This window comes from Cryptomeria japonica, chromosome 8 (assembly GCF_030272615.1).
Source record: "Cryptomeria japonica chromosome 8, Sugi_1.0, whole genome shotgun sequence".
NCBI classification, from domain to species: Eukaryota; Viridiplantae; Streptophyta; class Pinopsida; order Cupressales; family Cupressaceae; genus Cryptomeria; species Cryptomeria japonica.
The window spans coordinates 715,351,188-715,423,276 of NC_081412.1; the positions used below are offsets into that span (position 1 = coordinate 715,351,188).

Below are 72,089 nucleotides of genomic sequence, written 5' to 3' on the forward strand. Positions count from 1 at the left end.
TTTAGTCACTGTATCAAAAATTGCAACTGCGCTGTCAAACTTTACCGGTTGACCAAAACATCAATGATACAATGTAATAGATTTGTAATTCAAATACCATTTAACCAAAACATTAAATCATTTCACTAATATCAGTAATATCTCATTTTAGATCATTCCTGGTCATCTAAACATATCTAAATGGATTTACCAGTCATTCAAATCAACAATATCAAAATACATCTACAAAATCATTCACCACCTGACACAATGATTTTTCACGTGGAGACCCAAATGGGAAAACCCACGGTGGGGATGAATACCCACAAGTATTCTAAACTCTTCTAAAGTTCTCCCTATTAGGAGCCAAGCCTTGTTAGAAGCTTATACAATAATGTCCTGTTAAGTATAGATCCAGTTAGGGACCACCTGGTTAAGGGATTGACTACAATACCCTGTTAAAGGTAATACCCTATTAGAGGTAACCTTAGTAGAGGATTTCAAATCCAAGCTAATGGATTGCATGGTTAGAGGATTTAAGCAAGAAGCCTATTAAAGCTTACCTGATTAGGGGATTTAACTATTGTAATGGTTAGAGAATAATAGGTTCTTTGTTGATCTGGAAATAGCACTACCTTGCTTAATCAAATCTTTTATCGCTCCTATCTGCCTTCACAACATTCTGTAGACACTTCTTCTGGTTCGGCAACAAACACACTACCACACTTAACCAAAATTGCCAACACAATTACAAAACAACTCATCGACCTTATAAGCAAATACAATAGGTCGGTAACACAACACAAAACCTACAAATCTTATAGAGATTACAAACATATCGGTTCAATTAGAACCATTGGATTACATAGCAATCAACAACACATTGTTCTAGAGAACTTCAACTGCTCCTGGATAACCGCACATCGGATCCTGTAACTCATCATGTGTTTTTCACTTCATACTATGCATTTGATCATTCCCAAGATAAATAGTTATCTTCACACACAAAATTCACTTTGAAACTCATCAAATGCACCATGTTGACATGGCATCTTCATCTCCGATCACCATTCAATCATAAATCATCACAACTGATTTACCAAGCTCCATCGATTAGGGTTCGGCTTATCAACTAGTTAGGGTTACCGATTGATCACTTTGCTTCAATAATAATACCAATACTGGTTGCCTTCACTACTTTACTACCGGTTGCAATACTGCATCATTACCAGTTGCAAAACAACTTCATTACCGATCACTATTGACATCAATGACAACACTATAATTCATCAATGAAATCTTCATGCAAATGCCAATAGAGCCAACTAGAGAATCTGCCTTGTCATTGAAATCTCTTGGAATGACAGAATTATTAAAACAATCAAACCATTCAATATTATCCCCAAAAAGGTTATGATAGTGCTTAAGCCTATCGTTTCTAGTTTGATAGATATTTCTTACCTAGCACACCACAAACTCAACATTTCCTTGTGCATTCAAATTCTTAATTCCCCTTTTATGTGCAACTTCAATACCGAACAATCAACAAGTCATATTTTGTCATGTTGTTGGTATTAGGAAATTGAAATTTGAAGGAATAAGGAAAAATTTTCCCTTGAAGAGAAATATCTGCACCAGAACCAACTGAGGCACAACTACCATCAAATTCCAATACCTAGACATCATTGGAAATATCTTCAATAGGAGCCATGGATAAATCTTCATCACAAGGGAAAGAAATTTGACCTTAATTGGAAGAACTTTCACCTCTATCAATTATGACAAAGGACTTAGCGGAACTCATCATTAATTCTTGATCTTCACATGCATCAGCAAACCTGTCAGAATTTGATATGTGTGAAGAACTTGACTCTTCGTTGTCACCATTATTGGATGATTCAAATGCCCTTAGACTTTTAAATTTTAACTCAATCCTCAGAAAATTTGGAAACTTCATCAATGTGTAGATAGTAGTTTCCCATACTTGGTGATTTGATCAAAATTTGAGCATGAGGATCATCTAATTTCTCTTTTAGGAATGAGCTTCTGCATGACTCCCTTAACTAGAATTTTAGCTTGGGTCATGTCCATGTGTAGCTCACCACCTACATCTTTGCAAAAGTTGCATCCCAAATGTTGGCATTTGATGTTCCGGTGATGCTCCAATGAAGATTGATGTTTCTCGATGATTAGAGATTCTTGTTAGTTTTCATTGATGGAAACTCATCCTACTGATCTGATCTAATGTGGAGTTTTGGCTAACTGGATGTCTTGGATAAAGTATTTTTGGACTAAGACTGTCGATGCAGTTTAGTATAAAGTTTTGTCATCATTCTTATTTTTGGTGAAGGAGGTTTTGGTTTGGTGATCAGTGATTAGTTTCTTGGGTATATGAAGCAGATTATCATGACAATCCACCATCCAGTGTTGATTCCTATGCTTTATTGAAGGTCTTGTATCCAGTAGAACAACAAAAAAGAGTATGCATCATTTTTGGTGGTATAATGTGTGACCGAACTCTTAGAGTTGATTCTAGTGATTGGTGATGTATTCAAGATGGTTGATGAGACCTATAGGAAGTGTGTGATCATGTATTTTCTATCTGAAATATGGTTCGGTAAAATATCTATGCCGACTTGCAGCTACACGTTTCATTTTTTACATTTGGTGAAGTCGACTTGTGGAAGATGATTTTTGTTGGTGCGGATATATAATATCCACTTGGTTAGTATACTTGTCTGTGGTAATGGTGTATGTAATGGTTTTAGGTGTGATTGAGCACAGTTTCACATGTGCATCCATATTTTTTATGATCCGGTGAGCAGTTGCAGAGCAGAATAGAGTAGATCATTACATTAGTCACAGCGGATCACCTTGAGCCTAATCAAAACTTATTTGTGGCATATTTAGATTCTATTTTCCATTTCATCACTCAGTGCAATCCTTTTGTAATCATCTGTAAGGCAGTGAGCCTTCCTTTGGGGTTGTAGCCCTTTTTTTGAGCAGTGAGCTCTAGGCAGTGTGCCTGAATGCAAGTGCATTCCTCTTTTGTAATATTGTTTTGCTACTGGCCATAGTAAATAATATTGTGGGTTCAAATCCCACCATGGTTTTTCCCTTTTGGCTTTCCATGTAAAAATGTTGGTGTTATGGTTGCATGGTTATTTGTTTTGTGTTGCTTCCCTTTAATTTCCTTCTTATGCATCTGGTGGTTAAAGAATCAAAATAACAAGTTTGAAATTTGTAGAACATTGATTCACACCCCCCCCCCAATGTTCATTGATTCCAACAATTGGTATCAGAGCCTAGTTCCTCTAACAAAGCCTAACAGCTAGAGGAATATCTGGAAGATTGAATCAATGGACTCTAGTTTGTAGAGACAACCTAGTTTGGCACTTAAAGACCTTGATTCAACAAGGAAAGAAGTAAGTTCCATAAAGAGAAACCTGAGTGCAACTAAAGGTTTCATTGAGACATTAAAATAACAAGTGAGTGCCTCAAGAGGCAAGAGGAAAGAGTTGATAGACATATTGAAAGAGATGGAAGAACAAAGAATGGAAAATAAGGGCAAGATTGATGAATGTGAAAAGATTGCTAGATAGAATGTTGTTCTAAAGAATGAGATGCAATCCATTGCTATGAAATTGACAAAGGAGATTCAAGACCGGAAGAAGAATGAAGAAATCTTAACCCAATCACTAAAAGATAGAGTAGATGAACTTTATAGATTGAATTATGAGATTGATCAGCTGAGGCTTGAACTAGCACAATCCAAAAATGATGATCAAGAACTTGAAAGACAAATTACAATTATGAGAGATGAGCTTGCTACTGCTAATAATTAAAAGCAAAAATTCAAAGCTAGCACATAAATGCTTGAGATGTTCGAAAGTTAGAGACATGGAAAGGACACAAGAGGACTTGTATATGAGAAAGGAGAATCCTCTGGTTCTGGACAGAGCAATGCAAAACCTAATCATTAGAAGAGAAAGAATCCTCTAGTAAGACAACCAAATGCTTATAAATTCAATTGTAGATGTTTTACTTGCAATAGATTTGGTCATATGGAAAATCAATATAGAAGTAGGATTAATAATGGGATGATGAATAACATGATGAATAGTGTTCCTACCTTTACCAGTCAATGTTTCAAATGCAAAAATTTTTGTCACAAGTCAAACATGTGCAGAATGATGAACAATTTTCAGAATAAGAGATGTTTTGCATGTAGGATGTTTGGACATATCTCTAACCAATGCAGTATTTGACCAAATCAAATGAACTTCGGGCCTATGTAGAGAAATATTGTTTGTCATGCATGCAACAAACCAGGTCACATTGCAAAATATTGCAGAAGCAGGAATAATGGTCTGCTAAAAAAGAGAAAATCACATGAAAAAGGAAAAGAAAAGGTAGAGGAAATAAGAGATAAGCATAAGAAGATGTCGGTTAAGAAAGATGATTCTAATGTGCAGAATAGATCCACACCTAAATCCGATGATAGAACCTCATCCGGTAACTAGGGATTTGTGGCCTTAGGGGGGGTTTTTCATGTAGATTCATAAAACCCCCTCTTTAAAGATCTCTAACCAATTTTGAAAGGTTGTAGAAGGTTTAGATCATATATGCAGATAATACTGAGAATATTGTCTAAAGATTTAAGGTTTCGATGAGCAATTTCATGAAAAACAAGGCAACTGGAAGCCAAAAGGTTCAAACATTTATTACAACCTAAAATTAGGTCTTTAGAGGTTAAAAAGGCATTTCAAAGTTTTATTATTCAAAATGAGATCAAGAGAAGAGGGCAGAGCAACGAAGAGAAGATATTTGGCAGCCTAAATCAAGCTTGTAGCGATTCAAAAGGAATTTCTTGCACCCATTTGAATCAAAAGGTATTTATCTGTTTCACAAAGCTATATGTTTTCAAACCCTAAGTTCAAAATGGAATCTGCATCCAAAATCGCTACTCCTTTGGTTGTTGAGATTAAGGATAGGGCAACCTGGCCATTTTTTAAGAAACATCTTTTCAATTCTATTGAAGATGATCTGGAAGGAGCATTTTTCTCGATACCCTGTGATGTTCTTCATAACAAAGACATTAGGGAATACATCCACTATGATATTGAGGAGCTTGGCAGTGCTGACACGTTATCCCTATACAACAAGAATTTTGTAGACATCTTGGGAAACATAAAACCAGAATATAAGATTCTTCAAGACAAGGGTTTCGTTCAGTTCATCCATTTCCCATTATTTGATGAAGCAGAATGGATTCAGTACATCTTGAATAGGGTCCATGATGAGTTCATGTGTCTGGATAGGCCCCATAAGATCACCAAATAGGCAATTCAAGTCGTAACATGCCTGAGTGCAACTGGTGAAGTGGCTGGTCTAAGGAAGGTATCAAATAATACTGTGCTAGCCACTACCGGTTCAAAGTTTGACAATAGAGAAATGACTATCAATGACATCTTGGAGCAAGATGTTAGATTTGCATCAATGGTAGTTGGTTAAAAGGTCTATCAATCAAGGAGGCAGAACTTGGTTTCTAGTACTGCAATATTTTCAACCTATTAGATCGTGAAAGAAGATAAAAGGTATGATTTATGTGAAGTTCTTTTGAGCGAATTGCTGAGTAACATAAAAAAGATCAAGAAATATAAAAATCACACCTTCAAATTTGGTTCCCTTATCATTTGTTTGGAATTATACTTCCTAAATGAGATCCCTGGTATAAAAGGGAAGGTTGAATGGGCCTATGAAAAACCGTTGGTCATGCAAATCAAAGAAGGGTTGTTGGGAACTGGCAACAATGTTATGAGGATATCCACATTATGGGGATAATTCAAGAATTTTCATCCACTATGAAGAGCTGAGAGAGAATCCCCAAAGCCATAGTGGAGAAGTATGAGCAAACCATTTGTTTCATAGTAGATAAGGACCAATGCTTGATAGAGGTAGTAGATCCAGGGACAACATGGATCATGGCCATGGGGTATGAGGTCGATGCAGACACACTTGATGTATATGCACATCATATATTGAGTCAACCCTTAGACAAGAAGGAGACAAGATTTGGTACCTTTAAGGAAAAGGACCTAAGCCTGCACAAGCAATTCTCTGAGCTAGCAAGAAAGAGAAAGATTAGGAAGGAAGTGCAGGTTGTACAAAGGGAAATATCTCATAATATACTTAGAGAAGAGGATGTAATCAAGCCACAGCCAAAACTGGCAAACCCTCCTAAGAAATCCAAGGCAAAGCCTAGCAAATCTACACCTCTCTCTGAAGTCAGTAGACTGATACCTCCCCCCAAACCCAAGCCAACAGTATCAACTGGTCGAGTTGAGAAAAGGAAAAGGAGAATCCTTCAAGGGAGTATACATGTGGCAGCTAAGGAGGAGACAGAGTTGGATGAGGAAGTGTGAAAAGTTAAGAAGACTGCTACTTATACTAGAGTAGTCAGAAAGCCATTCGGTGATGCTCCACCCTCCAAGAAGAAAAAGACTCAAGGGGAGCCATTTGAAAAGCCTAGAGGAAGCAAGAAGCAAAAATCTGAGACAAATGAAGCTTTGGAGTCTGGTAAGGTTAAGTTCATCCCTCCTAAATCCTTAGAACAAATCAAGAATGAAATTATAAAGGATGGAAATTTGAATAATCTTGCTATATATACTATGAGAATGTTGATGAAAAGGAGTAGAGAGAAATTGAAGAAGTGATTGTTTAGTACATGAATAACTTCAGTAGAGCTCTGATTGAACTATCATCTGAGATTCCTAAAGAGTTATATGACATTTTGGATATCCAAAGAAACAATGCTTGCAGGAAAGATGAAGAAATGCAAGAGTGTGTTTTAGTAAACACCTGTTCAATCATATCAGGGGATGAAGTTGAAAGATTATTGAAGTTGGCAAAAGAGAAATTTAGAAGCAAGAGGAGAATTAACAGAATTGTGCTTGGTAAAATTGATGAAGTTGCAAAAGAGACAAAGAAAATAATAAAAGATATTTTGTTAGAGCTAAGATATGAGGTGAATTAGGTAGAGGGTACCACCCACCCAGTAGAGCACATTCTTGAAGACACTTCCATTCCAGAAGTAACTGAAGAAGTCTCTAGTGGTATGAAGGATCAATCATTTGTTGATCTGATTGAGCAAGATGTTGCATAAGATGCACCTACTGAGAATCTACTATAAAATATCTTTGGTTAAGCTACTCAGGACCCTCCTAAGATAGAAGTAATTGCGGAGATGATAGCTGAGGAGATAGAAAATGGTGAAAAGGGTGTGAGTGGGGAGGTTGAAAAGGAGAAGGATGATGAGCCAACAGAGAAACCTTTGATAACCATGATGGCGGCCAATGTCATTGACAAAAGTAAGGAGATTGATGTAGAGGATGATTTTTCTCATGATACAGTGGATTTGAGCACCTTGTCCCCTCTTCAAGCATTGAAACTTTCCACCCAAGATCAAATCAAGGCAAGTGAAGACTTGTTGAAATCTTAGTCTTAAGATAAAGAGGTAATCTCTCTTGCAACTAAGGTTTTGGAAAAGCTTTTGCCTAGTTAGATTCACGACTCCGGTGCTTCTCCCTCTGAAAAGATTAAGAAGATGTTAAATGTTGTTAAAACTCATTTTGTATCATTAGAGAATGTTGCAGATGAATCTGCACAGAAAAGATTTAATGAGATGAGATTGCAGAAAAAATTGAAAGAAGATGAGAGAGACAGAGCGAGCCTAAAGACTACTATGAAGAGTGTAGAAGAGGCATTGAATGAAGGTGGTAAATTTTTCAAATCATGTCTATTTTTTGTCCAAATTTATTGCAGACATTGATAAGAAAATAAGAGATCTTGAGGGTAAGTTAGCTAGTATCAGTCATTCTTTTGCACCCAAATCAGTTTTTCCGAGTTCCCTTGAAGCACAAATTTAGGATTATACTAATAAAATAAAGAGTTTGAATAAAGACATGGAGAAAATTATGAGTAGATTGGGAGAACTGAGAATTTTCATAACTCCCTAGATGGAAACTTTACTTGGAGCACAATAGGATGCAATCAGTGCCTTAGGTAAATTGGTGACATCTGATCTTCAGAGTCTTGAGATTCATGCATTCATGTCCAGTGTCCTAATAAGTGTTTTGGAGTGTTTCCTAAGAGGATGGAACCAATATTTAGAATCCCTGAAGGCATTGACCTACTCAAACATCTTTAAGTTTATGCAATCAATTGCATTCATTCATTCTTTTGTACATATATTTTGGCGGATTCCCACGCTTTTCCATTGATGTCAAAGGGGGAGAGAGAGCGGTGAAAAATGGAGTATAGATTGATGCACACCTTTAGTGGGATTCAGCCAGTTAGTGTACAAATTTTCAGATTGTCAGATTGCTTGCAGTGATTGGAACACTTATCATTTTTCACCAGTGTTGCCATCAATGCCAAAGGGGGAGATTCTTGGCATTTGATGTTCCGGTGATGCTTCGATGAAGATTTATGTTTCCTGATGCTTATAGATTCTTAGGAGTTTTCATTGATGGAAATTCAACCTACTCATCTGATCTAGTATGGATTTTTGGCTAAGTGGATGTCTTGGATAATGTATTTCTAGATTAAGATTGTCGGTGCAATTCAATATGCAGTTTTGTGATCATTCTCATTTTCGATGAAGAATGTTTTGGTTTTGGTGATCAATGATTAGTTGGTTGGGTATATAAAGAATATTATCATGACAATCCACCCTTTGGTGTTGATTCCTATGCTTGATTGAAGGTCTGGTATCCAATATAGCAGCAAAACCAAGTATTCATCATGTCTGGTAGTATAACATGTGACCAAATTCTTAGATTTGATTTTGATGATTGGTGATGTGTTTGAGATGGTTTATGAGACCTATAGTAAGCGTACGATCATTTATTTTAGGTCCCAATTATGGTTTGGTAAAATATAGATAAGTCATCTTGTAGCTACACATTTCATTTTTGACAATTGGTGAAGCTGACTTGTGGAAGATCATTTTTGTTGATGCGGATATATAATATCGACTTGGTTAGTATCTTTGTGTGTGGTAATGGTGTATGTAATTGTTTTAGGAGCGATTCAGCATAGTTTCACGTGCACATCCTGATTCTGGTGAGCAGTTGCAGATCATTACATCAGTCACAACATATTACCTTGAGCCTAACTAGAACTGATTTGTGGCATAGTTAAATATTATTTTCTATTTCATCACTCAGTGTAATCCTTTTGTAATCATTTGTAAGGCAGTGAGCCTTCCTTCGGGGTTGTAGCCATGTTTTTGAGTAGTGAGCTCTAGGCAGTGTGCCTGAATGCAAGTGCACTCCCCTTTTGTAATATTTTTTTCCTACTAGCCATAGTGGAATAATATTGTGCATTCAAATCCCACTATATTTTTAACCTTTTGGGTTTCCATGTAAAAATATTGGTGTTATGGTTACATGGTTATTTGTTTTGTATTGTTTCACTTTACTTTCCTTCTTATGCATCTAGTGGTTAAAAAATCAGAATAACAAGTTTGAAAATTGCAGAACACTAATTCACCCTCCCTCTTAGTGTTCATTGATTCCAACACTAACAACGTTCCATATGAAGCAGGAACATAGGAAACAAGAATATTCATTTTAATCTTTTTGCGGAATTACGCGAATGCAAATTGTGCATCCTTAATTTTCCCTACAAGAGGCACTTGCTTATTTTATATGGAATAACAATGACCAAAATTTTTGGTCAATGTCAAACCAAGGGAATTCACGACCTTGAGAGGCATTATGTTATCTAAGACCCCAAAATCAATAACCCAATTGCTCAACTTGAAACCATTTATCAATAAGGAAATATAGAAAGGGTCTATCTTTCTAGGCACTGATGAAAGAATAGTAACCAAGTTATTGGGAATATTCTTAGGCTTAGATAACACAAAATTATTTTGGTAAGAACTCATAGTAGGTTGAGAATCTCTATCCATTACAAATTTCACCAACCTATCAAATTGATCAAGATTAGACTGTATATATTCAACCTCTGACATTTGTATCTTAGTCTTTTTAGTATGGTCAATTATATCAAAGGGCTAATAAGTTATTTACAAGGCATGTAAAGATACATCATGAGATTTGGGGTTATTAACACTGGTCTTTGATACATTTGAAACCACGGGGGCTTAAGTAGGAGAACTTACTTGTTTATCACTCATAGTGCCCTTAGGCAATGTAGGAAGAGGAGTTCCCCTCTTTGCAATTGTAACCGGAAATTGAGGAGTCTCCTTCTTCTTTGCCTCATCATTTTTAGAATAATCAGGTTGATAATGAGAGAAAGTAAGAACAACATTAATACTAGCATCAACCACCTTAGGAGATTCTTCAAAATGCACGTAACCAATTGTAGAGTCACCATCATCTTCTTCACCATTCTCTTCGAAAAGGGTTGCAACATCTTCCTTAGAAGATTGAAAATCACCCTACTCTGCTTTGAAGTATCCCACTACTGAATTGGAAGGAGGAGGCAATTTTTCTTGGTTCTTCACAGCATAGTTACTGGAATTATTGGAGTATTTTCTTTGTGGAACATCCTTGTATGGAGCAGGGTAAGACATCTGTGAGATTTTATTTTTCAAGGAAAGCACTTCATTTGCAAGACTTTGTAGCATAGGATTAGTGGCATTTGAAGAAGGTGAACCAGAAACTTTTGGAATAGAGAAACTTACTTTAGCTTTGTTAGGATCTTTCTTGATTTATCTAGCAAGAATCAAGTGATCTTCAATTTCCACTGCTTGAGTTTGTGTCATTGTCAAGTTAGCAGGAGGTGTACTCCTTAACAAGAAGCTAACCTCTAGCAACTGAGCATTGATGAAGAAACATTTGAGATTTTCAGCAGTTGGTTGAGAGTTGGTAGGAATTCTATTCTTCTGTTTGTTGAACTTAGCAACGAAATCTCTCATAGGTTCATATGGTTCCTTCTTCATAGAAGTCAACTGAGCCAAGAGAGCGTGAGAATATTTTGTTAGTTTGAAACGTATCTCAAACTGAGATTTGAGATTATCTCAAGAGGTAATATTATGAGGTGCCAAGTGATAGAACTAATTGGCTACAACGCCTTGCAAATTCTCAACAAAGAGACAAATAGATATATTTTTATATTCAACACCAAGAATTCCACATGCAATGTGAAATGCTGCAATATGTTTATCTGGGTGTTGTTTTCCATCTCTAAAGAACTTAGGAACATTCCTCTTTGAAACTTGTGGAAGGGGTTAGAGAGGTGGAGTCAAGTTAAGAGGACCAAAAAAATTTCCCCAAGGTCCTTGACCTACCATTGATAGTGTTTGTACAGGCTAATACGGAAGTATCACAAACCTTTGAACTTCTAGTATTACCAAATTTCTCGAAGCACTAGAAGCTTCACTCAGAATAGGTGAGCTTTCACTTGTAGGAGGATAACTCCTTATTCGTTGCAAAGGCGATACTGATCTAGAAGGAAGATAGTCAAAAAATTTCTTTTGTAACAACTCAAAAATAGGATCAACAATACCTTGATTCCATCTTCCACGGGTGTATCTTCTACCAGCCAAATTTAGTAGCCTTACAAACTTTAACGTAAGAAGAAATATTGAGAAATATAGATACCAAAAACAAGAGCACTAGACTGTTATAATCAAAATGGAAGTACTTGATTGCATGTGCTCCTTAGCAAAGTCGCCAAAAAACTATTGGTTGAAAATTTTGCAAACTAAAAGAGTTTACAAAATTGTGGTTTCAACCACAAAAACATGAGATAAAATCTCTCCTATTTCTAGGGGAAGACTCCCCCTATTATTCACTACTCTACCTTTATTAAATAAGATACAAGTTTCAACTCCCAGTCTAACTTGCACGGTACATCATCCTATCCTCTTTTTCATGATAGATGTTATTCTTTTCCTCTCTTTTTTGGAAAGAATTTACAATATAGAGCAACAATAATTCTTACAATTTCATTGTTACAAAATAACTTAGAATGAAATAATGATACAATATAGATAAGAAAAGAAGCAAAGTTTATAAAAAGGCGAAAAGTCCTCAGTTGCTTCATCAGGATGGGAAAGAGTGCTTAAGCTCAAATTATTAAAACTCGTTGTTGTCCTATCAACTTTTTTACAAATACCTCTGTAACCCAATGTGTTAATTAAGAAAATCAAAGTAAAGCTCAAAGTCTTCAAACTGATTCTTAATTTCACTTTTGGTAATATTTTTCTAAAATGATAATATGAAGCTCAAAGTCTTCAAGTTATGATTTCCTTTTCCAAGATGACACAATAAAGTACAAAGTCTTCAAGTTATGATTTCCTTTTCCAAGATGACACAATAAAGTACAAAGTCTTCAAGTTATGATTTCCTTTTCCAAGATGACACAATAAAGTACAAAGTCTTTAAAGTATAACCTTAATATATTTCTTAGTAACTTTAACTTCAAAATACCAATATGAAGCACAAATTCTTCAAAATGATATCACAATCACCAATTCCTAATACTAATAACAAGAGTCAAAATGTGACACAAAATTCACAAATTAACAATTGCCTCTACACTTTAACAATATTCTCTCAACAACACCTTCACTTGAGTAAAATAAGAATTTAGAACGAAAATGAAATAAGAACACTCTCATCATAAACCACAAATGAATCCAACACAATGTTTGGATGCCAAATATTTCTTCTTATTTCATCAAGTTTGTAAAATCACAAAAGGAACACAAAGTTTCACTTTTTTGCTCTTTACTTCGGTAGAGTTTTAGCATATAGATTAAAGATTCTAGATACAAATTACAATAAGAAACCTCATAGATATAGGAGAGGTGTGTTGAGAAAAAGTAGGAAATACTATGACTAATTCAAAGAAAAGTCCTAATTGACTTTGGACTTGTGCATTTCCTAAGTACAAAAACTAAATACAAAATGAGACTTGAGGTCTCAAAGTCTTATTAAAAAATGCATCTACTATGAAAACTACTAAGTGTCACAAGACACTCCATTTTGATCCCGATTCATGAATTCCTTGAACTTTTGCAAAGGTGCTTTCATTTGTTCCTAATCAAGTCATTTAGTGTGACTTGTGATAACCTTGACCCGGGTGATAGAATCTTTGAGGCTCATGTAGCATCTTTTGTGTTTCTATAGAAGAGAGGCTAAATAATCCAAATTTACTTGGATATCTAATAACTTATCAATTGAGGATAATGAGAAAGATTGTTTGTCGACCTCTTCACAAATTAGCAGACTGAACTCTTTGATGATGACATATTCATGAAGGGGATTCTAGTTCTCATCAAGGAAAGTGCATGGAAGAGCTGATATCTTCTCAATGATGTCTTTCCCTTTTTCATTACATTCTTTATGTGCTTTCCTCAAATCTTTGATGAGGATCTCAATTGTGTTCATTTTATGTTCAAGTATCTCTCTTTGATCAATCTACATATCCCTTGAAGGGAGAACCCCATTGTCAACTAGAACATCCAATTGGAAATCATCTAACTTCAACCAAGAGTCAAAGTCCTTATCATGTGCTTCCAATTCATTAGAAAAAAAATTCAAAGTTTTATCAATTTCAATTTTTACCTCCTCCAATTTGTTTACACGAGTAACAACTGAACATAGGAGATGAGTTCCTTGACTCAACAATCTATCCATCCATTTGCTAACTATTCTCCCATGATAATTGACCTATTCAAATTGCTTAATAATTTTATCATCCATTGAAGAAGTGAATGGCTCAACTACCTTTGATGAATTGGTAATCTTAATTAGGACCACTATGAGTTGGTCAACTTGTTTCTTCAAGTTATTTTTATGAACTTTCTCTTCATTGAACATTGCCACAAGATTATGGAAAGAAGTTTGAGCATCTTTGACTGCAACTTCATGTGTTTTCTTACCCAAAACAATTCTTTTAATGACATAATCAGTAAACTACACTTTATCCAAGTCTATATCCAGAGGACGAAACACCATTTCCACATAATAGTTCTTAGATTGATCTATTCTCAATTTGGATAAAGTCTTCACTTTCTTTGCATGAACTTGGGCTTAACAGTCACCAATTGATTGAAATCAATGTCATTTGGAGAGATGGCTTTCTTCTTTCTCTTAGGAGTGTTGGACACTAGTCATGGTGGCAAAGATGCGTCATCATCCACTCCAATAGTAAACACTTGCATTGCCAACTCCTAAGAATAAAAACTTGTAACTTAACAATGGGTGGAGTTGAGGTAACAATGGAAAATGGAGTTGAGGCAATACAAACCTAAGGAGGAACTTGGGTTTTTGACATGAATTTATCAAAATATTCCAACATGGAAGAAGTAACCTCAGACAAATTGGGAAGGAAAATAGTATCAAGGTTGTCATGAGGTGTATAAAGTGCAGATTCACTGGTAGAAGTGGAAGGAATAACATGAACTCTGGGAACTTGTGAAGAAAATGGCACAATAGAACCCAAAGGAATGGTATTAGTAACAGATACTGAAGTAGTACCTATGATATCACATGATGTAGGAAGAATACCTTCTTATGTCTCTTGAGACTAGGAAGTACTTGGGATTTCAGGTAATCCCTCCTCATCAAATTCTCCTTCCTCTTGTTCCTACTCATTTTCGGGTTCATCTTCTTCTTTTTGTTCATCTTAATTTTCTTCTTCTTCTCCTTCGACTTTATCATGAACTTGAGTCTCTTGAGTTGAAGATTCACCTTGGCTCTTACCCTTCCCGATAGTGAACTTGAACTTTGGACCTTTAGGAGCCATAGGATCCTGTCTATTTTTGGTCCTCAATTCTGAAGTCTTGTCCATAGGTCTTGTGGTATCATCCTCAAATCCAATCTAAAAAGGCTTCAATTGAACACCATGCAACTTCAACCAAATATTGGTATTTACAAGGATATTTTGGAACATGGCCCTTATTGAAGTATTCTCCTATTGGGAACATTGAATAAGAGGCAAAGTTGATCTAGCAACTTTGTTTTTTTTCATATATAGGATCTAGGATGTCTCCATCCTCTTCAAGATCCTCAAGGACATCAGCAAGGACAAAAATCTCAATTTGTTCTACTATTAGACGATAGTAGTCAAGTCTCTAGATGTCCTCTTCTATTTTTCAATCAATCCATACGTATTCAATCAAGTGGACATGAGTTTAGTTATTCATAATCTTATTATTCATGCTTTTGTAGTCAAAATACTTCTTGGCTTTGAAGAATCTCATAGTGACTCTTCTCATCTCCTCCTCCATGGCACGAGCCTTGTAGATGGAATTGATAAAGTATCTCCCTATGACAATGGAGAACTTAAGACTTCTCTTATGATCTCTAGATTGATGCTCATGGATATATATCATTTGGTGAGCCATCTCCATAAGAGTGATCTTGTCTGACAGATACCTTGGGAGCATGAAGGGTTCCTGTCAAAGCATCCAATCTTGATATATGTAAATGTGGGAAATTATAGTATAATACAACCATAATCACTCAACACCTTCCAAGCTTCATCTGATAATCTCTTGTTCTAAATGTCCTTATCAAATAAGCACATATAATAAGAAAAGAACTCATCATTGACCCTCCTGAAATTGTGTAAACTCCTTGAGATTCAACTGAGTGAAGTGCTTGTATAAAGGAACTTGACTCCTATCACCTATAGTAGATAAACCTGGAAAATGCCTCATCGAGGCGGTTGTATATACAAGATAGGAAGTCATATAAAATTTCAAGGTGGTATGGACCTTGGTCAACTACTCACATAAGGCATTTGCAATTTGCATGCCCTAGTAGATCTTCTTCTTATTTTGCCTGATGATGTGAATGTACTGATACATCTAGTTCTAGTAAGTGTTAGAAGTTGGGAGACCCTTTGCCTTGCTAAGAAGAGTAATGAGATCGTTGACCTCTTCAATGAAATCACTATGAGGAATAATCTCTGGCCACCTTGCAATTGTAGGCCTAGGGTTCTTTAACCAATTTTCATTGATATTCCTCCTGCACTTATTTGAATTATTGTCAAAATAGGTCACAACTGTCTAGATGTCAATATTGGAATATTTCTCTATGGGTAGACACTTGAAAATTGTTTCAAAGAAGTCCTCATCAAGCTTGATGGGTGTCTTCTTTCCATCCACATCCTTCATTGATCTGGTGGTAGGGTCATACCAGTTAGCAAGAGCCATGAATTTTGGATTCTATGCAGAAATAGGAAAGGCCACCAGTAGATGAATTTCATTGTTGATGGTGGGCTCCATCTTATAAGATACAGGTGGCTTTCTAACTCTTTTCAATAATTCCTCAAGATCCACATGGGTGATCTTCGTATCTTTGATATTGTCAATATTGGATGATATGAACAGAGGAAAAAATGGATGAATCTCTTGCTTCTTTAACTTCATTGTTCTCTTACTCTGTGAGATTTTGCCAAGATCTAGAGGCAATGGAAAGCACAAATAACAGAGAGAAAAATAGATGATAGGAATAAACTGTATTCTATCAAGATGCAAAATATGATCAACTGGATCTCCGTACCTGTTTTTTGCACACAAAAAGAAGGGGAAATAGGGGTTTGCCTCAGTCAAACCTTGGTTTAGGAATTAAACTTGAATGAAATATTGTAAATACTTGAAATAAATGATGGAAAGGTATACCCCTGATCTGTAATGAATGATAATGATGATTTGCTTCTTGAATGTAATCAGATATGTTGAATGAAATGGCATGAACATGACAAAACCCTAATCACACACACATGCTTGCATAAGAATAAAGTAAAATTGCTCCATAATGGATAGATGAAGAATGTGCAACCTTGAAGACCTCTAGAAATGCTTGATGATGAATGCTTCAATGCTTGAATGTTTGATGATTGCAATTTCGCCGTCCTCTTATGATCTATTGTTATCATGTTCCTTTTTTTTGCAAATGAGAGGGGAAAACCTCCTTATATACTTGCTTGTCAAAAATAATGTTAAATTTCCAACATAGGCTGACATGGGGAGAGATTTTCTACTCATTTTTGAGATAGGACAAAGGGTTTGAAATGGGGCCCAATTAGGGAGGACCATGGCATGGCACCATGGTCCCAATGAGGACCAAGGTGCCATGCCCTAGTCCTACCCCATATTTGGGCTAGGGTTAAGGGTTCTAGCAAGGTAGAATGTGATATAAAGGCCATTATTGTATGGTATAAGCATAAATGAGTCCCAGTTTAGCATAAGATGAGAACGCTAAGATGAGGGCCCCAAATGTGGTCAAAATTGCAAAGGGGGGCAATTTTAGGATGCTACACCAGGTTTGCAAGCATAGGGGGAACAACCAAAATAATATATATCTTTATCAAACATTACAAATGAAATTAGTCACAAGCCACACACACTAGGAGGAAATTCACAGTCATCTTCTGAAGGCCATCCTATTCAGGTTATTCCTAGAAATTCATTGCTCATAACACTGACATGAAGGATCCTCACCAATAATAATACCCTCTCCCACACACTCTATTTCCTTACCAGAAACTTTGCCTCTCTTCTCACAAACATTGAGACGCATTGCCAATATTCCTTCGCAGGCTACATATTTTGCATTGAATCCCACATGATCTAGTGAGTATGCTTTACGTGAGGAGAACAGAGTTCCCACACACTAGTCAGGTGAAGGTTTTTCATTGTTGTCTTCACTACCTGTATGCAACACCTCCACCCAATATGAATTTTAAACCTGCAAATAAGTTTCTTTATATGACATAAACACCATGTGGTCCCCATACTTAGCGGACTCATTGACAAATCAACTCCACACAAATTTGTGGCCCAATAATTCAGTCATTGGTGTTGAGACTGTAGCAAGTGCTGACATGAGAGTTTGCAAGAGCCTTTGCATCCAATCTCTGGTGAAAAAAACCCATGGCAGAGAGCTGGTGATCATACTCTGCGAGAAATTTTCCTCATGTGACCTACAATTGATGTGCCTTTTTTGGCACAGTCCATAGATGATGCATGACTCATGGCATTTCCAAGCTCCACTTGCACATAATGCTACCCAAAATGATATCCTCCATCTCATCTAAGTCAAGTGAAAATGTTTCTACAGGGCATATGTTCGATACGGATTTTGGGGGTATATAGAGGGATGCCATTATGCGGAATAATAAGATTATACTCTGCAAATGTGCCTTCACCACGTTGGCTCTTAGATCACATTAACATCCACCTCTACAAACACTAGTCAAACAAGCTCTGATACCACTTGATCTGATGTTAGGATCTATGATTGTTGCATGTGAGATGTTAACTCTTACAACAATTAAATGAAGGTCTTAAAATTACAATCAAATTGTTTAAATAAACATGATAATCAAATAACAATAGATTGAACAGAAGAGGGAAAGAAGAGAGAAGACAAAACACAAGTTGATAACAGAGTTCACCAATTGGCTACATCTCCGGGTCCCTCCAATGGAGTGGTCGATCCTTGATTCAACTCCAAAAAATGGTTACAAAGCACCTCAATGGTTACAAAGACTCCTTATGTCTCCTTGGATGATAATGAATTACAAAGTCCTTCTCCCATGTACAACAAGCTTGAATTCAAGCTCCCAATGCACAAAGATGAACCATTCACTATCAAACACCCAAAAGAAATTTTCTCACCAAATCTCCAATCTTCAACTCTCTCCCAATTTCCTCACAATTCACTACTCCCTCTAGCTCACAACTTACCCCCATTTTATACAATTTTACATGCTAAAATGGGGTTAACAAACATATTCCCCATATCTCCCATTTACAACAATAAATCTTCTTATCTTCAATATCTCCTAAATTTAAAAGTATCTCTTTAAAAATACCTTATAAAATGGGGCTTATTAAGTTTAATTGGCTTACATAATTTTAGCCCCCATTCCTTCTTATCGGGTCCATTTATCTTGTTTGGTTTATGGTGAATAATAGGGGGAATCACATGGTGTAGTGGTTGAGAGGAAAAGTCGGAGGTGAGAGATTGGGGGGTTTGAATCTCTCAACCCCAATTTTGGTAAACTTAACTGAATAATCACTTCTGTATATGCTGAAACATTAACCATTTTTGGTGGAAAACTTATCCACCGGATCAGCAACTATGGTTGGGTTTCAAACGAGACATTGTTGGATATGAAACCCAATAATCATCATTATTTTTACTTCCAATAATTTCCCCTTTCATATTAATTCGAAGGCTTATTAAAAGTTGTATGGATAATGTAATTATAAATAATTGGAGAGTTGAAGATTTTTGCTGTATGTAAGAACAAACAGAGATATTAATATGAGATTTCCCCTACTTTGAAAGTAGATGTAGCTATCTTAGTAAACCACTATAAATTATGTGTTCATGTCTTCATTATCTTTTGTTTTCATTTCTGATTTTGTATATTAAATTTATTCACACTTCATAATTAATACAATTCCTAATACTATATTCTTTTGAATTAACAAATAGTTTTAAATTTTATAAATATATAGTTAATTTGGTGTTGGAGGGATTTAGATTTTTTTGAGGATTGCAAAAAAATCTTTAAAAATATTATTAATCAACTATGGTATCTATGATATTTAGGGTCAATCAAACTTTGTAAGGAGGAAGGACAAACGGAGGGAATTTCTTTGTTCATTAAGAAAAGTACGAGTTCTTTAATCCTAGCTCTCCACCACCTCCATATTTACTAATTTTGCAACCACCATTATCACCTCCAACAAGTAATATTTATATGTTTACAAGCTAATTTTAATTATTCTCATTTTCTAATGACATCCATAGAAGATTTTTTTGTGTTGGATAAAAAAATGGAATAGCAATATAATGGTTTATATTGTTAACAAAAACAAAGAGATATTATTTTAATATCATTCAGTTCCAATCATTACATCCAATGTATTGGATTTAGAAATCCATTATTTTCCAATACAAAACTAACTTGCAGGAATAAAATTTCCAACTAACCTAACTACAAACTAATTAGATTATTAAATTTAAACCTTATTTCCTAACAACCCCCCTTAAGTTTTACATTATGAAGAATAACTTGAGAAAAAAATTGTATCAGCACTATCCTAAACTTTCCTAGTCTAGACAAATGTCTAAAATCTACAACTCTTCATCAATATCAACCTAAACTTCTTGGTATAGGAAATGTCTTGAATCTCCAACTCTTCATCAATATCAGCCTAAACTTTGGAAATGGCTACTTATCCAACTTTCATTGCATTAACCCACACTCCTCTTGTTTGGGAAAATGTTCCAACTCTACATTAGTTTAACCTAAACTTTTATATCTAGGCAAATATCTTGACTATCCAACAAAACCTATGAATCGAGACATACTCCATTATCCACAAGCATACCACTATTCATGCCTGTAGATTGAAACAAACTCAACTATCTACAAACTAAAATAACTTCTATGTAGATTAATACAAAATCAATTATCTACAAACCAAAACAATTGTAATCTTCCCTCCCTTCTTGCATGAGGGGATCCAAACAACAACCTATTGTCACTTCTCATATAATGAATCATTCATGAGCAAGATGCTTGCTCGAGGTGATAGATATCCTCCTACGTCCATTTCCTCCAACCTCTAATAGAACCCTTTTTTAGTTCTTACATGTCAAATATAATGTTACACTTTTTAAAGGAAAAATTAACATGAGCAAGATTTCTAAGAAAATTTATGAAACTCATAATGTAATAGGATGTCCAGTCCAACCAAAAATATATTCATGCTATAAAATTATGTCTTCAATCAAAATAAATTGGCTTAATAAATCATTCATACCAACATGTGCTTGTTTCCCTAAACTTGATTTTTCCAAAACCAAAACTTGGAATTAGCACAATACAATGCTTATGATAGGATGATTTTGATTGGTGGAAAACTAAATAGAAAAAAACCTTATAGCTTCTCCACACTTATATTTTTCTTTATTGCAGCTATATATGCATAAAAATGGTAGCCTATTGTATGCACATTTTCAAAGAAATTATAATGTATGAAATCTACTATCTTCAATATTTTTGACCCATAGAATGCTATAAAACCAAACTAAAACGAATTTGCACATATTTGTCTCATACCCAAAAATTAAAACTCAAATTTAAACATATTTAAATACCCAACAAATTTGTAATAGATCTGATTGCAAGTAACAAAATTCACATCTGCACTTCAATAATGTGAACTACTTAAAATTAATCCCTTATGCCAGCAAGATGATGATTAGTAGAGAATCTACAATTCCCTAAATGGAAAAACATAGAGCACTGAGATTGTTGTCCAAGTTCCCAATCAACTGGGAATGCATAAAACAAAAAAAATACCAAACACAAAATGGAGACTAGCAATATTTTCTTCACTATTCAAAATTGAAAATAACTTTTACAAAAGATTAAACTAAAACTCAAAAAATAACAACTAGTGATTACGAATGATTTACAAGGTGATTTGCAACATTCTAGACCTACACCCAAACAATAAACACTTGGAACTTCTTAGAGATCTCTTTCACTATTGCTCACCTAGAGCTACAAAGTTCCTAGAGCAATCATTTCTCTTAGCGCACACCCAACTATTGTTGTCTAAACATTTGATTCACTCTGAGAACCAAAAAAAATTCCTCCTGTTGCATACAAAAATTGGACTCACTCTAGCTGACAATCTAGAAAACATTCTTTCCTTTTGTCTTATGGTTGTCCACAAAAATTCTCCCTCAAAATTTGAATTCAAAATCACCTACCAAAATAAATTCTTTTTCAAATAAAGATTTGTTGTTTCTACAACATTAGAGGCAACTTAGGGGAAGCAATCCACAAAACAATCTTCAATTGTAATCCTCTCCAAGTTACATTTACTCTTGGTTGCTCCTAACAAGGTAGGTGTGCATGGGAGGGAGAGAATTAGGGAAACTTCATTTTAATTGCATTTCAACACTCCGCCTTTTGTCCAGAGCCAACAAACAAGATCATTCTTGATCCAAACCAATAATTTACAAGTTTCTTCTTAGGTGCTCAAAGTTGTCCCTGCTCAATGATAGAGAAAATGTGTCCTAGTTTCTACCTAGACCTACAAAACTTCATTTTGATGTCACCATTTTCAACCAATTCTCTAGTAAAAATTATACTTGATTTCAATCTGCATGCTTCTTCCATGAAACACATGTTTTTTCGTTAAAGCTATTGATGAAAATTTTCCACAATAAATTGTAGTTTCATCCTCTTGTTTTTTCTTCAAATCTGCTAAGATTCTTCTCATCCAAATAGCTTGACACGTTGTTGCATTCATTGGTATTTATATACTTAGCCTCATCTATAGATAGGTCAATATGTGGGAAGCCCATGAGATTACTCCTCAACCCAAATGGAACACATAGCTTGATGTGCTCTTCTTATCATCCACACCTCCTACCCAATCACTATCCATGGAACCAACCAGCCTAAAATTATTTGTTGTAGTATATAAAATGCCATATCCCTTGGTGCCATTTACATACCTTAGGATTATCTTTCCTTCTTGTGAATGGGAGTTCTTTGAAGTATCTATAAATCTAGAAAGTATCTATAAATATAGAAATTTGTTGTTCTTGTTTTCATTTTTTGTGAAAACATGATAACCCCTATGATTTTTTTTCTAAAATTCATCCTCTTTTCTCTTAAATTCAAGTAATGAGGCATTTTTGTTGCCTCATTTGGCCTCAAATACTTGGTATTTGATCTTGGAATTCCATCCTTTGGGTTAAAATGTCCAATTTTAACTTAAAAAGTTAAGTTCCCTATTTTGGTGTCAAGTCGGGTTTAAACCCGATCTTGCACCATTTTCGGTTATTAGGTGTCAAGTTAGGTTTTAAACCCGACTTTGCACCATGGCGACCAATTTTGGTGTCAATCAAATTTATAAGTCCAATTCACATCATTTTAGACAGTATAGAGTAAATCAGACCTATAAGTCTGATTGACACCATAATGAAGCAAGACTTCTCATTTATCGTTTCTAGAGTTTGATTTATATTGGTTTTCTTTTACCCCTTTATTTATTGATTTATACCCTATTTTTCTTCACTGATTTCATTGAGATTCGTAGGGTGCCAGATTTCTTTCCAAATACTGGATTTTACAAACTCGTGGTATGTGTTATTTTAAATTGCCCTTTTTCCTTATTTTGTTTTGGTCTTTTTCTCTGCTATTTTAACATTGACCATATACATTGAAGTTATACTTCAATGAATATGGTTAATTTTAAATATTGCATGTCATTTTCAATCAAGTTTTATTTAAGACTCTAATCTTGGGTGAGTTGGGATGTGAACCCGACTCACACCATTGATTCATCTTGGGTGAGAGTTGGGTTTTCATCTCTACTCATCCTTTTATTTTATTTTGCTTCAATACTATTTTTAGTGTGTGGCGTGGTTGTGGCCCCGTCATACACTAGAGCTTTGCTCCATGGTGTGTGGTGAGGACACAATCTTGCCACCCACTTTTTCCCACCATGTTCTTTGATTGATGGGGGTGATTGGGTTTCTAACCCCAATCCCCATTACATTCTTTGAGTATTTGGTAGTGATCGGGGTTACAACCCCAACCATCACCATTGTTTGGTCTACACAATCTTTCAAGTCCTTCCCATATGGTGTCGGTTGGGGTTACAACCCCGCCCGACACCACATTTGGATTTTCTCCAAAGTGTCGATCGGGTTTGTAACCCTGTCCGACATCATATTTGTTACTTTGCATTGTTTTTATAATGTTACCCACCAAGGTGTAAATCGGGGTTATATCCCCGATTCACACCAAAATTACTTTCCAAGGTGTAAATTGGACATGTAACCCCGATTTGCACCAAATTAAAAAAATTCAATTTTAGGTGTAGATCAAGGGTATAAACCCAATGTACACCTAGTTTTGGTTTTTACTTTATTAAGTGTATATCAGACATATGAGCTCGATATGCACTTGATATTGATTTTCCACTTATATTAAGTGTAAATTGGACTTATAAGTCTGATTTGCACCTAATACACACACTTGTAAATTGGTGGTTTTTGGCCAATTTGTGATTGATTGATGGTTTATCCTATCAAAATGAGATTCCTATAGAGGCTAATCATCTCAAATGATGTTCGTTTCATGTTGCAATGTATTTATTGCAAATGACAAAGCCTTCACATGTTGGTGTAAATAATTATTCATCTTGGATATCATTACACCTTTACTTAAGTTTACTTAGGTACATGCATTTAATAGTAGTTTGGGTATGAGGCACTTGGGTGTTTGTGCCACATTGAGATAGTGTGCGTAGGATAATTTCCACCTTTTATGGTGTTGATCTTATCTTTATGTTACATTCTACCTCATGTGGAATATTATATTGTTTCTCCTACCTACACACACCTATTTCCTACCTACCCTTGTTTCTTATTGAGCCACATGTCATGTTTGTGTGCTCACATATCCATATAGCCTTGCCTATATAAGCAAGCTCATCTGCATTGTATGTAACAACGATTGATGATCCAGTTGATCATATTTTTCATCTTGATAGAATACAGTTTATCCCTGTCATCTATTTTGTTCTCTCTTATTTGTGCTTTCCATTGCCTCTAGATCTTGGCAAAATCTCACATGGTATCAGAGCCATTAGAGTGTCATTGATTTGCCAATTGAGAGAAATTTGATGCTATTTGGGGTTGTGTATTTTGGAGGTTTCTAATGCAGGTTATTATTGAAGCTTGATGGGTCAAATATGAGGTTACCATTGGATTGAGGATGTCCAACAAATTCATTTTTGCCTTCTGTTTCATCCAAATCGGACTTCGGAGGCCAAATCTAGAGGCATTTGAAGTTTGAAGTTGCGACAAATTTTTTCTAGAAATTATAATTTTGCAGGCACTTTTCAAATAGTGATATCTCACTCATCTGGACTCCTTTTTTTGAGCAATTTTTTTTGTGGGGGGGTAGAATTTCATGATCTATAGAGTTTTGTAGGAGTTTTCTAATTTTTGGATACAGGTTTTGTTGAAATCGTGAAATCCCAATTTTTACAACTTTGGAGGCTTCGTTTGGGCTCATATGGACTCCTTTTCAGGTGCCATTTTTTTTAAAGTGTATATTTTTTTGTCTACTTTCATAATCTACCATTTGTTTGCAGTGATTTTGAGTAAAAATTGTTTTTTCAGTATTTGGTCATTTTTTGGCCTATTGGGTACTTGTATTTTGTTTGGATCCTAGTTTAGATCACTAGCAGTATTTGTTAAAGTCTCTTGTATCTCATTTTGAGAAGTTGTAAAGTTGAAATCAGAAGTCCACTTTGCCATTATTTTCAAGTGCCAACATGATCTTTTTATGGGGGGTCAGTTGTTCATTTATATCTCTTGGTAAAATTCCATTCGGAGGCATCTTCATCTAAATATTCTATAGGGCTTCTTTGTTGGTGTCATCATTTTCATGTTTCCACATTTGAATATTTTATCATGATGTATGCTCTTTCTTGAGCAATGTTGTACTTGCACTATCATAAAGTGCCACACCTCTTTGTATCTTGTTATTGTTGACTATTTGATGTAATCCTCTTGTACACATAGATTATGAATATCTTGTGAGACTTGGTGCATGGCTCTAGTTGAGACTTAGATTGTACAAATTTTTGCATGGCTCTTGTGAGACTTGGATTGTACTAGTATTTCTACCATTTACGAGTATCCAAATGATGCTCAAAGCAGGTTGTCTCCATTCCTGATCTTCTTTTTGTTGCAGTGAGTGATTCATCGTCATCGACTTGGTACCTGGTTTTGTCACACTTTGACATTATTGGTGCAACATTGGCTCTCTTTCTTCCTTATGGGGAGGTATTTTGGTCAACATTATTGGATGATCCTTGCAGGAGATTCGACATTGAGGGAGGGCTTCATGGTCTCTTCTTCTCTCTTATGGGGGGAACATATTTTGTTCTTTTCATTCATCATTGAGAGCATTGTGTGCTTTCATCATCTCTCTTTTGGGGGAGGGTTTTTTCCCATTGGGTTTTTCTCTCTTTCTCCATTTATGGGTGATTGCATTTTCATTTGTACATGGGTACCTAACATGGCCCAATAGCCGGGACCCATCTTGCATTGCTTAAGTTGCATTGTAGACTTTAGTGCATTCCCCTAAGTTGCACTTAAGGGGGGGGTGTTGGTGTAAATAATTATTCATCTTGGATATTATTACACTTTACTTAAGTTTACTTAGGTACATGCATTTAATAGTAGTTTGAGTATGAGACACTTGGGTGTTTGTGCCACATTGGGATAGTGTGTGTAGGAGAATTTCCACCTTTTATGGTGTTGATCTTATCTTGTTATTACATTCCACCTCATGTCGAATATTATATTGTTTCGCCTACCTACCCACACCTATTTCCTACCCACTCTTGTTTCTTATTGAGCCACATGTCATGTTTGTGTACTCACATATCCATATAGCCTTGCCTATATAAGCAAACTCATATAATGAGAATTTTATTTGAAGCCGAAACCATCTCATACATAGCAAAGAATTTGTCCTATAATTCCTTCAATGTCTTTTCAATTGAAACATTAAAAAGATTATTGTTGGATAACAAAAGGAAGATTGTTGCTCCTGATTTCCTATCCAATTTCTCCCACTCTTTATCAACCATCATTGTTGGCTCCTTAGCTTTTCCTTCTAATGCAGGTGAGAGATCTTGTTTGATTAATAGTGATTTCGTTTTCACCTTCCATAATCCAAATTTCTTCCCTAAGAATTTCTCTATTCATCATTTTTAGCTTCCTCCACTTTTCTAGAAATTCTTCATTTATTTCTAAACAACTTCTTCATTGAGATCTGATACTAATTGTTAATTATAAAGTGCAAAAAAATTCAACATACAAAATAAAAAAATGAAGCAAAATAGAATCGGTTCACCAAGTTGGCTACATAGTAGAAAAAATATCATATTAATATCTTTATGTTTTCTTATATACAATAGCAAGCTTTAGCTCTGCAGTTAATTATTAATTTCATTTTAATCCATACAACTTTTAATAAGCCTTCAAATAGAACATAAAAGGCAAATTATTGGAGGAAAAAATAATGATTACTATTGGGTTTATATTCGACAGATTGAAGGGCACCATCTAACATATATTTGACAATCTCGATCACAGCAATATGAAACACATCAAGCTCATACGTGACCTTACCCATATTGTAAATAGTGATTGTAGGGATTCCTAGTATTCCAAGCAATATTAATTCATTTTATTAGGAATTGATTGATATGGATTATATTTTCTGTTAGATGGGATGATGCACCCGACCTTGCAAAGAATCTCCATCTTTTACACGTGTTCTAATAGTCTACAAAGATTGACAATTTGCAAAGCAGTGACAGACCAAGTGCAAAAGCCAATAAGAGCTTGCCAAATTTTTGATTTGTTCAGTATTCAAAATTCACAATGCAAAAGATAATTGCTAATAGATTAAGAAAAATTGTTATAATCACTTATTAATGTCAGCCCCTCTACTATAGTCCACATAGGAACTAATAAAAAGATTCTGATTGATGCATCATATACTTTATTGGCATTATCCTATATATCTAAAAAAATAACAATAACAAAATAAAAATGATAGTGGATAGTCTTATGATACATATTCAATATTATTAGTTTGTCACTCTAATTATCATTTTAATATATACTATAATAAATTTGTCTAACTCTTTGAACTCTACTTCTTACTAATTGAATGTCCCGCGTAAGGTTTTGTATCATATTTTCTGCCTCAATCTTTGTATTGCATTTAGGAAATGGGATTTTGAGGCTATATATTATATAATTTGTGGCTATTTTTCTTCCATTATCCATACCACTTCCCCCTATGAATCAAATAAATAAATTCAATTGATTCATTTAATTCTTCTCACATGCCATAGTCTCCAACTTTTTCCATTCCCCCTTAATCTTCACCTAATTTCTTTCTTCATCATATGCATAGTCATAATCCCTAATTAAATGGTGTTAACCCATTCCAATTTTCAACACCAACCAACTTGTCCTCATTTTATTAATTTTTCACCTTTTTAAAAGGCCTCATATCCTTTGAGATGTGGACCTTGCTTCCAAAAGGAATTTTTATTTATTTTATCTTGCCCCCCTTAGAGTGTGAAGACAAGCTTCTCCTTTATGGAAAAATCTCCTTTTACACTGCAAGGTACTATTCATTCCTATCAACTCACCTCATGTTTTCACTTGGCACCATCCTATTAGGTGAGAGTTTACATCAATCTTCCATCCCTAATCTCCATCTTTCCATCTTAGCCATCATTCCTTTTCACCTCTTATATATTTATCTCAATATTTAGCCATCTTAAAGAATCAATGGCTCAATATTTAGCCATCTTAAAGAATCACTCACCATTGCATTGGAGGGCTATTATGCTATCAAATTTTTGAGTTAGCATACATAAAATTGATCATTTGGATAAATCCTACACAACAAAAAATCTAACATTGTGTAATTTTCTTGAATTCTACGTTTGTTTGTTTGAGTTCTGTTACTTAATTCTACTATATGTTTTTATTTTTGATTGGTTCTATTGTTAAATCTGAAAAACAACAGAAAATAAACTCAAAAAGACATAAAACCTAAAACAAAATATTCAGAAGAACAAATAAAAAAAAAATTAATCACGTGAAAAACCCTTTCAAATAAAACACCATGGTTTATTAATTTTTAAAAAAATGGACACCCAATTACAGTAAAAAGCTTCAACTCTAGATTTTCAAGGCTTCAACCTCTATTACAAATGAAGCACCAACTTCTGACTTCTAAACTTCAACAACACACAGCAAGGCTTCAACCTTCATAGAAAAAAAATCAGATTTGAAAAGCGATACAGCCCTTGATAGCTGTTGACTTTCTCCATTAAGTACCTGCATTCTCTCTTTAAAACAATTCTGTATTTTCATCAGAAGACACATTTATGACTGTCCGTATATCAAATTCTTCATACTTTAGCTAAGAATAGTTCATCACCATAATATACACTTCACTGAATATATAGTATATCAACTTGTCCCATTTTAAAAAGGAATTCTTCTTTTAGCTCGCTGTAAAGGCAAGGTCGCTCATTTAATCTCTCAACTTTTGGATAGCAAAACAGTAGGAATTCACGAACTTTCACAACCGACCTGTCATTGAATGACCAACATTAGATTCAACTGTATTCGAACAAGGAAAAATTTCACGGCTTATCATAACTTCCAGTTACACATTCTAAAAGATATGCATGCCTAGATATTAGTTTTAATGATGAATGATCTATATTAAAAAATTTATGGTACATGGAAAATCATTTCTTGAAATAGAGTACTAAAGGGTGCATTGATTTTTTAGGCTAGGGATTGAGACTTCATCAATAGTACAGAAGCATAGACTTTTACTATAGGGACATTTAAAGATGGAAGTATGTTGATACAAGGGACTGGTAGAGGGGTATTATCATCATGTTCATTTCAACTATTGTTGACAAATGTTGCTTGGTCCATCTTATGCCTTCCATATATCATAGATTTTGAATTATTTATGATGCTTATATCTATGCTAGGTTTGTAGGGTTAGGATGGGTGTAGAATTTTTTTCATAATGATGTTCACGGTGCATGGGATGTTATGTTCAAGGTTATAGGGTTCTCAAGGTAAAGTCAATCGTTTCTTTCTAGATGCTTCTCCAATTTCACTATATTTCATTCATAAATCTTTATGAGATTAGAGAAGTTAATATTTTATTTCTTATATTCTATCATAGTTTAATTGAAGAACTCAATATTCAACAACATTTTTTTTAAGTTCATCAATAAAAAAATTATATCTTCTCAAATTTTTATACTATGAAAAGAGAACATGTACAATTAAATTTCATTTAAAAATGCGAGTGATTAGATAGCTAGTATATCTATATTTTAAAAATATAGGTAAATTATATCCAGAGATATCTTATAATAGGAAGAAATCTGACAATTGCAAGAATATTAGTAGTATATAAGAATTTCAAAAATATGGATAATAATAGAGTTGCTTAAGTATGACACTCTTTCACTATCATTTCAATGTAATGATTGTATATAATTGAAGACAAGTGACGAGGGTTCTATTTTATTTAGAGTAATAAAATAACACCTCTTGACATAAAAACTATTATTTTTTTTTACTCTTTAAAAAAAAATTTCTCCTCACATGTTTAAATTTATAATAAATTCTTTGCATTCAAAAGTATGAATAAGATTCTCTAATTTTTCAAAACGATTTTGTGTTCACATTTTCTCAATAGGAAAACATATCTTCTATATATTTTTTTCTATAAAAATCAAGAAAAATAACACTTACACTATTTGTTTGTGGTCAAAGATCTCAATAGTGTTCTCCAATTGTCGGTGGCAAATCTACTTTTTATTCTGGGTGGCAAATCTAATCAATGGAAAAGTTAGATCTTGCCCTAATTTCATTCTACTTTTATAACGCACGTCTCACGGCTGCCTTTGTTAATAGGTCAAGTCTGGCAAGTTAATCAATATCTCTGTAAAATGTGTTTGTGAGCAGCCTGCCTTAGTTTACTTTTGTAACGTATACCTACCTCATATTGTTCTCCACTACTAGGTCTTCTAAAATATTCCATCGCAAATCTAATCCATAGAAAAATTGGATCTTTTGTACGACTAAATTGTTACGTGATGGAAAAGATATCTATGACTTTAGTGTCATATGAATTCTACTTTTATACGGAAGTCTGGGAATTCCAGTCAATACAAGACTTGTAATATTTCTATGAAAGTCTGTTAGTGCGTAGAAATATTTAGCTTCACATTTAGTCCAGTCAATACAAGACTTCTCATATTTTCATGAAATGTCTGTGAGTACACATTGGTGATCCCTCCTCCTTTATAATCACTTGGCCTATCGTTACCCTGCCATATCACCCGAATGCTAAAGGCACCCATGGCCAAGTTATTTTTGTTTGCTGTTATTCTCTTGTTTCTTCTCGGCTTATCCTGCGGATGTATTGACAGGGAAGAGGAAGCTCTTCTTCAGTTCAAAGCCGGCCTAAATGACTCCTTTAACCAGCTCAGTTCGTGGGAGAAGGGAAGAGATTGTTGCCTCTGGTACGGCATATCCTGCCACAACACCACCAACCACGTAGTCGGTGTTGAAATCATGGTCTCAGTTGAAGGAGGTGTCATATCGGAGAGCTTATGCACCCTCACTTTTGTTCAAACCATAGACCTCTCTTTCAATGGATTAACAGGTACTCTTCCTCACTGCTTAGGAAAACTCTCTTCTGTCACACATCTAGATCTATCTTATAATAGTTTAGCTGGGAACATTCCATTGTCCTTTGCAAACATGTCTTCTCTAACTGGGTTAATTCTTTATAGTAATCAACTTACAGGAAGTGTTCCCTCTTTTCTCTCTAATTTCTCTTCTTTAACTAGTTTGCATCTCTTTTATAATCAACTGACGGGAGACATTCCCTCTTCTCTCTCTAATCTGGGTTCTCTAATTAGCTTAGATCTCTCTTATAATCAACTCACAGGAAACATTCCATCCTCTCTCTCTAATCTCTCTTCACTAGCTAATTTAGATCTCTCTTATAATCAACTCACGGGAAGCATTCCCTCTTCTCTTTCTAATCTTTCTTCTCTTACTGAGCTGATTCTTTCTAGGAATCACTTGACTGGTTGTATCCCTGAGTCCTTGAGCAATCTCCATTCATTGAAAGACTTGCATTTGTCATCCAACCAGCTAAATGGAACTCTTCCCTCATTTTCAAAGCTCTACTCGCTTACTACCCTCCTTGCTGATAGGAATGCATTTAGTTTGAGGAACTCTTCCTCAGAGCTACCCTCTTCACTTAAATTAGTCTATCTCACGTTGAATGGCAATCAAATAATTTCAGAGGTTTTCTTTCAGAAACTTAGCAAATTAAATCAACTGAGCATATCCAATTGTGTAATTAACATTAGCACTACTTGGATTCCCTCATTCCAACTATCGTATCTGAGCCTGGCATCATGCAAGATAAATAGTCAAATCCCATTATGGATTTCAACTCAATTCTCACTTAAACAACTGGAATTAATTGACAATAATCTTTTTGGAGAAATTCCTTCTTGGCTACAGGATTTGAGTCTTGAATACATCAATCTCACAGCAAATCATCTACAAGGCCGCCTATTGCTAAATGCTTCAGCCTGGAAAGACTTGGAGGTCGTGGATGTGTCTAACAATGCATTATGTGGACAAATACCATCAATTTGGCCGTCTAATATACAAGTGTTGCTGCTCAACATCAATTCATTGACGGGAAATATTCCTCCAAGACTGCAAGGTTGCTCTTCACTGCACATATTAAATTTTGCAAATAATCATTTGAATGGAATCATCCCTCCAAGCTTAGCCAATTGTTCTGCTCTTCGGGTTTTGAATTTGGGGGATAATGATTTAAGGGGAGTGATTCCATCTGACTTTGGTAAGTTAATTCAGCTGCAGTCACTAGTGATAAAGAATAACAAGGTGAGTGGATCATTCCCTCCATCCATATCAAACTGTAGAAAATTATATTTTCTGGATATCGGGCAAAATTTATTGAAAGGTCAAATTCCAAAGTCAATAGGAAATATTTCAGAGCTGCGAGTGCTAGCAATGAGGAGGAACAAGTTTGAAGGTAGTATTCCTGTGGAAATTGCACATCTGAAACACCTTCAAATTTTGGATCTTTCTTCAAATTGTCTATCGGGGCTCATACCTCATGACATTTTCAGTTTACCAGCAATGCTGATAGAACCATACAAGGAATTTAGCGTGGCTACAAATTTAACAATTGGCGTTTACTTGTATAGGTTTAATGATCCCAGTTACATGTATAACAATGGATTGAATATGGCTTCAAAAGGTAGAGATCAGAACTATACATATATTTTCCCCACAATGGCATCCATAGACCTCTCAGATAATCAATTGAATGGGAATCTTCCTTCTGATTTGGGAAATCTGAAGGGGTTGAAGTTGTTCAATCTTTCCATAAACAATCTCAATGGTACTATTCCAAATAGTATTGTTCAAATGAGTTGGTTGGAATCATTAGACCTTTCAACAAATCATTTTTCTGGACAAATTCCTTCAGATCTTGGTTCTTTGAGCTATTTAGGAGCTCTCAACTTTTCTAACAACAATCTTTCAGGTAGCATACCACAAGGAGGACACATGACCACATTTACTGAATCATCATATTCAGATAATCCAAATTTATGGGGATGTCCACTTCAAAAGAAATGTTCTTGGCCAGAATTTTCTCTTGCTCCTCCTCCCATTTCTAAGTATATTAATGAAGAAGAGCAAAGTGAGGAAAATTTGTGGTATTGGATAGGAGTGGGTCTATCATATGGAGCAGGTTTTGCAGCAGTTGTGGTGCCAGTTGTATTGAAAAGAAAATGGGGATATCAATACTTCAAGGGAGTTGATTTAGTGTTGAATTTTTTTTTTCCATGGTTCCACAAGTTGACTTTATGAAAGTTGATTTTTTTATGCAGACAAGTCAATATAGATGTATTATAATTTTTAAAGGTGTATGCAATTCATCGTTTATTTAAATAAACATTGTTCTAGATTTTATTTTTTCTGTAGATCTTGGAATTATTGTAAGGATTTTTCATGTATATTAATAATATTTGGATTGAGTGAAACAATTCATTGTTCATTATTATTATTATTATTTTATTTTGATAGTTTATTATATTCAGAATTCTTAACCATACCATTACCTAACCACGAGAAAGGCTATATCAATTAAATAAACCATACCATAAAAAAGTTTTAAAAATAATAGTTTTTATCTAGTCATTTATATTTTATTTTTTAAAATTTAATTGCACGTGGTATGTTCTCATAGTTGTATGAAAATATGAGAAGATATAAGTTTTTTTATTGATTGAACTTATAAAATAATGTTGTTGAATATTGAGTTCTCCAATTAAACAATGAGTAGCCTTCACCAAATGAAATTTTAAGTCATATTCTTGAAAAATAGATATCCAATTTTTTATGCTCTCTAGCCTTGTTCTACATTATCATTTTCTTAGTGTAGGAACTAAGATAATTGCAATCACATTGATTTCTAATATATACATTTGGTGAAAATTGGTTAAGACCAATTGTGTGACTATAATTGAATAATAGAATTTGGCATCTCTCCATGAAATTCTCATGAAGGTGACATACCTCTCGTCACTTGGTTTATTTTTCTAGGTACACACTCTTACTACACAATGCTAAGAGGTCAGTGACTAAATAAACTTCTTTTTTTAAATAGTCATGATTGATGAATACTAGTGCATGGTTAATGACATTTATGATCTCACGGAATATTGTTATATTTGATTGAGTTATTTTTTGGCAACAATGCAACAAATTGAGAGGGGGAGGCGAGGGGGTAAATCAATTTGTACCAAAAAGTTTTACAACCTAAACCACAATTCACATCTGATAATGAACAGTTAAAACATTAAACAACACTACATCATTAACACACATAACACCAAGATTTTTGACGTGCAAAACCTGGTTAAGGGAAAAACCACGGTGTGAACCTACCCATAATGAGATAATACCCTATTAGGAGTAAATGACATATTGCAATGGGGAATGCACATGCATACAGGCACACTACCTAGAGCTCACTGCTCAAAATAAGAAACCCAAAAAGGCTACAACCTTAAGGGAAGGCTCACTGCCTTACAGAAAGTCTCGTTGACTTAGAAAACATTCAGACAACAATCTGGAGTATATGAATTGTGAAAATAGCATCTTCATATGCCTAGATATAGTTTCAGTTAAGCACATGATCTTCTCTGCAACACTTCTCTTCTCTCCTTTACTTATGAAAGTTCAGATCACTTGTTCGCACATCCAACTCAATCATAAAATCGCACATACAATGCAGGCACTCACATACATACATTTTACATGATTATTACATTTATTTATACAAGACATCAACCCATGATACATAGGTCAACCAAACCCTCAATACAAATTACAAAATAATAACCTCACATGGTACAACAACATATGTTGTCTAAAACAATGTTGGATAAGAGATAGTCTAGAGCCAAATAAACACCACAAACATGCAACGCCTCCAACAATCATGCCTCGATCATCCACAACATGCTACAACTCCATAAATGTCGCATAACACAAAGAACACCACCGGACAAAGAAAAATTTCAATAACACGCACAACAATCATTGCAGACCACCAATACTCATAGAACACGATCTAACAATATTCACAAGCAACATGAATTGCATCACACGCAATAACTCGAATTATCAGAATCGTTACTATCGCATCATCGAAGCTCAAGAATAACATCATAACTGACTATCAACATGAAAAATTCGCTTGTGGACATCCAAATCATGAACCAATCGAACTAATGATACATATCAATTTCCAAAACATATTCCATACATCCACAACTAAATATATAGCAATTTTGGAGCAATTTAGAGCACAAACTAGAATGCCAAATAACACAAACAACTGAATATCAATCTCAATATCGGATCTCATATCTTAATCAGAACATCACGTAGACCAATGAAAATTATGTTGAATCAACTAGAGACAAGTATCTCTAACTCCATTGAACCACGTCATCTCAACTGCAACACACTGACTAAACCAACTCATTTAATTTGACTGCAACACTAGAATACATAGAAGAATATGTTGACATCAATGACAACACATCATTCTAGCAAACTCTCAGCAACATCCAACAATACCCCGCTTTGGCATTGATGGCAACATATGAATGTGAAAAACAATCAATACAAAGAAAAAAATTATCCCTTAGCAATCTCCATCAAAGTCACAAGAATCAACTCAAATAACTCAAATTACAAAACCCAAAATTCACTATGGTTTTTTGCATGCTTGTCTCCTCCTTTGACATTAATGACAAAGTTTCAAGAATCGAGATTCTCACCCCCTTGAATTATCTTCATAAATCTAAACATCTGATCTACTGAACACCAACACTTACTACTCTCCCTGAGTAACAACCTCACTCATCAATCCGGAGCACAAGATATATGTGAAGTTCACCAGACTGATGCAAATCCATGCATCTAAGTTCTTAGTAGGAGGGGAAATCACCCCTAACTTCTCTCTGAGATACTCAAAAGTATATTTAGACAATGGCTTCGTAACGATATATGCAACCTGTTCCTTTGTAGATACATACTCCAGTCTGACTTCTTTCCCATTCACCTTCTCTCTCAAGAAATGAAACTTTATTGATATATTCTTTGTCTTGGAATGCAACACCTGATTCTTTGAAATATTGATAGCACTTGAATTGTCACAATATATATCAATAGGCTCATCATAAATAACTCCTATACCCTTTAGCATCTAGTTCATCTAGATTACATAAGTACAATTGCTAGCAGTAGCAATGTATTCAGCTAATCCAGTAGATAAGGAAATATCATTTTGCTTCTTACTTTCCTAAGAGATGAACTTCTTACCTGAAAAGAATGCACCACCTATAGTACTCTTCTGGTCATCAACATCACCAGCCCAATCAACATCAGTAAAAGCACTCAAAGTGAAATCATCATTCTTAGAATACCACAAACCGGAATCAATTGTTCCTTTCAAATATCTGAATATCTTCTTTATATCAGCAACATGAGATTCCTTAGGATCAACTTGAAATATAGCAACATGACATACAACATTCATTATATCAGGTCTAGTCTGAGTTAGATACAACAAACCACCAATCATAGAACTATAAATGGTCTTATTAGCTTTCAGAGAGTCATCATCCTTTGTCAACTTAAATATGGTCACCATAGGTGTACCAACAGGTTTAGAATCCTCAAAACCAAATTTCTTCAAAAATTCCTTCACATACTTAGACTGAGATATGAAAATACCTTTATCCAACTAAGTAATTTGCAATCCCAGAAAGAATTTCATTTCACCAATCATTGAAATCTCAAAGTCATTGTGCATTTCTTCAACAAATTTCTTACATAGGTAATCATTTCCTCTAAAGATAATATCATCAACAAAAACTTCAACAATCAAAAAATTATTCTGATTATTCTTGAAATAAATATCACTATCAGCAATACCTTTATCGAATCCAAGCTTCATCAAATACCTGTCCAATCTGGTATACCAGGCTCTAGGGGCTTGCTTCAACCCATACAGTACTTTCTTCAACGGGAAAACCATGTCATTTTCTTCTGTCTGTTGAAATCCATTTGGTTGCTCAATGTAGACTTCTTCTTCCAACTCATGATTAAGAAAGGCTGATTTGACATCCATCTGATAAACCTAGAAATCTTTATGAGCAGCATAGGCAAGAAACAATCTAATAGATTCAATTCTAGCCACTGAAGCAAAAGTCTCCTCATAGTCAATTCCTCCCACCTGCGAATAACCTTTGCAAACAAGTCTAGCTTTATTTAAAAAAACTTCACCCTGTTCATTCAACGTATTATGGAATACTCATTTAGTTCCAATTACATTTTTATCCTTAGGTGTAGGAACAAGAATCCATGTATCATTTTTCTCAATTTTATTCAATTCTTGTTTCATAGCTTTAATCCAATTTTCATCTTTACAAGCTTCATCAACACTTTTAGGCTCAATCTTAGAAACCAAACAAATTTCTTCAACAAGTCTTCTCTTAGTCATCACACCTTTATTCTTTCTACCAATAATTTAATTTTATGAATGATTCAATCTTATATACCTGGGAGTTTTAGGATTTTCTAGAATTTCAGGCTCTTGATCTCTTTCTTTTGTATTAGCTTATGCACCTTCATTCTCATGATTTTTCGGAGCACACTGATCTTAACTTTGGGTCTACACTTGTCTTCCTTTATCTGAACTGGCATCCTAATCATCAAAATCATATTCGCAAGATCTAATTTGATACATATTTCCTTCATCTGAAACCTTTACATTAGCTCTTTCAACAATCTTTCTCAATCTTTTATTATAACACCAATAGGCCTTACTTTTACTAAAATAACCAAGAAAGATTCCTTCATCACATCTAGCATCAAACTTTCCAAGATCTTCATCTCTTTTTATATAGCATTTACTACCAAAATTTTTGAAAGATCTAATAGTAGGAGCATGACCAAACCATAACTCATAAGGAGTCTTACCAGTACCAACTTTGACATTTACCCGGTTAAGAGTGTATATTGTAGTACTCACAGCTTCTCTCCAAAACATATGCGAAACATTTCCTTCAATCATCGTGATTCTAGTAGCTTCTTGAACTATTATATTCTTCCTTTCCACAACACCATTCTGTTGTGGTTTCCTAGGAGAAGATAATTGTCTCTTGATTCCATGCTCTTCATAATATGCTTTAAACTCACTAGAGGTAAATTCTCCACCTCTATCAGATCTTAGATATTTCAGATTCATTCCAGTCTCAATTTCAATTCTAGCCTTGAAAATCTTGAACTTCTCCAACGCATCAAATTTCTCCCTTAAGAAGGTAACCCACATCATTCTTTAATATTCATCAATCAATAACATGAAATACCTATCACCTCGCATGCTTCTTGTTCTAGTAGGACGACATAGATCAGTATGCACAAGATCCAATAATCCATTAGAATTATACTGTTTTCTCTTATAATTAACTCTTGTTTGCTTACCTAATTGACATTCCTTACACAGCAGATTAGAAAGCTATATCAACTTTAGTAGATCTCTTACTGCTCTAGTAGAACTTATCTTAACTATGCAATCAAAATTTACATGACACATCCTTTTATGCCATAACCAGCTTTCATCCATCTCAGCAATCAAATAGCTTCTACCACTAGCATTCAAGTGAAAGATATTACCTTTAGTCTAAGTTCCTGATGCAATCTTAGTTTCAGAGCTACTCAAGATCTCACATTTGTCAATCTTGAATTGCAGGTTATATCCCTTATCAACCATCTAGCCAACACTCAAAAGATTATGCTTTAATCCTTCAACATACAATGCATCATTAATATTGTGCTTACCATCAAGAGAAATAGAACCTCTACCATGAATTATACAAGTTTAGTTATCACCAAATCTTACTAAGCCACAATCATACTTTTCAAAGCTCACAAATTTACTCTTACCACTATCAATTACCCATTCATCTTTCTCTTCTACTTTAGTAGCTAAAGCTTTCTCCTCATTAATGCAGCTAGTAGAATTTGTAGTTACGGAATCATTTTCCTTGATAGAAATGAATGCAAATTCATCTCCTAAATTTCTCTTATCTGACTCATCATCTATCACACCTTCATCAATAGCATAATAACACTTCTTCAGATATTTAGGCTTATATGGCTTAAATGGCTTCTTAGGATTTCTATCTTTCTAAACACCTTGATGCAAAATGTCCTATCTTGTTACATGAAAAGATTTTAAGAGGCAACTTACCTTCATACTTACTAGCACCTTTAGGCAATATTCTAGCAATAAGTGCTTCAAGCTCCTCAAGCTCTCTTTCTTCATCTTCCATCTCTTTCTCATATCTAGATACCCTTATAGAACTTTCTCCTAGATCATATCTGTTCTTCCCAGATACAGTAGCTTTTAATGCAGATTCAGTCTTAGGAAGAGGGTCTCCAAACTCACTTAGCTCAAAAGCAGCAAGCTTACCAACTAGCATAGCTCTTGTCACATTTGTCACACTCTGGATCTCATCTATAGGAGCATATTTATGTTTGTAAGCAGGAGGCAAGGATCTCAACACCTTAGCAACAATCTTGAATTCTTCATGGACTCCACCAGCACATTTGATTCTGCACACAATCTATTTCACTTTTTGCATAAAATAAGTAATATTCTCATCTTTACCCATCTTCAGGTTCTCATACTTTCCTTTCAAGATCTACAACTTAGCGACTTTCACATGATTGTCACCTTCATGCAAGGTCTCCAACTTTACCTAGATCTCATGAGTGGTTTCTAAGTCCATTACATTAGTCATCTCAGAATCTAACAAGGCTCTTAGCAATGTTTTCTTGGCTCTAATATTGTATTTTGCTTCCTTTAGTTCATCTGAAGTAGAAAGACCATTCTGGGGAACATTATACACATTCTTAGTGATCTTCCAGTACTCTTCTCCAATGCATCTTAAATGAAATTGCATCTAGATCTTCTAGAGAGTGTAGTTTGTTTCATCAAACCATTTATTATCCTTCTTGAAAGCAAAGGTTGTCATCCCAGATCTCTCTCAAGCGGTCAAGCTTCTTTTGGAAGATCTAGCTCTGATACCAATTGTTGGCAACAATGCAGCAAACTGAGGGGGGGAATCACTTTTCACCAAAAACGTCTGCAACTTAAACCACAATTTAGATATGATAATGAACAGTTAAAATATTAAACAATGCCACGTCAATAACACACATAACACCAAGAGTTTTGACATAGAAAACCCAGTTAAAGGAAAAGCCATGGTGGGAACCTACCCGCAATGAGATAATACCTTGTTAGGAGTAAATGAAATATTAAAATGGGGAATACACATGCATTCAGGCACACTGCTCAAAATAAGAAACCTAGAAAGGCTACAACCTTAAGGGAAGGCTCACTGCCTTATAGGAAGTCTCACTGACTTACAAAACATTTGGACAACAATCTAGATTTTATGAACTGTGAAAGTAGCATCTGCATATCCCTAGATATAGTTCTAGTTAAGCATACAGTCTGGTCTGCAACACTTCTCTCCTTCACTTCCTAAAGATTAGATCACTTGTTGACACATCCAACTTGATCATACACTCACATATACAATACAAACACTTACAGACATACATCTTACATGATTATTATATTTATGTATACAAGACATCAACCCATGAAACATAGGTCGATCAAACCATCAATATAAATTACAAAATAATAACCTCACATGCTACAGCAACATATGCAAACCAAAATAATGTCGACTAAGACATAGTCTGGACCCAAATGAACACTAGAAACACACAACACCTCCAACAATCACACCTTGATCATCTGCAACACGCTACAACTCCATAAATATCATATAACATGAAGAACACCACCGAACAAATAAAATCTTCAATAATGCGCACAACAATCAATATGGATCACCAATACTCATAGAACACGATCTAGAAATATTCACAAGAAACGTGAATTGCATCACAATGACCACAATAACTTGAATTAATAGAATCATTACCATCTCATCACCGGAGCTCAAGAACAACATCATAACTGACTGTCAACATAAAAGATTCGCTTGTGGACATCCAAATCATGAACCAATCGAACTGACAATACATATCAATGTTCAAAACACATTCCATACATCCGCAACTAAAGATTGCAATTTCAGAGCAATTCGAAGCACAAACCAGAATATAGAATAACATGAACAACTGAATATCAATCTCAATACTAGATCTCATAACCCGATTAGAACATCTTGTGGACCACTAAAAATTATGATGAATCAACTAGAGATAAGTATCTCTAACTCCATTGAACCACATCAACTCAACTGCAACACACTGACCAAACCAACTCATTTAATCTAACTGCAACACTGGAATACACAGAAGAATATGTTGACATCAATGACAACACATCATTCCAGCAAACTCTCAACAACGTTCAACATTATTAATAGTTTATATTTGGACTATGATTTATGGGTGTTGAGAAAAATGCTTCCAAGAGTAGCCCCACAAGGTAAGGATAGAGGTGGGGGTAGAAAACCTCTTGATGTTGTTTGTGGTGATTATTTTAGAACCCTTAGGAAACAAATAGAAGGATTGGAAGAAGACCTACACAAAGGAGTTGAACATAGATGAAGAGAACCCAAGAGTGAAGAATATGAATCTTCTAACACTTTTAGTTAGTCAAGTGGTCGACATAATACAACAATAGTGGCAAATGACCCATTGTTAGTTGCAATTTCAAGGATTGAAAAGATACCCAAGATTGAAGTTCCAAAATTTTATGCAAATTTAAATCTAAAAGAATTCATAGATTGGATAAATGATATGGAAGAATACTTCAAATTTGAAGAAGTTGAAGATCGATATAGAATAAGATTTGCAAAGAAAAAATTTAACTGGCATGGTATCATTTGATGTAGAGATATCTAGACAGAAAGTGGAAGGAGAGGAAAAGAGAAGATCACAAGGTACGAAATAATGATAGAAAAGATGAAAAGTCAATTCATTTTAATAGATTATGAGATTTATTTGCTAAATAAAATGTAGAGTTTAAAACAAGGAGAAAAATTTGTGAAGGAATACATTGAAGAATTTCATAGAGTCTCGATTAGAGATGAACATGTTGAAGCTAATAAAGAAAAGGTGGTCCATTACGTCAATGGATTAAAACCTAGTATAAAAGAAGAATAAATTTTGTTGAGAATGTACACCATGGAGGATGCATATCAGATTACATTGAAGGTTGAAGAAAAACTAAATAGTAAATTTGAAAATAAACATAGAGGAAGAGGCCATGATAGAGATATCGGTGAGAGATCATTTTGAGGTTGAAATAAGGAACAAAATTTAAAAAATCAAAAAAATGAAGACTATAATAGCAATAAAAAAATTTTAAATGAATGTTTCATGTCACCCCCCATGATCAAAATTCAAGAGGAAGAGGAACATTTGATAGAAGGTATTGAAGAGGTGGCTTCGAAGGAACTTGTTTATGATATGGAGAATATGGAATTTCAGCCTATCTCCCCTCATGATCAAGGAAAGATCATCTAATCAAAGTTCGTATTCTTTTGTTGAATCTTCTTATCTTTTAAAAGGATACAAATCTGAAACATTGAATATAGGATAAATTCCAATGATGTTTAGAAGGCTAATTTCACATGCATTTGACAAACATTTCCTCAATATTTGACAAGGCCTGATCTTTTTTAGTTTCAACTTGTATTATCTTTTAGTAAATATTTATTTTCTTAAATATACCAAAACTAAATCTTCAAATTTAGAATTTACCTCTTTCTTCTTCAAATATATTCTTTTCCTATACTTGCTTGTGTTATATTGAAGTTGTTGGCTGAATTTTTCATACAATTGTTGCATTACTATTACAAACTCTTCCCCATCAACACTTCACGTTTCTTTCTTACCCAAGTTTCTCAGATCATAAACACCTCTTAGATGCATACGATAGAAAATATGAAATGAATTAAAAAATTTGCTTTTGTTCGATGAATCATTGTAAGCAAATTCTACTTTTGCAATTAATTCATCTCACTATTTATGATATTTATGTACTAGGATTCTCAAGATGTTACTATGGCTTCTATTGACCACCTTAGTTTGTCCATTTGTTTGAGGATGGTTGATTGAACTAAAACTGAGATTTTTCCCAAATTTTTCAAAAGAGCCTTCCAAAAATAACCAACATATTTAGTATTTATATTTGAAATGATACTTCTATGAAGTCCATGAAATCTTACTACTTCCTTGAAAAATAAGTTGGCAACATAAGTTGCATTACTTGTTTTAGAACAGGCTATAAAATGTGTCATTTTGGAGAATTCGTCAACTACAACAAATATGGAATCATTACCTTTTTTAGTCTTTGAAAGTCCAAGTACAAAATCCATTCTAATTGAATCCCATGACCTACTAGGAATAGTCAAAGGCTGATATATTCTCCTGTTTTGGTTTCTTCCCTTCACATGTTGGCATATCCTGCATCTTTCGACAAACCTCTTCACTTTAGTTTGCATTTTTATCCAAAAACAATATGCACTCAATTGAGAAAATTGTGTCTTGCTTTGCCCAAAATATCCTTCCTGCCACTATGTTTCTCCTTTAGCAATTTTTCTCTCATTGAACATTTAGGAATGCATAGCTTACTACCATTGAATAGTAGTCCTTATTGAAGCATGTAGTCCATCCATAGACTCCTATCTTTACTTATAGGATCTTCACATGTTGAATAAGATTCTCTAAAATAGTAATCATCTTTGTACATATCTTTCAAGACATAAAATCCCAAGATATTCACTTTAAATTCTTGCATAGTAAGGTTTCTCTTACTGAATGCATCTACAAATTTGTTAGATTGTCCACTTTTATGCTTGATAATAAAGGTAAAGTTTTGCAAAAACTAAATCTAGCTTACATGCCTTTGATTCAATTTAGTTTGGCTACCACCAAACTACAAGGCATGCTTATCAGTGTCAATGCAAATTCTTTACACATTCAATAATGCCTCCATTTCTTCAAGGCTTGGAAAAGGGAAGAAAATTATTTATATGAAGAGTAATTATTTTTTTCATAATTAAGTTTCTCACTGTAGTAAGTGTTTGTCTTACCTTGTTGACTTAACACAAAACTTATAGTAATCCCACTAGCATGACATTCCACTTGAAAAAATTTACCAAAATCAGGGAAAGCTAGAATAGGTTGTTCTATAATAATTTTCTTTAAGTAACTAAAAGCTTCTTTTAACTTCCTTAGTCCATTTTAATAGCTTCTTATTTCCCTTAATTCTTTCCACAATTGGAGCACAAATTTTGTTAAAATTTCTTATAAACTTTCTATAGAAGCTAGCTAGACCATGGAAGCTTCTTACCGCAAAGGCATTCCTTGAAGTGGGACACTTTATTATAAATTTATCTTTTCCTTGTCTATCTTCAAACATTCATGTGATACCAAAAATCCCAAGAACATTAATTTTGTATTCATAAAACTACACTTCTTAAGATTAAATAGCAATTTCTCTTTTGGTAGCTTATTCAAAACCATTATGAGATGTCTAAGGTGCTCCTAATTTGAATGACAGTAAACTAGAATATCATCTAATTAGAAAATAATAAATTTACTTTTGAATTCCTTTAGTACCTCATTCATGAGTCTCATGAAGGCACTTGGGACATTTATTAACCCAAATGACATAACTAGTCATTCATAAAGCCCATCATTTGTCTAGAATGGTATTTTTCATTCATCACCCTTTTTGATATTATATGATGATAACCACTTTTTAAATCTCTTAAAAAAATATTATCGACCACTTCGAAAATTCATCAAATCATCAATTCAAGAGAAATTAAATCTATACCTAATTGTGATTTTGTTGATGGATTTTGAATCTTTATACATTCTCCAACTTTCATCCTTCCTTGAACTCAAGATTGTTGGTACAACACAAGGACTCAAACTTTCTCATACTAGCCCTTTTCTCAATAATTCTTGTACCGAATTCTTGATTTCTTCATTTTCCATTGGATTCATCCTATAAGTTTCCTTATTTTCCAAATTAGCTTGTGGAATGAGGTCTATATGATGGCTAATGCTTCTTATTAGAAGTAATTCATTAGGTAATTCATCTATGATAATATCAACAAATCTTGAATTTTTTAAGGAAAATCAATAAACTTTGTGATACTAATGACTACCATTAGCTTACCAATTAATGCAAAATATACCTCCTCATCTCTGATTTGGTTTAGGAATTCTTTGCCACTGATCATCAACACTATAGGACTAATGTCCTTAGTTGTATTCCCACATTTTATAGGCATGAGTGTGTGATTATTTTCATCATTTTCAAAAGTGTAAGTATTATTTCTTCCACCATGAATTTATTTCCTATCAAACTGCCAAGGCCTACCTAAAAGAGCTTGACAGACATCCATTACCATAACATCACATGTTACCTAGCATTTATAACTTACTATCTCAAAATCCACTCAACACTAATATTTTACCAATACTTGATGTTCTTTTTACCACCAAGACACCTAATATGGAGTTGAATGTGTTGTCTTCTTCTGGGCTAATATATCAAACATTTCATTGAATACAAGGTTGTCAGTACTTCTACTTCAATAATAACCTTACAATATTTACCTTTAATCTTGCAAGTGGTTCTAAACAATGCTTTTCTTTGAGAAATTTATTGAATTTCTTTGTTAGGTTTTAACAAGACATTTCATAAGAAATGATTCTCCATCCTTAGGTGCATATTCATGAATAGGTGATTCTACGCTTTCCTCTCCAGCTTGAGCAATATGTGCACTCCTCTAGCTTGTTGTGGTATTCCTTGGGCACTCATAAGATCTATGACCATATTTATTAAATTTAAAACACTTGCTAAAAAATTATGCACTTTTACTTCTTGAATAAGGTCTTCTTCCTCTATAAGATAAATAGATTAATGGTGATAAAAGAAAAAATGAGTGAATAGGCGAAAGGGAGTAGATATTACAAAACCAATTACATTTTTTTTTTTTAAATACCCCTTTTCGCTATGAAGGCTAACATAGTCCCAATCAAAGGTATCAACAAAGAGGCACAGAGAAATCAAACAAAAGATATCCTAGCGAATAGACCCTGTTGTGACAAATGGCATCTAAAGCCTCAAAAGAAGAATGATAGGTTGACATATGGGCATTGGGGAGCTAAGATACATAGGATTTTTAGATCAAAATTAGATCAGTGGGATTTAAGGCTTGGGAGAGATTAAAACAAAAATTCAATGAAGGATATATGAAGGGATCAAACAAAAGGGAACCTTGCAAAGCTTGCATCCTCAAAACCAAATCCATGAAACTACCATAGGCCCATCAAAGATGTGTGTTCTTTGTTAAATGGTGTGGTGAAGGATGCTTAGTAGAGTGACTAGAAAAATAGTGAATAGACACTTTTAGAGGCCAAGTAAGCATTAGATGTCTTAATCAAGGGTTTTTGTTCTAGAATGTATAGATGAATTTACCAAGAAAAAGATTATGTTTCAAAAGGAATTATTTTTTAAAGGTTTTAGTTTCTATTATGTGGATTGGGAGCCAAAACTTGATCCAAATACACACATCATTAATAAATAGTCTAGATGGATTAGATTTAAAAATATTCTGATGGGATACTATAAAATGGAAGTGTGATCTAAATAGGGAGGAATGGGGGTCATTCATAGGGGTAGATGAAGGATTCTTCTTTGGCATGATGGGATTAAAGGAAAAAATGTGTATCCCTAGATTTGGAGAAGAAAACCCTAGATACCTTAGAAAACGTAATGGAGAAAGGCAAATGGTTTCAGAATGGAGAAATTTTGATGGATCCTCTCGGTGGCAAATGTGTGTTAGGGCCAAGATTCAACATGAATTTCTCTAACTAGTGGATTAAATCCCCATATACATCCAATATCTTGAAACATAACTCTAATCAACCCATGCCCAAAAATCTAAAGGAGTCAAAGGGAAAGCTAAGTTGGAGGAAAATCTGCCTTTGACAATATGGGACTTATCAAATTTCTTTAAAAAAAGGAAACTGGGCATTAGAGAACCCCAGGTTGCTAAGGACACTTATATATCTACTCATCCCCCAATAGGAAATTTTGTAGCATCTCAAAATGGAAAGGATCTCATTTAGCTATTAAAAGATACAATAGTTGTATGGAAGAAATTAGATTACAGTTAAATGAAATCTCAAGTGATGTCAACCTTCAGAATATGCATAATGTTGGGTTGGAGAATGTTAGATTAATGGAGTTTTCCGAGAAGATAGGCCCAACAGATCAAAGGCCAGAATAAGGAGATATTGTGGAATATAAGATTTATGACACTCATAGACAACAAGAACAAGAACACCATGAGAATGAGGAGAACATTAGTAAGGAATGAAAAGAAGAGGCATTTTTTGATATAAAAACTATTTGTGAATTCTTAAATGTCTTGGGAGAATAGTTTGGTATTCAAAATGGATAACAAACCCTTAATTCACATCTTAGTCCTAAAAAGAAAGATCTTCTTAAGGAATTATGAGAATAAGGGGAGATAGAGGCTAGGGAGAATGAATTTCTCTCACATACAGAAGATTCAAAGGACAAGAGGACAAAGAAGAAAACTAATTTAGAGAAGTTGGGAACTCAACAAATCCTAGGAACTAAATCAAAACTAGATTGTGGGGGTACGTCAGCCAAAATGGTAGGAAGGAAGCCTCTAAGTGAATTAAGTTAAATAGATGGAAAGGCAGATGGGCAGTTGAAGATAACAACATTCTTTGAAACAAGGAAGGGAAGCCCCCTTCGCTAAGAGACATGATGCTCCTTTTGTGAATTGTCAAGAGCTTCAATGCCCCTAACAAAAGGTGCTTGGTCAAGTGCAAGGTGTGTTTGACCAAAGCAAGTGTAATATTCATACAAGAAACCAAATCAACTATTATTAAGATTGAATTCTATATAAAAGGCTTTAAGAATTGGAAAGTGGACTCTATTCAATCAGAAGGGACTCCTACGGTACTTGAAATTATTTGGAATCCTGCATATGACAATTGTTTTAGAAAAATTAGGTGAAGGAAGAAAATGGATTGGTGGAAAACTAAAATGCTTGGTAAGAAATATACAAATACAAGTACTCGATGTATATTGTTTATTGCATCCATAAACAAATGTTATAGATTGACTTAGATAGCTTCATGGAAGCCAAACCCTCCCCTCACACCATTATTGGAATAGACTTCAATACCATTCTATACACGAAGGATAAGAGTGGGGACTTTCTTCACTTTTCGTTCATTAACACATAGTAACAATACTCCATCCTTGTTCTTCTAGTACAAATCTTTGTCTACTAGCACATACTTAGATGCTTGAAGTTTTCATATTTATCTCCTTTCATATATTGACCTAACAATAGGATTGAATCAAAAATTGATCAAAATCGAACCCTAGGTGTTCCCCCACTCCAAGGAAAGAGAAAGGAGTTCACTAGGATTGACAAATTTCACTTAGGAGAGACTTTACATTCAAAAGAGGGGTTGAAACTCACAAGATCCAATCCCACACAATGCAAGATTGAATTCTAAATGAGTTTCAAGGGTTGAGACAGCAAGGATACCCTCTTTTGTAAAGAATGTAGATAGAAGGATTGAACTAGAAGTGTATGTAAAAGTAGGAAAGATTCGCTTGTAGACGGAGATAGAGACACGAGATGAAGCTACGGACCTGAAATTAGCAGTAAAATGTTGAGACAATGCTATCCTGCAAGTTTGAGCGAAAGTTGACGGGACGATGGCGCCCAGAGTGCACACGGTCCTCCGAAAAATCCGCGAAACGAAGGGGATCTGTTCGACTCTGCACAAGGATTCCAGATCTTCAATTACAGCCGCGTACCTGCAACCTTGTTGTAAGAATGTTTTTATTCTTACATGTGAAGGTGTAATGATGTTGTATGTTGTAAGTTGTGTGTTGTAGGTGATCTCCTCTTCAATGGTTGAATCCTTGTCTTGAATGCAACACCTAGCCTTGAATGGAGACCTAGAATGCTCAATTGCTTGAAGGAATGCTTGAATGCTTGAATGTTTGAATGTTTGCCTATCGCTTCCGCCTCTTGCACACATGTGTTTTTCCTCCTTTTCTAGGAGGGGAAATGTAGTTTATATACTTGTCAATTAGGGTTAGGAGACTTATTTTTCCGACCTTAGGCCGACCTAGGAACATTATTTTCCAAATTGCAAACTTGAAGACCCGATGCCCAACAAGAGACCGGGCCCAAAATAGGGCCAGGGACCAGGGTGCTGGGCACCATGGTCCTCAGGGACCAGGGCACTGGGTGCCATGGTCCCACCTCCTAGGATAGTAGGGTGCAAGGAGGATCAGGCCAAGGTGCAGAAAGATGTAGTTTTTGATGTCGTAAACAAGTTTCGGGGTCTCCATTTAGGTTCAACATTGCGGCGCCATCGTGAAGACCCAAATGCAGTTGAAATTGCAAGTGTCACAATTTTACGATGCTACATTTAGCCCCCACTTTAGCAAGAGTATAAGCGTACGCCCATACTTCCGGTAAAGTACAAGGAAACAACATTGAAAGACTTTCACCACGTCAAGGAGGCAAGATACACCAAGCCCCCAGTGGACTAAGGATCTTATGACTTCGATTGACAAAGTAAAAGGGAAGATCACGAGGGAGAACCATGACTGTCAGTAGTAAGGTTCCCTCACTATGAGTCATGCAAGAAAAATACCAAAAATTTTCAAGGCAAAGCTACGTTCGCCAAGAAATTTTTAAGAATCTTGAAGAGATATGGATGGAGTGTATGCCCCCTATGTTAAAGTGATCGCACATGCCTCATCGGGGGTGATTTCTTTAAGGTAGTGATACACATAAGAAATGAGAAGGGAAAGGAGCATGTTATCACAAAGATTTAGCCCCCAAGTGTGAGATAAACCCAAGGATAATAGACACAAAACACAAATCATGAGCTGACTTCACTTTCCTTGGGGTCAGTATGTTGTATGATAATTCATGTATATCATATGTATGTATGCATAATTGTTCTTCATTCCCCAATCAAGGAAGGTCACCTAGAAGAAGGGAACACATGTGTCTTTTGAGTCAACATGAGAGAGACCAAAAGAGATCTCAATGCTTTGCATCATCCTCAAGTAGACAACACTAAGGACAACAAATGGAAGAATGAGAATAACACATAGAAGAAGTAACAAAAGATATCAAGAGAGGAGGAGAGAGTTTGCTATGCTAATGAACTAGTCTAGCACGTCATCCACCCCCCGATCTTGCTGATCAATATTTCAGGAAGGCAGGAAACATGCTAGAGGAGGAACATCCAACATAGCAGATGGAGCTATCACAAGATCCAAACAAGGGTTATGTTCATGTTCCAAGCCACGTTGTTCTTGTCTAGGAGCTAAGATAAGTGCTTTAGAAAATTCGTTAGATAAATGGTTATCAACATCAACATATTCATATTCACTATCAGAAGCAAGAGAAGTAACATTTTCATCATGAATAACATTTTCATCTATATCATCATCAAGATTTATAAAAATAGGATCTTTACTTCACACAGGATCAAAACCATCATGCATCTTATGCTTAGGAGATTTTGGCTCAATTTTTGGCTGAGGAGAAAATGGAATAATACTAGCTGAAGGTGTTTTTGGGGATTGCAAAGTTTGAGAAGCAGCTGCACGAGCTCTAAGATGACTCTTTCATCGGCATTCACGCGCAGAATGATTTCATCTAGTCTTAGTAGGAAGTTGAGAAGATTGAGGAGGAGGAATGTTCTCATCCTTATCGCTTGGGTGTTTAGGTTGTGGTCTCTTAGGTTGAATAATAGGAGAAGAGGAAGGTCTCTTCTCTCTATAAGAGGAAGGAGGAGGAACTGCTCCATATAAAGGAGGAATATTTGGTTTAGGAAGGAGACCAAGTCCATCATGACGAGGAGGTATAGGTCTACTTTTAGAAAGTTTATTAGACATAGACATAGTCACATCCATAGGAATGGGTTGGCAATCTTCTTGAGGAAAGACATTAGTTTTATCTTTCAAAGGAAGAACTTCCTTCTCAAGAATGATAGGAATATCAAGTTTGGGTGTTCGAGGTTCACTTAGAGATAGGATCATATCTTTTTTCCACTTTTGATAAGATTTGAAAAGATGATCACTTCGCTGTGGAAGAGATTGGAATTGTTTAGGCCAAAAATAATCAATAGGAACACTAGAAGTTCTTTCAGCTGCTTTAAAGAGACTATGACTGACAGTAACAACTTCACCATTATGGGGAAATTTTAAACACTTGTGAATAGGAGAAGAAATAGCTTTCATGGAAGATAGCCAAGGATAGCCTAGCTTCACATGAAATTGTTCGAATGAAGGAATAATAGAAAAGCTCACATCAAGGGATTTGTTATGGACCTCAATAGGTAATGTAATAGAACCAATTGCAGGAGAAGAAAATGCATCAAATAATTTCACAACCACATTTGTTTTGTCATAGATCACTTGATTCAATGGCAAAGTAAAAAGAAATTCTTCAGTAATAACATTAACCATGCAAGAAGGATCAATAAGCACTCCACGGCAAGGTGTATTCTTGAATTTTGCAACTATATATAAAGGACCATCAGGTGCCCTGATAGTTTCACTGGAATCAAATGTGATGGAAGGTTCTTTAGGGATTTTCTGCTGCTCTACAAAGTTAATCACATTCGGAGTCATAGACACAAGACCATTAGGTGAGAAAGAGGAATCATTAGTCTCAATCACATTAGAGGTATGAGAAGGTAATGGATCAGTAAAAATCTTAAGATTTTGGTTAGGAAGAGCTACAGATGTGTTGCCTTTATCATTCACACCTGAAACAGAGATAGTATTATTATCAATCAAATCTTGAATTTTACCCTTTAAAGCAAAACATTTTTCAGTATCATGCCCAGGTTAACGATGAAATTGACAAAAAGATTTGTTATCAAAATAGGGTGAATTAATCTTTGCAGGATCTATTTGCTTTATAGGAGGGAGAGTAAGCACATTTTGTTCCAATAACTTATTCATAATACTATGCAATGATTCATTCAAAGGAGTAAACTCTCTTTCTTTCTTGAAAAACTTAGAAATAGGAGGCACACCTGATGCTGCATTCACATTGTTGTTGATGATGTTTTCATTGAACTTAATGAACCCCCTGTTCGGTTTAAACTTCCCAAATGGTTGTTGACTACTATCACCCTTATCACTCGGAGCCATAGGATTTGCTTGTTCCATTTGACTCATAGTCAGTTGATAATTGTGAAGAGTTGCACACAACTGTTGGAAAGAAGTAAACTCAGAAAAGAGAAGTTTTTCTCTAATATCTTTTTGTAAATTAGAAATAAAGATTCTTTGAATATCATTTTCAGGTACTGGAAAAGAAATTTGAGCACACAAATGCTTATATCTACCAATGAAATCAGTCACTTTTTCTTTAACACCTTGTTTACAATGCATTAAATCAATCAAAGTAACTTTAGGACTTATATTGTTTTGAAATTGTTGAATAAAAGCATTTGCAAGTTGTTGGAAAGAAGTAATAGAATAGGAAGGCAACAAGCAATACCATTGTAGAGCCTTATCTCTTAATGTTCTAGTAAACAGTTTTGCAAGCAACCTTTGGTCATGAGCAAAATCGGTACATATTGTTTGAAAGGTCTTAACATGTGTTAGAGGATCACCTTTACCATTATAAAGCTCCAATTGCGGGATTTCAACATGCTTGGGGGGGATAGCTCGAACAATGTCAAGAGAAAGTGGGCTCGCAACATCAAATGTGGGCACACTAAACTTGGATTGATTCATAGAGGCAATTTGTTGCTGTAAAGAAGAGACAGTTTGTGCAAGATTGTTAATGGTCACTTCAGTCGAAGAGTTCATATTAGACATGTTAGATTGTGATGGAGGTATTATGTTATTGAAAGAAGGTATTGATTGAGAGTAAGGTGGTGGGACACTATGATGGTTAGTCATAGGAGATGATTGGAAAAAAGGAGCACTACAAGGAGGAATGGAATGGTTGAATGAATTTCCCCCTTGCGTCATGTTCATTTGTGGAGATGTAATAGGGACACTCATTGAAGGAATGAATGAAGAAGTCAGATTGAATGAAGGAAGAGGGTTGATTGAAGAGGAAGGATTGCCCCCATGACTGGTGATCATAGGTGGAATGTTTTGTATTGAAGTAGTCATTATGTTTGATGTAAAAGTAGGTATACTAGCAATAGAAGTTGTCAAAGGGATAGAATGATTGACTTGAGTAGGAGGTTGTGTATAACCTAAAGTTTCGACACAACTCTTCATAGGCATCACATTCGAATCCATGATGTGTGCAATACTACGCAAAATATCAATTCCATTCTTGTCACTTTGAACCATACGTTTTAGACCCTCAATTAATGAAAGAGCTTGACTATCGGGGTATTCTTGAGACATCCATTGCTGAAAATCATCAAATTGGTTATCCAATTTGGAAAGTTGTTATATAGAAACCTCATGGAGATCTTCTTCATCATTAAGGGGATTAGAGGAATTACCCATGTCCTTGTTAAAAAGGCCATTCAAATTAGGTTCCATCTCCTCGGTAATTAAACCTTGGAAAGACTTAATTCTAAGGCTTCGTCTAACGGGAATAGTGTAAGTAGGGCTTATTGTTGTAAAACTCATGCACTAGAGAGAGAGAGAAGATTTTGAATTTTGAAAATAAAGTTGGCAAAATTGAACAATGAGATAATGATTATCCAATTTGAACTTTGTGAAAGAAGAGGGAAACACAACTTCCAAGAAAGGTAGGCACAATTGAAAATTAGGGCCAAGGGGATAGCTCTTAATTTTAATTGTTATCTTGAAAATTGAAATCTTGAATTTTGAATTTATTTTCGAATTTACAGGTAGAAAATTTCAATAAAATTAGCCAATCTCCTAGCTTTAAGTTGTTAAATGCAATCATGACAATCTCTCAAAATTTTGGAAAAAATGTCAGGGACCGTGGCGAACGGAGTGCACACGGTCCTTGCAACTTTTTTTGAAATTTTCAGGGATATAAGTTATGATGATTTTAAAGCTAATCTGAAAAAATTGAGTGATTTTACGATCTGTAGATAGGCCAAATTAAAGTTGCAATCTCAAAATTGAATCCTACCAAGATTGTTGAAAAATGCAAAATTTGAATTTTGAAAAAGAGAGGGAAACTAAAATTTTGAATTTTATGATTTTAGAGGGAACACTAAAAGCAATGCAAGCTTTGAAATTTAAAAGTTGACTCAATTTCATACAAAATTCAATTTTGAAAGCGGAAATCAAAGTTGTTGCAATCAAACACTTAATTTCAAAAGTCACAAATTGCAAAAATTTGAATAAAGCACTGAAACTTTGAATGAATGCCAACACACTTTTCAGATTTAGGACAGTAAGAAACACAATTTTGACACAAAATTTCAATTTCAACAATTTTTGAATGATTAGAAGCCTTAATCCAAGAAATCACTAGACCAACTTTGACTTTAATTTTGAAAGCGTTAGAATTGATGAAATCAGCCAAGATTCTGGATTCTAGCAAAAAAATACAGTAAGATCTAGCTCCCAAAATTTCAGAAAAAATGTCGGGGACAATGGCGCTCGGGGTGCACATGGTCCTCGCAACTTTTTTCAAAATTTTCAGGGATGAGAGATATTATGATTTTGTTGCGGAATCCAAAGTTACAACCGATTTGGAGGTGTTTTGATTAGTGAAATCATCGGTCAAAGGTTGAATCAAAAGGGTCTTAAAAATTAGTGTTTTGACACTTAACCACTTAATTTTCAAAATTAAGGCACAAATATGAATTGATAATTTGCAATACAAGGGTAGATCTAAAACAAGCATTAACAATTAAACATTTCACAAGCTCAATTACTAAAAAGAAAATTTAGGGTTTTTATGCAATTAACCTCTAAAATTTGCAAAAGATGGAAATGTAATTAAGGAAGAAAAAATTTTCAGATCTCACCATGAATAATCAGAATTAGGATGTTCACGTCGGGTTCACCAAAATGTAAAGTGGAAAATCGAACCCTAGGTGTTCCCCCACTCCAAGGAAAGAGAAAGGAGGTCACTAGGATTGATGGTTTTCACTTAGGAGAGACTTTACATTCAAAAGAGGGGTTGAAACTCACAAGATCCAATCCCACACAATGCAAGATTGAATTCTAAATGAGTTTCAAGGGTTGAGACAGCAAGGATACCCTCTTTTGTAAAGAATGTAGATAGAAGGATTGAACTAGAAGTGTATGTAAAAGTAGGAAAGATTCACTTGTAGATGGAGATAGAGACACGGGATGAAGCTACGGACCTGAAATTAGCAGTAAAATGTCAAGATGATGTTGTCCTACAAGTTTGAGCGAAAGTTGACGGGATGATGGTGCCCGGAGTGCACACGGTCCTCCGAAAAATCCACGAAACGAAGGGGGATCTGTTCGTCTCTGCACAAGGATTCCAAATCTTCAATTATAGCGGCATACCTGCAACCCTGTTGTAAGAATGTTTGTATTCTTACATGCGAAGGTGTAATGATGTTGTATGTTGTAGGTTGTGTGTTGTAGGTGATCTCCTCTTCAATGGTTGAATCCTTGTCTTGAATGCAACACCTAGCCTTGAATGGAGACCTAGAATGCTCAATTGCTTGAAGGAATGCTTGAATGCTTGAATGTTTGAATGTTTGCCTATCACTTCCACCTCTTGCACACGTGTGTTTTTCCTCCTTTTCTGGGAGGGGAAATTTAGTTTATATACTTGTCAATTAGGGTTAGGAGACTGATTTTTCCGACCTTAGGCTGACCTAGGAACATTATTTTCCAAGTTGCAAACTTGAAGACCCGATGCCCAACAAGAGACCGGGCCCAAAATAGGGCCAGGGACCAGGGCGCTGGGTGCCATGGTCCTAAGGGACCAGGGCACTGGGCGCCATGGTCCTGAGGGACCAGGGCGCTAGGCGCCATGGTCCCACCTCCTGGGAGAGCAGGGTGCAAGGAGGATCAGGCCAAGGTGCAGAAAGATGCAATTTTTGATGTCGTAAACAGGTTTCGGGGTCTCCATTCAGGTTCAACATTGCGGCGCCATCGTGAAGACCCAAATGTAGTCAAAATTGCAAATGTCGCAATTTTACGATGCTACAAGTAACAATACTCCATCCTTGTTCTTCTAGTACAAATCTTTGTCTACTAGCACATACTTAGATGCTTGAAGTTTTCATATTTATCTCTTTCATATATTGACCTAACAATAGGATTGAATCAAAAATTGATCAAAAACATGAGAAAAATCTTCTAGAAAGGCCTCAAAGAGAAAGACAAAATTACTTTGATATCTTGGGACAAAATTTGTAAACCAAAGGAATGGGGAGGGGTGGGGCACAAAAACCAAATATGAAAGAATAAAGCATTGAGAGATAAATTCGATTGAAGAATGTTCAAAGAACCTCATTTTAAATAGGATAGGATCTTGCAGGAAAAATTGAACAACAATAATATGTAGGATATCCCTCAAGTTGCAAACCTGCCCAAAGGATCTAGGGTTTGGAACTTAATACTAGGATGCAAACCAGTAGCCACAGATTTCATCTCATGGTAAATGCATGATGGAAGTGAGGTCCTATTCTAGGAGGATTCTTAGGGAGGCTATCTAAGAATTGACAGAAGAATTGAGGTCAAACAAGATAAGAGATATTTGAAGTAGAATTGGGGCAATAATGAAAAATATTATGTAGTCTTTCTACAATGAAACCTTATAATGGATGAAGATGGAAGGATTTTTTTTTCTCTTCCTCTACCCAAGGAGGAGTTAGATCAGATTTGGGAGGTCATTTCAAATAGAAGGATCATTTTTACAATCGGAAAATATGTTGTGGTATGGGTTGCATAGAAGAATGGACTCTTTAATGACAAGCATGGTCATAGAGTGGTGGATGGATTATAGAATTAGGCAAGATTAGATATTCCAACTAAACTCTATTGGAGCAAATACTATCTTCCCAAAGATATGGTGTTTTCGTGTGCTATTATCTAGAAAAGAATATTGATGGTTGACAAGTTCAAGAGGATGGGATATGAGGGACTATCAAGATGTGTGCTTTGTAAACAAGAAGAGGAAATAGTTGATCATCTATTGTTACATTGCCTCTTTTCACTAGAGTGTTGGTAATGGTTATGCACTAAGATAGGATGGATCATGGCCCTACCAAATAACATCATGAGTTTATTTGAAGGATAGCCATTAAGGTGTGGAGATGGTATTTTGGGATGCTTATAGGTTATAGGCCCTTCCCTCATGACATGGAAAATATGGAAAGAAATAAATCAAAGGATTTTTTAGGGCCAAGAAATACCTTAACTCTCCTTCCTTAATAAGGTTGAGGCATGTATAGTGGAGGTAGTGAATAGAAGAACCAACAAACACTATAGTTTGGTTGGTAAGTTCATTGAATGGGATGGTAGGATGAGATTGAATTGGCATGGCCAATGCATTTGAACCTTCACCAGTCTTAGAGGTAGGGAAATAGATATAGAAACAAGCCTTGCTCATTGGACTCCTCCTAAACATGGCTAATTTAAATTTAATTTTGATGGGCCTCGAGAGGCAACCCAGGATCATCTAGGGTAGGCTGCATTATTAGGTTATGATATGGGGGGATTATTGGTAGACTTGTGGTCCCTTTGGAGGAGGATAAAAATAAAATTATCTCATGCATGGACTTATATTCTATAAAGATTTATAAATTGAAAAAATTGAAATTGAGAAAGACTTATCATTAGTAATTAATGCCACTAGGAATGGATCAACACTAGATTGACGTCTTTAGTTTATGGTGAATAGGATTATGGAAATTTCTTAAAATATTTTGATGTATACAATCTAAATCATGTATATAGAGAGGTTAGTTTAGAAAAAAACTATTTAGCCAACAAGGCTCCACATGGGATTTTATTTTGGCTCAATTGGGACGAGCAATAATGACATATAATATATCCAAAAAAGTGGTGGCTATAGTAGACTTAGAAAAGACAAATATGTTAAGGTTGAGGTCGTGATCCCATATGGGCATGTAAGCTAAGGACAACAAGCTCCTTTCTATTTGACATAACCAAATGAAATTCAAAAGGATGATTGATCGTACAATTTTCATTTATTACTAAATATTCAAGGTTTTGTGGCAGATGATGAGGTGTGATATTGATAGAATTGTATGAATTGATTCTCCCAAATACTTGATGAGATAGAGAAATTATAATTTAGTGGGTTGTAGAGTGATCTCAATTGTGTTGCAACCTAACCTCACATTTAGGCTATTGGGATAGTTCAAATTTAGGGTTAAATGAAATTCTATAAGAGCTTAGGATAGTTTGTTAAATCATCACATTTTTTTTCAAGAAGCTATTATGGGTACCCCCATCAGATTGAGGAGTGAGAAAAGGCAAGTGGCCTTCATGGGATACATTTTAGATCTTTTCCTACACTCTATAACAAATATTTTGGGACTCATTACAAACGAGGCAATTCTAATAGTTATTGGAATGGAATTTCTCATTTCCTCTAATCACTACATGGTCAATATAGACATTACCTCCCATTTCTTGGCTTCATTTGGCATTGGGAGGTGACTTGGTTGATATTTTGTTACTCTTACAAGAGGTATACAAGGAAGGATATCATTTGGATGATGTAGAGGTTGTGGTGGTGGCTAAACTTGGTGTAGAAGTTCCTTGGTTGGATGGCATTCCCAAGTTGTGGCACCCTAGTGCGGTGGTTGTGAAACAACCCTTCCGACTCTACATGGATAACAAGATGCTTTCCCACCATCACTGAAAGGATGTCATGGGAAGAGATTTTATGTGCACATGGGTTGGGATTGATCAAATTATAATGATGAATTCAAGTGGCTAGATGATTTTTTGGAAATCTTGTTCTTAGATGCCTTCTATGAAGAAGGCTAAGGGCATGTCAGAAATTGTAAACTTTTTAAACAATATTTTTGTGATGAAGGTCATTGAATTTCACAATTATTGCATCATTTACTTCAATTATCAAATCATGATGTGTTCAAGGCTATCTGTTGTAATATGGTTGGTTTGGGGGGAGGTTACTAGTAGTTTTCTCTTTGGTGTACTCAACTTGAAGCTACCCAAAGTGGTTCATAACCCCTCCATCTTATCTACTCTAAAATTATCTTTTGGGCTCTTATCGTATGTTGAATCAAACTTAATCTAATGAAACTAATTTACATGGTGATTATTGTTCCTTAGACTTGAATGCATACATGGAATAATAGATTTTTCAACTAATCTACAAAGAAACTAAAGCCTGTCTTATTTGCATAAACCAAACTAACTCTATTCTTACTACAATCAAATCTAATTATCTTTGCACAAATAACAGAGATTCTAATTACTATTGTTGAACAGATATTTTAAACAACTACTTGCAGAAAAGAAATCACACCAACAAAAAGGAAACTAATCTCCATTCTTCATGCATCCATTCACATTTGCAATATTTAATCATCATCTAAATCACTTAACTATTATAGAACAAATGAAAATACTATCTATTGAATCAAAACTTAATCTTAAGAAAGGAAATTATTTCAAAATAAATAACATTCTACTAAAACTGAACTAAGGATTACTAATAAGAATAGTGAAATAACAATGCAAATGAACCTGACAATCTTTGAAAGAAAACTATACTATTTGCACACAAAAATACTTAGACCACCTCCTTAGGTCAAGAAGGCCTTTCCCTACCTCCTAGAGTGATCAACTTAAAACCCTTTTCTAGATCAAAGATCAAATTTGCATTATCATTGGCCCAAAGATGAATGAATTACAAAGTTTTTCATTAAAGAGGAAAATTATAGAATTTAAAATTCAAATTACTCAACTATGTGACTAGCCTAAGAATAGAAATGGTCAAAGTATATATTGACCTTTTTTTAAAAGCAAGATAATCAATAAAACTAAAGCACAAATCAAAATAATTGAGTGTGACAAGGACTAATAACTACTTGTGCAACATGATCTTGGAGGAATTGGAGAGAAATCGGGAAACAATTGCAATCGAAACTTGAAAATACGGGATCATTTAAAACATGGCTATTGATAATCTGGCATATTCTTTGCAACATGGAGTGAGGGTCGATCTCATAGAAATGTTCACCATAATGCTCATAAGTGGACATATTAGATTGATTCTTCATGAACTATAATCCTTCAAACTCAACAAGCATTGAATGCAAGAATATTTCAAAAAGAAAAGTATTTATCATAAAAAAAAAAAAACTTTACGTCAAAATATTATTTCTATATTAACCCATAATTACAGTAATGAAGCATAAAGAGATATAAAAATTATCATTTCTAAGTACCAATTATCAACTAGAATGGTGCTATATGGGGTTCTGGTGTAGTCATAAGGACTTTAGTATCAGTCCTTTGAACTAGATGTATAAATGTAAATATCAAATATTAATATAATTCTCATGACTTAGTTACATTTTATGGAGAAAAAAAGAAAGGTCTTCTTCCTCTTAAAGAATCACTACCTATTGAGGATTTTTCTAATTTATATGAGATACTAGCCTCTTTTTTTAACTTGCCGCTGACCTACAACAACTTTGTTGTCCTCTTCTTTTGAAACTTTTCCATTTCCACCTCAAATTTTGTGTTTGTTTTATCGATATTTTCTTCTCTATCTTAAGAGCACATTGATATTCTTCTTCAACTATTCTTGGAGAGAAAAGTTTTATTTCATCTTGAATATTGCGTCTTAATCTATTTAGATATTGGGCCACTTTCTTACGATCATCTTCAATATGGTTAGATTTAATGGTTAACCTAAAAGATTCTTTTGTATAGTCTTTAAGGTTGTGAAAATAAGGTTCATAAGTTTAGGTATGAATCCACTTATTTTTTACACCAAAGTGTAGGACTGTGTGGCAATTAGTGACTTGGTCTTCACTTTTTTCTCTTACAAAAGTTGAATCTGATCATCATTGAATTCTTTGTTGGAATCTCTATTCGTGGTTCATGAATCTATTGGCTACACATATAAACAAGAAAAATGGTGTTGTTGATAGGGGTTTTACTAGGTCAATCCCTAGGTTTGGAATTAACTCTTGAATTGAATTGAAATTATAAATAGAAATGTTGAAGTAAATGTTGGATGATATACCTTAAATTTGTTGTAGTTAATGATGAATGCAATGCTCTTTAAATGTGATCACAAGTGTTGATGCAATAACATGAGTTGACATGACACAACCTAATCATATATGCATTCTTGCATGAAGATTTATGTAGATTTGCTACTACATGATGAATAATATGGTGGGATGAAATCCTACCTTGAATGCTTAAAGATTGTTTGATGATGAATGCTTATGACTCATAAAAATTGGATGTCAAAATGAATAGGAAGAACACTCTTATATAAGGTTCTCAAGGTAATTTACCAATTAGGTGTACCTCCAATGGTAAAATTGAGACACTCTTACCTAAACCACTGAGGTGGGAAAGTGCACTAACATATCTAAATTAGCTCATATTTAAGGAGGACCAAGATGCCCAGGGCAACCCAATCTCGGACTAGGATGCCCTAGGGGAAATGGTCCACCGAAAACAAGGTAGACAAGTGGGAGATCAGGGTGCATAGTTTGAGGCATAGGTTCAATTATTCATACAGAAAGATGACATTAGATTTGAGGTGAAAATGTTGGAAATGGACCTGAGGGAGAGCTAAGATGGGAGACACTAAAGTACAAGCATAAAATTTAGTGTAAAGTTTGTAGGGTTACAATTTACAATGATACATAATCTTTAAATGACATTTATTTTTTTCTAAAATTTTGTAAACCCAACCGACTTTGAGCTTCCCTATAATCTTAAAATTAAATAGACCATTCTATTTGATTTTTCAACAAAGAAACAAATGAACTTATTTGTAGTTATCCCAAATAAATATTCAATAGTGATTATGGATAATGTCCCATCAAAAACCTATGTTGGAAATATTCACATGACTAATTATAAATTATGGGGTCACTATTTACAAAGTTGTCTACAAATTCCATGTCACTATCAAAATCCAAGGGTCTATTTAAAACTAACTGAATTAGTTTGTATTTGAGAAATTTCTCTCTTAGAAATAAAGAGTACATACTTGAGGGTTTCCTTGTAGATACTATAGAAAGAGTGATTTCCATAGACTGCTCCATTCTTTTCTCTACTTCTTCTTTCTCTTTTATTGCTATCTACAATTCATGATTCAACTTTCCAGCATCTTTCTTATACTTTAGTGCAGCCAAAGACAAGTATCTAGGTGGAGAAAAAGAGGTAGAGGCTTCTTCATCATGAGACCTAGGAGGAGGTTGAGTGACCATTTCTCTTGCTCCAACCAACTACTTAGTCAACTTATCCCATTATTTTGCATTTCTATAAGCCTGTTCAGTGTTGAGTGGCTTGAGAAAATGCTTCCTCAGTCTATGTTAGTTGTTCTAACACATTTTTCATTCCTTGTTCATATTTGTATTTGATTTCATCTCTTTCTAGGATGGCCTTAGCAATTTCTTCCTCTTTTGTTCTAAGCAACTCATCCTTCTCCTCGATTTCCCTTGTAATTTCTGCTTCTTTCTATTTCATGGCATTCTCATATATAGACAATTTTATCCTTTGTTCCTCTATCTCTCTTTCTAACTCAGAGAGCATGACTACATTTTGAAACTGGTCTTCTTCTTCTTTGTCCATCCTAGCTCTCATAAGGTGTTCATCTTCCTCTTCCACTATAGACTATTTCCCTTTTCTTTTTGTAACAGTCTCCTCTTCTACTAGTAATGGAGGTCATTCCTTAATAGGAGTAGATGTTGATGAAGGTGAAATAGGGGAAGAAAGGGATATGGGTGCTTCAAAGAAAATAAAGCTGCCCAAATCTTTGCAATGTCTTCTTCATCTTATGTCTCTCTTGGTTTCATTGCCCCACTTTTTGCGACCCTAATTTTCTCATATTTTGACCTTTGAACAATGAAATTTCTCACAATTGATGTTTTAGAAATGGGTTCATCTTCTTCATCAATATTAATAACCTTAGAGCTATTTATTTTTTATTTTTACAAGAGTTGAAGTTTTCTCTTTTTCTCTCTTAGTCCTTTTTGCCCCAGGGACTCTAGGTGAGAAATGTTGGATAGGCCCTTTTTGTAGCTCAATAATTGAACACATTTCTCTTCGCCATCTATTTTTTTAAGAAAATGATGCCTTATAATCAAAGTAATTAGACAATGATGGCTAATTGGACCTGCTTTTCTTTTATATTTATCTTCCATTGTACTAATTTGAGAGAATAGAAAGGTGAACAAGTTTATCCTTACCTCAAATCTTGTGTTTAAATGACTGATATGAGTGATTAGTTGTAGACCTAGATCTAATATTGTCCCATAATGCCCTTCACAGGAAAAGTACTTCATTACCCACATTACCATAGTTCCCCAAGGTTCATCCAAGGTTGCTTTTTTTATTCCTTTTGTCTTCCATTTTTCTCTAACAACCGCTAGTTTCAGCTGTGAAAGAACATGAAAGGCTTCAATTAATTAATCAAAATTACTATGCCCTTTTATTGTTATATCTCCCTCATTAGGAATTCTAGAGAGTTAACTAATAGTTCAATGACAGAGAATTCAATGGTTTTTCACCAATTCTTGTCACATTTTTTTTTTTAATTTTGCAAAAGTTCTTCCACTTATTCTAAATCATACCCTTCATACTGTTGAACAAAATTCAACCAACCTACCTCTCCTAATAATCTTATTGTTTTCAGGTCTAGGTTGAAGGTTTTGGTTTTCATTTCCTTTTGTATCCCATGGATTTTGCTTCTACAAATGGCAATATTTTAATTTTTTACTCTTTTAACAAATTGGACAGAATGGGAAAGTTCCTTGTTTAAGAAGGGATAACAAAATTGATGCAACATCCCCACAGTTACTAAAATCAGGATAGTACTTGGAATAAATGCAACTTTAATATTACTTCATGTGACTTTTAGTTATGCATCAAATCCTTTTGTCCTTAGCTTTCTCCATTTGCACACAAATTGTACTTTAGGTACATTCAATGTCACCATTTGATGATTTAGCAGTGGGATGACACAGACAAAATGGTACTTTTTCCAGTGAAACCTTTGAAAAATATCTTTTATAGTTATCATGATAGACTATGCAATCATTTGTTTTTAAAGAGAGTGGTAGCTCAACTTCCACCATGTGAAACATGTCATTTCACAATTAATTCTCTTTTTCACTTTTATTTTGAAATGACACTTGGCACCTAAAAGGTAATAAATAAGATTTTCCTTTTAACCTATTATTTGTAATTGTACGTTAGGAAATAGGAAATCATCACAAGCAAGATAAACATACTAATCATTAGCTCAATCACAAAAGCAAATTGCAATGATCTATCCTAAGACACATTCAATAGAGACATAAAGATGAAACATTCAAAATTAAAGATTATTCAAACCAGATGTAAATCCAAATGTTTCCTTCATGCGGTTCCATTGTTCTTCTTTCTTCTCCAAATAGATTTGTTGTGGATCTCACCCTCAAGTGCATACACCTAGTTGTGAAAGCAAGATTGACATTGACACAAGAATACTCGAAGCGTAAATTCGATAGTCTGATTAGGGATTCAGGGGTTAGGGGGCTTTGATTGAAGAAATTCATCCAATTTATAGAAAAATTGGAGAGATGACAAGATTAGCATGACAGAGATTCAAATAGAAATTGCAAATCAATATGACAAATTATGACAAATTTCTATGCAAGGATTTATGACAATTTATGACAAATTGCTATGCAAGGATTTATGACAAGATTTTGAAATAGAAATAGACATTTAGGAGAAATTAAATTAAGTTGGAAATAATGACTTGGAAATTAGGAATTTGAAATTAGGTAAATTAATTAATAATTTGTCATTTATTAATTAATTCACAAAAGAGGAATAATTAGCCAATTAAATGAACATTTAATTGCAATGAGAAGACTTAGGATAAATAAATAATTTATTAATCCTAGAGAGAGAAATGACAAATTAGGTTAAATGATTAAATCATGAAACCCTAAAGAGATGGATTAGCAATGCAAAGATGACAATTAGGTCTTGACAAAGGATAGTTGATATCGATTCGATCATGATTTTGAATTGATAAATGACCAGTGTTGATAAATGCACCGAGGTACAATGACAAATTGATCCAAATTGACATGATTGAAGAGGACAAGGATTGATGAGTCACAATATGACAAGATTGACAAGGACAAAGATCGACCAAAATCATGATTAAAGATTTTTGTCAACAAGACCAAATTCGAAAGCGATAAAAATGAGGAATGTAGAAGAAGGACTCAATGCTCGCAAATGATAAAAACCAAGTGCGTGACATAGAAGAAATGTTAATGCGACGCAAAAACCTAAAATGAGGCAATGCGCAAATGCTAAAGTATGACTTCCGCAAGCATTGACCATTTTTAGGTGTCTACAGTAATAAATGAAATAAATTTTAGAAAATCATACCTTAATAATTACTATCCTTGATGATTATGCTTAAAGCTAGTTGGAGGAGATAAAAAGTCTCTTTTAATCACATGCTCTGAGCCACCTAGAGTACAAGTTGTCTCATTTTATGGAGCATCCTCATTTGACTTGGAGTGACTTGGAGTAACATCTTCATTTAACTCAAAGCATCTTAAAGTCTCTACTTAAACTCAATCAGAGTTAATACTTATTGGTTGATAGATTTTCCACCTAACTCTATATTCTTTTGCCCATGGAAATAGCAATTGAAACCTAACAACTGATTTAGATGTAATGAATTTTTACACCCACTCTCTTCTTTTTTTATAAGGCACAACTACCTTCTAATAATATACAATGAATATGATGAATAATGATGAACAACAGATACCCTAAGTGGTATTGAGAGGGGGGTGAATCAGTACAGACAAAAGCTTTCTCAACAACTTATCAAGTTAAAGAAATACCAACTAGTTGTCATCATTACTGAACTTAACCATGGCAATACCGGTTAAACATAGTAAAAATTCAGACACCATAAACTGATAAGTCTGAATACTTCAAAAATATTCAATACTTGATAACAACTTCACCCATAAACATATGCATGTGGTATAACAGTAATACCTTACCCTAATAACTTTGCATGCATAATCACTCAAACAAAGAATCACATGAAAAATGCACAACACATGACATAGATATTTTTCACGTGGAAACCCAAATGGGAAAAAACCACGGTGGGGATGAATACCCACAAGCTTTTTTTTGAACTCTTTTGAAGCTCGCTCTGTTAGGAGCCTAGTCCGGTTAAAGACTTTACAATAAGGTTCTGCTAGGAACCGATCCTGTTACAGATCACCCGATTAAGGGATGGCTATATACCCTATTAAAGGTTGAAACCTTGTTAAAGGTTGCCTTGCTAGAGGATTTAAAGAACTAAATAAACTTGAGTCACCTGGTTGGAGGATTTACAATAAGCCTGTTAAAGCTACCTAGTAAAGGGATTTTCCAACTGTTGAAATGGTTAGAAGACAACAGGTAAAAACTCTGATCTGATAATAGCACTACATGCCAAGGTAAATCCTTTTTAATTCCTCTACTTATGCAATCACAATCTACAATTTTATTTCACTATTCTAGCAAGTATCTCATCACTCGGATACAGACACAACATTTGCCAATAACTTACAATAACAAACATTATCGACCTTATAGACAACAGTTAGGTCGGTAGCATAAACCCTAAGCATGTTTACAATACAGGCGGTCCAATCTTGACCATCCAAACACATTGCATAGAGTAATACAATTTCAAACAGATCACAAGACAATCTGCATTGTTCATTCTTCACCGCACATGGGAATCAGTAACTCATCACGCTTTCTTCTCATACCGCCAAGAAGAATGTTCATTCCCGAGGTAGACTTTTAATGTAGTCAATCTTCTCATGCAAGATCCTCAAGGAAATCCTTCACGTGCACAAAGTTGACATGGAACCTCGATCTCATCCTCATCTCTTAGCTAACTCATCATAGAATATCATCGGTTGCATCGCACAAGCTGGACTGCCAAACTGGAAACCCTAGAGCTGAGACTACCAATCGATAGTCACACTTAGTGAAACCTCGACATCGGTTCACTACATGTCTTCATACCTCTTCATACTGGTTCACCAACTTCTTTTAATCTACATACTGATTAACTTACACTTATTGACATCAATGACAACATACATTATCATCATATCAACATGTCAGTTCATCATATGCCAACAATCTCCCCATTTGGCATTGATGGCAATACTTAGTGTAGCATTGTAATTGTAGACATCATAGACTAGTGTATTCTGCATCATCAGATATCTTCTCCCCCATACATTAGATATCTTCTCCCCCTTTGACAACAATGCCAAAGTTGAGGCACAAGCTTCCATTCTCTACTATGTTGCTCCCATATGGAGTAGCATCCTTTAACACATCAATCCAGAAATATTTGACACTGTAGTTCCTGACTGATGTGGAGCACACAACTTTTAGTTGACTTCATGAAGGGGAAGAACCCCTAATTCACCTCTCAAATAGATAAATGTAGTCTTCGGTAAGGGCTTAGTGAATATATCTACTAGCTGCTCCTTACTAGAAACATGTTGAAGTACAACCTCCTTATTCTAAACGTTCTCTCTCAAGAAGTGATATTTAAGCTCAATGTGCTTAGTTCTAGCATGCAATACAGGATTCTTGGAAATATTTATTGCACTTGTGTTGTCACAAAATATATTCACTGGTTCAGATATAGGTACATTGAAACCTTCTAATAGATGTTTCATCTAGATTGCTTGAGTGCAATTCATAAATGCTACCACATATTCTGCTTCAATTGTAGACTGGGAAGTACAACTTTTCTTCTTACTCATCCATGAGACTAGTCTTCCACCAAGAAAGAATGCTCCACCGGTTGTGCTCTTTCAGTCGTCCACATTACCTGCCCAATCAGCATCGGTATATACTTTGAGGTTATAGTCACCATTATATGGATACCACAATCCATAGTCAATTGTTCCTTTCAGATATCTAAGAATCCTTTTGACAACTACCAAGTGGGATTCTCTTGGACTTTTCTGAAAACAAGCTACAATGCCTACTGCATGAGCAAAGATACAGTTAGTTTATAGTCGGTCACCATCGGTTTACCAACTGGTTTGCTTTCCTCTATGCTAAAGGTCTTCAATACCTCTTTGACATACTTGGACTGGGTAATAAAGATACCCTCTTTCATTTGTTGAATATTTAAACCAATGAAGAAGTTTATCTCTCCAATTAGACACATCTCAAACTCTTTCTTCATTTCATCTACAAACACATGACTCGTTTTATCATCTCCTCAAAAGATTATGTCATCTAAAAATATTTCACAGATCAGAATCTGATCACCTCCAAATTTTAAGTAGATGTTGCTATCCTCACTTGTTCTCTGAAATCTAATCTTCACAAGATGAGAGTGTAACCTTTCATAACATTCCCTAGGTGGTTGTTTTAATCCATACATGGCTTTATATTATCTACACACCATGTCACTATCTTCTAATAAGGCAAACCCTTGTGGCTGCTCAATATACACTTCCTCTTCTAGGATTCCATTCAAAAACATAGACTTCACATCCATCTGATAAACCTTAAATCCCTTAAATGGTGCAAATGTAAGTAGCATTCTAACAACTTCTAGTCTTGCCATAGGAGCAAGGTTTCTCCATATTCTTCTCCCTCCTATTGAGCATATCCTTTACATACAAGTCTTGCCTTGTTCCTTACAATTGTGCCATCTTCATTTAGCTTATTCCTAAAGACCCATTTGGTACCTATGATTTTTTTGTGTCCTGGTCTGGGTACCAAAGACCATGTTGCATTCTTTTCTATCTGGACTAGCTCCTCTTTCATTGCTTTAATCCAGTCTTCATCTGTAAGTGCTTCTCTGGGAGTCTTGGGCTCTAATTCAGAAATCATGCAAGAGTTCTCTTTCAATTTTCTTCTTGTGAGTATCCCTGCATCTTTATCTCCTATTATTTGCTTCAAATCATGATGTAGTTTCAAATATCTAGGAATGGCTCTAGCTTGATCTGCTAGCTTTTCTTCTTCTCCTTCACTTACCTCTTCTTCTTCTCCTACTTTAGCTTCTACCGGTACAAAAACACTGAGATCTTTACTAGTTTCTTTCTTAACTGGTTCCCAGAAGGCTATATCCGGTTCATCTTCCACTTCTTCACTGTAGGTTTCCTCAAGTTCCTCAGGGGATTCATCAACCCTGACATTAATACTCTCAACAATTTTATGTGTTCTATTGTTGTAGAACTTCAGAGCTTTGCTTTTAGTGAATATCCCAGAAATATTCCTTCATCACTTTTAGCATCAAATTTGCTCAAATGCTCACTTCTCTTGATATAGCACTTACTACCAAACACTTTAAAGTAACTCACAGTGGAAGTTTTCCCGATCCAATACTCATAAGGGGTTTTAACTCTACCTTTCTTGATGAGTATATGGTTCATAGTATAGACTGCAATGCTCACCGCTTCTCTCCAAAAAGTGTGAGTAACCTTTCCTTGGATCAGCATTGTTCTAGCCACTTCAACTACAGTCATGTTATTTCTTTCTACTATGCCATTTTGTTGTGGTGTCCTTGGGGCAGACAATTGCCTCTTGATATCACTATCTTCACAATACTCATTGAATTCATCAGAAGTGAATTCACCTCCTTGATCAGTTCTTAGGCATTTTATATTTTGACCACTTTCTTTCTGTACTAATGCTCTAAAGGCTTTGAACTTTCCAAACGCCTCAGACTTGTCTTTCAAGAATGTGACCCACATCATTCTTGAGCAGTCATCAGTAAGAATCATGAAATACCTATCTCCTTGAATACTTCTAGTTTTCATAGGACCACACAAATCAATATGCACAAGGTCAAGCAATTTTTCTGCTGAAAAAGACTTACCTTTGAAAGTTGAGGAAGATATCTTCCCAAGTTGACATTCTCTGCACAAGGAATTCTCTGATTTGTTCAGCAAAGGCAATCCTCTTACTACCTTGATCTTACTATCCTTTACAATATTATCAAATTTCATATGACAAAGTCTCCCATGCCAAATCCAACTATCATTAAACATAGCCATTAGAAACCAACTTATCTTGGCATTCAACTAAAACAGGTTACCTCTGGTCTACTTACCAGTGGCAAGAATTTCACCATTCTTTCCAATTATACTGCAGACTCCACCTTTGAACTCCAAAATGAGTCCTTTATCATTTAGCTGAGCAACACTCAACAGGTTATGCTTAAGACCTTCTACCCAGTAGACATCATCTGCACTACTCTTTCCATTCAGTGAGATGGATCCTTTACCTTTCACCAAACATGGTGCATCATTGCCAAATCTGACAACACCTCCATCATATTCTTCTAGAGATAGAAACTTTCTCCTATCACCAGTCATGTGGTGAGAACAATCACTATTAATTGTCCACTCATTAGAGTTGTCAATGCGAGAGACAAGTGCTTTCTTGTCAGACACTTCTTCCTTTACAACTACAAATACTATGTCTTCATTTTCTTCATCCTCGGATTCTTCATCAGTGACCCCTTCATCAACTGCAACAAGTCAATTTCTTCTACTTCCTCCTTTACACTTTCTAAACCTCTCCGATTTATCCTTATTGTCATTGTTAGGACAATTAACAGCTATATGTCCTATCTTATTACAGGAAAAACATTTCAAAGGAAGCTTACCTGTGTATTTTCCAGTACCTTTTGGAAGTCTCTTGGAAAGAAGAACTTCAAACTCCATCAGAATTTATTCATCATCCATACCTCTGCTTTGCATGGATTCATAACTGGTACTTTCTTCTTTTCCTTTTCTGGTTGGTGCAATAGATGCTCTAAACTCTGACTTAGTCTTCTGAACACTGCCATCATAGCTATTCAACTCATATGTAGTTAACTTTGCAATGATAGAGTCTAAGGATACCTTGTTTTTATCAATAGGCCTTAGTTCCTAGATAGCAGTAACTCTGATTGCATATATTGGTAACAATGATCTCAGGACTTTACGAACAATGGTGGCATCATCAATAGTTCCACCAGTGCTCTTGATATCTCCAACAATAGTCTTGATTCTTATACCATATTGTTGAATGGTCTCACCTTCAACCATCCTCATGTCCTCAAATTTTCCTCTAAGGCTCTCTTCCTTAGCTTGCTTTACATTTTCATCACCGCCATAAATAGTTTCCAAATTATCCCATACATCTTTAGGAGTGTCCTTATCTTGTACATCAATGAACTCAATATCAGACAAACTGCTAATAAGAGCTTCCATGACTTGCCCATTTTCTTGAATCTCTTTCTTCATCGATCAAAGTGCCAATGGGAATCACATAGGTATTCTCAACATAGCTCCAGTTTTGAGCACCCAAACTCTTGATATAGATCTTCATTCTGTCCTTCCATATTTTGAAGTTATCTCTATTGAACTTAGGACCTTCCCTCTTCATCAATAAGGCAGTATATTTTACCTCAAGTG

The 72,089-nt window shown here is 34.9% G+C and overlaps 1 protein-coding gene across 1 annotated transcript; it reads left to right on the forward strand.

The window, feature by feature from the left end:
* Positions 1-7,225: 7,225 nt before the first annotated feature.
* On the forward strand, positions 7,226-33,599 carry LOC131071263 (receptor-like protein EIX2). The gene is made up of 2 exons (XM_058007032.2): positions 7,226-7,453; positions 32,211-33,599. The coding sequence occupies exons 1-2, from the start codon at positions 7,226-7,228 to the stop codon at positions 33,597-33,599; spliced, it is 1,617 nt and encodes a 538-aa protein (XP_057863015.2).
* Positions 33,600-72,089: the final 38,490 nt, after the last annotated feature.

Bases quoted from the DNA above. Each gene is read 5' to 3' on its own strand.
- LOC131071263 (XM_058007032.2), top strand. From the start codon at position 7,226: ATGATAGCTGAGGAGATAGAAAATGGTGAAAAGGGTGTGAGTGGGGAG. The intron at 7,454-32,210 runs GCAAGTGAAGAC...TCTTGGCTACAG, and splicing joins CCACCCAAGATCAAATCAAG to GATTTGAGTCTTGAATACAT.